This window comes from Leptodactylus fuscus, chromosome 2 (assembly GCF_031893055.1).
Source record: "Leptodactylus fuscus isolate aLepFus1 chromosome 2, aLepFus1.hap2, whole genome shotgun sequence".
NCBI classification, from domain to species: Eukaryota; Metazoa; Chordata; class Amphibia; order Anura; family Leptodactylidae; genus Leptodactylus; species Leptodactylus fuscus.
Genome location: NC_134266.1, coordinates 275,697,568 through 275,769,656, shown reverse-complemented (window position 1 = coordinate 275,769,656; position 72,089 = coordinate 275,697,568). Strand labels below are relative to the sequence as shown.

The window sequence follows — 72,089 nt, the reverse complement described above, 5'->3', positions numbered from 1 at the left end:
GGCAAAGCCAACTGCGCGTTCCTGCCAGGCACAAGAAAATGGCCGCTTACGGTACTGTGCAAGCGGCCATTTTCTTGTGGCCGGCGGGTAAGTGCAGTCAGCTTTGCCCTAGGCCTGACGCCTAGAAGGTTGACACCACTGCCGGAAGAAGACACAGGGAGAGGCCGTTCCTGAAGAAGACGGAGGCGGTGCTGGAGAGTTCTCTCACAGCATTGGGGACGTCCCCAGTGCTGCGACAGAACTCATTTGCATACTGACAAAAACCGAATTATAAACCGAACAGCGACGCTGAGAAGACATCTAAAGTTAGGACACGAATAGCAGAATCAAAATTTTGAAATCTGGCGAAGCAGCAGAATTGATTTTTTTTTCAAAACTTCGCTCATCTCTATCCATGTCCTGTGGTTATTCCATAGATACCTTATCAGATGGATAACTAGTTACATAGACCATAGGCTTTGCCCAGTAGGCCGGCACTGCCAAGGCGCAGGAAACATTCTGACTACATTGTTTACTCCACTATTCTATTGGTTTATATATATTGACCTTTAGAATGATGAAGTAATATTATAGACCTCTCCATGGTCCACTAAGCCTAGACATACCCTGCACCTCAGAACTCCGGAGATCCTCCATTATGTTACTTTGTGTCTTTTGTCATTCTCAGCAATTTGTACAATGTAAACAGATCATTAGTAAAACATTCCTGTCACTAATGAGCTTATTAGTAGCGACCGGTGTCTGGAGGGCGAGTCCATTGGGAAGACGTCTCTGATGTCCCTCATTTGAGAGAATTTCCTACCTCCAATATATGTCTATATAAGATCCTGTTTTTTGGTAGATCGGGCCAGTGGATCTCAGCAAAGCCTTCAACAATGAACAATATGTCCATGGTCTTCAACATCCAAGACTTTGTTCTTTTAGGGCTCAAAGAGCTGGAGCACCTGAAATATTTCTACTCCTCAATTGCCCTTGTAATATATCTCATCACAATATTCTTATGTGCATTAATTGTATATGTTGTATGGACAGAACAATCTCTCCATGAACCTATGTACATCTTCATATCTAACCTGGTATGGAACATCATGTTTGGCAGCTCAGCATTGTTCCCCAAGCTGGCCATAGACTTGTTCATTGGATCTTCCACCATCTCGTTGTTTGGATGTCTGACCCAAGCATTCTGTATTCAGAGCTTTGCTCTAGTAGAGATATCAACTTTCACCATCATGGCCTATGACAGATACCTGGCTGTTGGTTTCCCATTGAGATACCACTCTCTGATGTCTTGTAAGAAGGCTCTACTGTCCTTGGTTACCATCTGGTTGGTGATCTTGATAAGTGTGTTTGTAGGTGTCATGTTTGTGGTCAGGTTGACACTATGTGGTAATAGTATCCATAATGTGTACTGTGAAAATTTTTCTGTTGTCCGTTTGGCTTGTGTCAGTACGGTCCTCAATGATGTTTATGGAATAATTGGGACCTTACTGTTACTCATAGGGTCATTGATGATTGTGATCTACTGCTACATAAGGACATTTCTTATCTGCATGAAGATCTCAGTAGAAGCCAATCAGAAAGCCATCCATACATTGGTGACCCATATAGTCACGTTCTCTACTTTCATGGTGGCCACTTTATTTGTCATCTTCAGGTACAGGTTAAATGGTGGTTCCCTGTCCACAGTCACCCACGTTGTAATCTCAGTCGGTGGTCTGACGGTCTCCATCACCCTCAATCCTCTGATCTATGGGATAAGGACAGAAGCTTTGAAGACCAAGATGATTCAGACCTTAAAGCATAAATTGGGTAAATCCAAGTAATTCTTGGTTTCTTCTTATTTGAACATCACTTCATATTTAAATGAACCCGTAAAGTGCCAACGTCTCACTAAGTGTTCTGTAACTTGGGTGGTAAAGGTTCGTTTTATCACTTTTATGAATCCAAATGGTGAAATTTTATACATAATCCTCATTAAAAAAATATAGTCCCATTTTGTGTATTTCCACGTTCATGGTCAAGGATTACAGATACACTTTGTATAAACTGATTCTACCGTCGTGTAACACCAGTGATTGGCTCGACCATCCTCCACCATTTCTAGGTTTCCCACTAGGGATGACAACAATGTAACATCACACGTCATCATTTACATAAAACTCTGTCTAGTCCATATCCATATCCCATAGGTCAAGTCTACGACGGAGCTGTTCACATGAAACAAGATTTTTAGAAGAGACTTTTTGAAAAGTTACTGTATTGAAACAATAAAAAGAGGATTGCATAAGTATACACACCCCCTAAGGCATTGGGAGCATACACTGGCTATCAATAATGTTGACCATCCATAACAATATAATGTAACACATCAAATGCTCAATCTACTTTGCTGTTTGGACGTTCCATGTCTGTCCCAAAGGAACACAATGCTGAGAAAAGCAAAAATAAGAGAAAAACTTCTCACCATTGGTCGGCGAATGGCTGCAGCAGTCATAGGAGTGGATGGGACATTGTGTGCTTGTGACTACCAATGTGACCACTGCAGGGGGCGGTGGTGCTGGAACGGCTGGGGACTAATCCGGGGACTAAACCCTTATACCAACCTTGCATTTGCCAATTCTGTAGGGTTTCGTTGCAGCAATCACTTGATTTACAGACAGGGTTACAATAGAAGTTCACACCTCCATAGATTCATCCCATCTCATACATTTTTTATTTTTCCATTCGCAAAACTGTGTAAGAGCCTTTTTTTTGTGGGACAAATTGTACTTTATAATGGAACCATTTAATATTCCACTGGGAAGCTGAAAAAACTTCAAAATGGGGGGGGGAGAAAAACTGCATTTGCACAATTTTCCTGTGGGTTTTATTATTATGGCATTCCCTGTAAGGTAAACATGACGTGTTCCTTGTATTCTTTCAGTGATAACAACACAAAGTATCAAATAGTTGTGAAGTGGAAGGAAAATGATAGAAAGTTTAATTAAATAAATATCTGACTTGCAAAAGTCTTCAGCCCCCCCTATAGTAATACTTTGTAGAGTCTTCATTTGTTGCAATTCCAGCTACAAGTCTTTTGGGCTCGGTCTCACCTTTGCACATCTACAGATGAGATTTCGGCCCCTTCTTCCTCTTTGCAATCAGATTGGATGGAGTGTCTGTGATCAGTAATTTCAATGGGATTTGGGTCTGGACTATGATTGGGCCGTTCTAACCCCGGAATATTCTGTGATCTAAACCAGTCACTGGGGCTCGGGCCGGAGGTTTGAGGTCATTGCTGGAATCTCCTTCACAGTCTCAAGTCTTTTACAGCCTCCAGTCTCAGGTTTTCTTCCAGGATTGCCCTGTATTTAGCTCCATCTTCCCATCACCTCTGAGCAGCTTCCCTATCCCTGCTGCCCCCCAGCATGATGCTCCCCCCTATGTGTCACAGTGGGGATGACAGGGTGTTCAGGGGGATGGGCAGGGTTACTTTTCCACCACACATAGGCCATAGTGTTCCCCTTTGGTCTCCTCCACCTTCTCACACATGTTTGTGGTGTCCCCCTATATATCTTGTGGCCATAATCTGCAGACGCCCCTTCTAATGTCTTTCTTACAATGGTTTCCTTCTTGCCGTTCTTCCATATACATTGTCAGATTTGTGGGGGGGCGCAGTGACCTCTAGTTGTCCTGTGGACAGATTCTCCTGTACCTGAGGATTTCTGCGGCTCCTCCACACTGACCATGGGCCTCTTGGTGGCTTCTCTGACCAGCGTTCTCCTTGTCAGTGATCTGTTAGTTTAGGTGGACGGTCATGTCTTGTAGGTTTGGAGTTGTAGATACTTTCTCCATGTTTGGATGATGGATTGATCAGGGCTCCTTGAGATTCTTAAAGCTCAGGAGATGTTCTTATAACCTGACCCTGCTTTAATCTTCTCCACAACTTTATCTCTGACCTGTCTGGTGAGTTCCTCGGTCTTCTTGATGCTCTTTGTTCACTAGTGTTCTCTAACAAACCACTGAGGCCTTCACAGAACAGATATATATACATATATATATATATATATATATATATATATATATATATATATATATATATACTGAGACTACATTACACAGCCGGATTCTATTAACTCATTAATAGAGATGAGCGAACACTAAAATGTTCGAGGTTCGAAATTCGATTCGAACAGCCGCTCACTGTTCGAGTGTTCGAATGGGTTTCGAACCCCATTATAGTCTATGGGGAACATAAACTCGTTAAGGGGGAAACCCAAATTCGTGTCTGGAGGGTCACCAAGTCCACTATGACACCCCAGGAAATGATACCAACACCCTGGAATGACACTGGGACAGCAGGGGAAGCATGTCTGGGGGCATAAAAGTCACTTTATTTCATGGAAATCCCTGTCAGTTTGCGATTTTCGCAAGCTAACTTTTCCCCATAGAAATGCATTGGCCAGTGCTGATTGGCCAGAGTACGGAACTCGACCAATCAGCGCTGGCTCTGCTGGAGGAGGCGGAGTCTAAGATAGCTCCACACCAGTCTCCATTCAGGTCCGACCTTAGACTCCGCCTCCTCCGGCAGAGCCAGCGCTGATTGGCCGAAGGCTGGCCAATGCATTCCTATGCGAATGCAGACTTAGCAGTGCTGAGTCAGTTTTGCTCAACTACACATCTGATGCACACTCGGCACTGCTACATCAGATGTAGCAATCTGATGTAGCAGAGCCGAGGGTGCACTAGAACCCCTGTGCAAACTCAGTTCACGCTAATAGAATGCATTGGCCAGCGCTGATTGGCCAATGCATTCTATTAGCCCGATGAAGTACAGCTGAATGTGTGTGCTAAGCACACTCATTCAGCACTGCTTCATCACGCCAATACAATGCATTAGCCAGTGCTGATTGGCCAGAGTACGGAATTCGGCCAATCAGCGCTGGCTCTGCTGGAGGAGGCGGAGTCTAAGGTCGGACCTGAATGGAGACTGGTGTGGAGCGATCTTAGACTCCGCCTCCTCCAGCAGAGCCAGCGCTGATTGGCCGAATTCCGTACTCTGGCCAATCAGCACTGGCTAATGCATTGTATTGGCGTGATGAAGCAGTGCTGAATGTGTGTGCTTAGCACACACATTCAGCTCTACTTCATCGGGCTAATAGAATGCATTGGCCAGCGCTGATTGGCCGAATTCCGTACTCTGGCCAATCAGTGCTGGCCAATGCATTCTATTAGCTTGATGAAGCAGAGTGTGCACAAGGGTTCAAGCGCACCCTCGGCTCTGATGTAGCAGAGCTGAGGCTGCACAAGGGTTCAAGCGCACCCTCGGCTCTGATGTAGGAGAGCCGAGGGTGCACTTGAACCCTTGTGCACCCTCAGCTCTGCTACATCAGAGCCGAGGGTGCGCTTGAACCCTTGTGCACACTCTGCTTCATCAAGCTAATAGAATGCATTGGCCAGCGCTGATTGGCCAATGTATTCTATTAGCCTGATGAAGTAGAGCTGAATGTGTGTGCTAAGCACACACATTCAGCTCTACTTCATCGGGCTAATAGAATGCATTGGCCAGCGCTGATTGGCCAGAGTACGGAACTCGACCAATCAGCGCTGGCTCTGCTGGAGGAGGCGGAGTCTAAGATCGCTCCACACCAGTCTCCATTCAGGTCCGATCTTAGACTCCGCCTCCTCCAGCAGAGCCAGCGCTGATTGGCCGAATTCCGTACTCTGGCCAATCAGCACTGGCTAATGCATTGTATTGGCGTGATGAAGCAGTGCTGAATGAGTGTGCTTAGCACACACATTCAGCTCTACTTCATCGGGCTAATAGAATGCATTGGCCAATCAGCGCTGGCCAATGCATTCTATTAGCGTGAACTGAGTTTGCACAGGGGTTCTAGTGCACCCTCGGCTCTGCTACATCAGATTGCTACATCTGATGTAGCAGTGCCGAGTGTGCATCAGATGTGTAGTTGAGCAAAACTGACTCAGCACTGCTAAGTCTCTGCATTCGCATAGGAATGCATTGGCCAGCCTTCGGCCAATCAGCGCTGGCTCTGCCGGAGGAGGCGGAGTCTAAGGTCGGACCTGAATGGAGACTGGTGTGGAGCGATCTTAGACTCCGCCTCCTCCAGCAGAGCCAGCGCTGATTGGTCGAGTTCCGTACTCTGGCCAATCAGCGCTGGCCAATGCATTCTATTAGCTTGATGAAGCAGAGTGTGCACAAGGGTTCAAGCGCACCCTCGGCTCTGATGTAGCAGAGCTGAGGGTGCACAAGGGTTCAAGTGCACCCTCGGCTCTCCTACATCAGAGCCGAGGGTGCGCTTGAACCCTTGTGCAGCCTCGGCTCTGCTACATCAGAGCCGAGGGTGCGCTTGAACCCTTGTGCACACTCTGCTTCATCAAGCTAATAGAATGCATTGGCCAGCACTGATTGGCCAGAGTACGGAATTCGGCCAATCAGCGCTGGCCAATGCATCCCTATGGGAAAAAGTTTATCTCACAAAAATCACAATTACACACCCGATAGAGCCCCAAAAAGTTATTTTTAATAACATTCCCCCCTAAATAAAGGTTATCCCTAGCTATCCCTGCCTGTACAGCTATCCCTGTCTCATAGTCACAAAGTTCACATTCTCATATGACCCGGATTTGAAATCCACTATTCGTCTAAAATGGAGGTCACCTGATTTCGGCAGCCAATGACTTTTTCCAATTTTTTTCAATGCCCCCGGTGTCGTAGTTCCTGTCCCACCTCCCCTGCGCTGTTATTGGTGCAAAAAAGGCGCCAGGGAAGGTGGGAGGGGAATCGAATTTTGGCGCACTTTACCACGTGGTGTTCGATTCGATTCGAACATGGCGAACACCCTGATATCCGATCGAACATGTGTTCGATAGAACACTGTTCGCTCATCTCTACTCATTAAGTGACTTTTGCAGACAATTGTGCGCCCTGGATTTTATATAGGGGGTTCAGAGTAGAGGGGGCTGAAGACTTTTTCACATTACACTTTCAGATTTTTATTTGAGTAAATATCATTTTCCTTCCACTTTACAATTATTTGATACTTTCTGTTGGTTATCACTGAAAATATCTATAAGTTTGGGTCTGTAAGGTGACAAAATGTGAAAAAGTTCAAGGGGTGTGACGACTTCTGCAAGTCGTACGCTTTTTCAGCTTTGAAACAGATGGGTATAGGTGAAGTATTCATGATGGCCCTGGCAGCTCTATATTCAACTCCGTCTGCTAGAGTGTTCGTAAACGGAGCTCTATCTACTCATTTTGATATAACTAATGGCACACGCCAAGGTTCTCCCTTTAGTTCTTAAAATCCCTTTAAATCCCTTTAAATGTCCTTTAATTCTTTCTATTGAACCCTCGGCGCGTGCTATTAGATCTCACATCGATATCTCTGGTATAACTATCTCTGGTAGATCTCATGTTATCTCACTTTATGCTGATGATTAGAGATGAGCGAGTAGTATTCCATCGAGTGGGTTTTCGATAGAATACTACGGTATTTAAAATACTCGTACTCGCTCGAATACTACTCCTATTCGCAGTAAAGATTCGAGTCAGAACCAGTGTATAGCATTTGGCCAATCAACGCTGGCTCTGCCGGGGGCTCGTCCATGATGAGGCGGAGTCTAAGATCAGACCACAATGGTGACTGCTGTGGTCCAATCTCAGACTCCACCTTGTCACAGACAGGCTTCCGGCAGAACCAGCGTTGATCGCCAATCAATGCTGGTTCTGCAGGACGAGTAAGTTCACATTAGCGCTCGCCTCCAGTCCAGAAGGAGTACGCAGGAGGACCCCCCCTTCCCGAATGGAATATCAACAAGCGCTGTGCAGTTAACCCCTTCCCGCCGATGGCATTTTTTGATTTTCGTTTTTCGTTTTTGACTCCCCTCCTTCTAAACCCCATAACTTTTTTATTTCTCTGCTCCCAGAGCCATATGAGGTCTTAATTTTTGCGGGACAAATTTTTCTTCATGATGCCACCAATAATTATTTTATATAATGTACTGGGAAGCAGGAAAAAAATTCAGAATGGGGTGGATTTGAAGAAAAAATGCATTTCTGCGACTTTCTTATGGGCTTTGGTTTTACTGCGTTCACTGTGCAACCAAAATGACATTTCCCCTGTATTCTGTGTTTCGGTACGGTTCCAGGGATACCAAATTTATATGCTTTTATTTACATTTTGACCCCTAAAAAAAATTCCAAAACTGTGTTAAAAATTTTTTTTTCTAAAAGTCGCCATATTCCGACAGCCATAACTTTTTTATACGTGCGTGTACGGGGATTCATAGGGCGTCATTTTTTGCGGGGCCGGGTGTACTTTTTAGTTCTACCATTTTCGGGAAATGTTATTGCTTTGATCACTTTTTATTCAAATTTTTATCAGAAGCAAAACAGTGAAAAAACAGCGGTTTGGAACTTTCGACTATTTTTCCCGCTACAGTGTTTACCGAACAGGAAAAATATTTTTATAGATTTGTAGAGCGGGCGATTTCGGACGCGGGGATACCTAACATGTATATGTTTCACAGTTTTTAACTACTTTTATATGTGTTCTAGGGAAAGGGGGGTGATTTGAACTTTTAATTCTTTTTATATTTTTTTTACTTTTTTTTAACTTTTTTTTTTTATTTTTTGCATTTATTAGACCCCCTAGGGGCGTTGAACCCCAGGGGGTCTGATCACTAATGCAATGCATTACAATGCTAATGCATTGCAATGCATTGCAAAAAAGCATCCTTTCTTTTGCAGGCTGCATACACCAGCCTGCAAAAGTGAGGATTTGCAGACAAGCCTGGGTGCCTGTACAAGGCTCCCGGCTGTCATGGCAACGGGACATCAGCCCTGGAGCATGCTCCAGGAGCCGGTGATCCCGGCCAAAATGGCGGTGCTCATGCGCCGCCGGGAAAATGGTGCCTCCTTTGACCGCGGCGCCGGAGGGTTTAATGCCTCCGATCGGTCCAGGGACCGATCGGAGGCATTAGAGCCGGTTGTCTACTGCTTAAAGCAGTGGACACCCGGCGGCTATGGCGGCCGCCCGGCTCCCGGGCGGTCGCCATAGTTACAGACCCGACATGCGCCGTACTATTACGGCGCATGTCGGGAAGGGGTTAAAGCACACGGACCCGTTTTAGTCTATGGGGTCCGTGCGCTTTAACTGCACTTTGCTCCTCCTAAACACTCTCCTCCTGCTACTCGTGGACTTGGTGACCCTCCTGAGTCGAATAGTGGTTTCCCCTGAAACGAGCATTTTTTCCCGTAGACTATAATGGGATTCGATAGTCGATCAAGTAGTCGAATATTGAGGCTCTACTGGAAACAAATATCGAATCTCGAATATTTCACTGTTCGCTCATCTCTACTGATGATGTTATTTTATCTTTGGATGGAAGGTGGAATTCCAACGGATGGAAACGTTGCATATCAGCCTTTGTTGGGGGAGACCGTTCTGCAGCTTCAGCTCAAGGAGGGTGTGCTGGGTGCTGTACAAGTGGCTAAAGTGCATGTAAAGTTTCCTGGCCATTTTTAGGATGTCTTGTGGATGGGTGAAAAACTTAAGGAGATGTTCGACAACCAGATTGAACATGTGCGCTATGCAGGGTGCAAGGCTCAGCTCTCCTTGATGCAGTGCTGACACCAACGAGATGTAGAACAGCATGACACTGTGGTATGCTGGAGGAGTACTGTGAATTGTCCCTGCAGTGGAGGTTAAGGACACAGTGGAGGATGAGGTGGACATTGTTGCAGGACCAACGGTGTGAGAATAAGGAGGTGAAAGCGGCATCACCTGACCAAGTTGCTGGTGTGCCTGGGCAGGAACTACATTCACCCAGTGGGGCGTAAAGGACATATATTGTCCTTGACCATAGTTACAGCTCCACATGTCAGCACTGCCATGTACTTTGGCAGACACCGACAGGTTCAAGGATTGGCCCACCTTCTACATATATGTGCAGGGCTGGTGCTGCCTTTTTGGCAAAGAAATAACGACTTGGGACTCTCCACCTCGGCTTCGCACAAGCCATCATTTCTCTGAAAGGTGCAGAGTCCACCACGTAGAAAGAAAGTGACTGCAGCACCAGCAACTTGGACAGGAGCACGTTCAGCTTCTACGCCAATGGAGTGCCCACATACTGTTGTCTCTTTGAAATCGCTTCGGTGATCGATTGCTGATGCAATCACTGACTAGGAGGAAGAGAGGAGCATCAGGACTAGCAGATGATCGGAAGGACACATACAGTTAGGGCCAGAAATATTTGGACAGTGACACAAGTTTTGTTATTTTAGCTGTTTACTAAAACATGTTCAGAAATACAATTATATATATACTATGGGCTGAAAGTGCACACTCCCAGCTGCAATATGAGAGTTTCCACATCCAAATCGGAGAAAGGGTTTAGGAATTATAGCTCTGTAATGCATAGCCTCCTCTTTTTCAAGGGACCAAAAGTAATTGGACAATGGACTCTAAGGGCTGCAATTAACTCTGAAGGCGTCTCCCTCGTAAACCTGTAATCAATGAAGTAGTTAAAAGGTCTGGGGTTGATTCCAGGTGTGTGGTTTTGCATTTGGAAGCTGTTGCTGTGACCAGACAACATGCGGTCAAAGGAACTCTCAATTGAGGTGAAGCAGAACATCCTAAGGCCAAAAAAAAAAGAAAAAATCCATCAGAGAGATAGCAGAAATGCTTGGAGTAGCAAAATCAACAGTCGGGTACATTCTAAGAAAAAAGGAATTGACTGGTGAGCTTGGGAACTCAAAAAGGCCTGGCGTCCACGGATGACAACAGTGGTGGATGATCGCCGCATACTTTCTTTGGTCAAGAAGAACCTGTTCACAACATCAACTGAAGTCCAGAACACTCTCGGTGAAGTAGGTGTATCTGTCTCTAAGTCAACAGTAAAGAGAAGACTCCATGAAAGTAAATACAAAGGGTTCACATCTAGATGCAAACCATTCATCAATTCCAAAAATAGACAGGCCAGAGTTAAATTTGCTGAAAAACACCTCAAGAAGCCAGCTCAGTTCTGGAAAAGTATTCTATGGACAGATGAGACAAAGATCAACCTGTACTAGAATGATGGGAAGAAAAAAGTTTGGAGAAGAAAGGGAACGGCACATGATCCAAGGCACACCACATCCTCTGTAAAACATGGTGGAGGCAACGTGATGGCATGGGCATGCATGGCTTTCAATGGCGGCACTGGGTCACTTGTGTTTATTGATGACATAACAGCAGACAAGAGTAGCCGGATGAATTCTGAAGTGTACCGGGATATACTTTCAGCCCAGATTCAGCCAAATGCTGCCAAGTTGATCGGACGGCGCTTCATAGTACAGATGGACAATGACCCCAAGCATACAGCCAAAGCTACCCAGGAGTTCATGAGTGCAAAAAAGTGGAACATTCTGCAATGGCCAAGTCAATCACCAGATCTTAACCCAATGGAGCATGCATTTCACTTGCTCAAATCCAGACTTAAGGCGGAAAGACCCACAAACAAGCAAGACCTGAAGGCTGCGGCTGTAAAGGCCTGGCAAAGCATTAAGAAGGAGGAAACCCAGCGTTTGGTGATGTCTATGGGTTCCAGACTTAAGGCAGTGATTGGCAATATTGCCAAATATTTCTGGCCCTAACTGTATCTTCCTTCAGCTGAGGTGGTGGAGCCTTGACTGCCTGAAATGGGGTGCGTGCCACTGGGTGATGAAGCGGTTGCTGGGGCAGGCTAGATGACCACATTGGAGCCACGGCTCTCCCAGATGACTTTATAGTGATGCTGTACCCTGGCCACACTTCACCTTCTGCCCACAGATTAGACATATGGCCATGTTCACCTTCCCTGGCGGCTTAAGAAAAATCTGCCACACTGCCGAGTAGGTGATGTTACCCTCAAAACTCCACACTGACTGACTGCTACCACCAGTGCTTTCTGGGCAGGTAGGCTCCTGAGAAGCAGGTGGTCTACACTGGGCACATTTGACACCCAACCTCCCACTGCTGCCACCCTGATGACTCCAGGTCATACTATCAGATCAAATGGACAGATAAGTACGCAGTTTTGTTTTGTGTTTCTACCACTTTCCCTAACGCCTGCTCACATCTCTCTCTGCCTCAATGGAAAATGCCTGAATCCAAGATGGCGGAGGGGATTAATAGGTCTGTGACATCACAGGGCCAGCAGGGTGCTGATTAGCATGGCATTGTGGGTGTTCCAGAGTTCCTTGCCCCATGTTCTAAGATGTGCAGCATCCATTTTAGGAAAAATGCCATTTGCTACCACGAAGCCTAAGGAAATCCGGCTACAATGCAATCAAAGTTTTCCAGAAATTTGGATGGAATTCCACTTTTTCATCTTTGATTCGCTCATCTCTAATGGTTATTGTACTGATTGTATAACAATCTTTAGAATGTTGATGTAATATTCTGTATCTCTGGATAATAGAGTCCACCATTCTCCACTAAGCCTACACATACAACGCACCTAAGAGCTGCCTAGGTCCTCCATTATGTTACTTCGTGTCTTTGAAAATCTCAGCAATTCTTCCACAATACACAGATCATTAGTGAAAAACATTCCTGTCACTAATGAGCTTCTTAGTCACAGTCGGTGTCTGGAGGGCGAGTCCATTGGGAAGACGTCTCTGATGCCCGTCGCTGCTCATCTGTCACATTTTATTTTATCTCCTACCTCCTTTTATTTCTATATAAGATCCTGTTTTTTTGTGGCTCAGGCCAGTAGATCTAGAACTCACTACATTGTCATGTACATCTATGTGGATCTCAGCCAAGTCATCAACAATGGACAATGTGTCATTAGTCTTCAACATCGATGACTATGTTCTCTTAGGGCTCAAGGAGATGGAGCACCTGAAATACTTCTACTCTGCGTTTGCCCTTGTCATATATTTCATTACAATATTCTTGGGCACATTAATTGTGTATGTTGTATGGACAGAACAATCTCTCCATGAACCTATGTACATCTTCATATGTAACCTGGTATGGAACGTCATGGTTGGCAGCTCAGCCTTGTTCCCCAAGCTGGCCATAGACTTGATCACTGGATCTTCCACCATCTCATTGTCAGGATGTCTGACCCAAGCATTCTTTATTCAGAGCTTTGCTTTTATGGAGATATCAACTTTAACCATCATGGCCTATGACAGATACCTGGCTGTTGGTTTTCCATTGAGATACCACTTTCTGATGACGAACAAGAAGGCTCTACTGTCCTTGGTTATCATGTGGTTGGTGGTCTTGATAGGCAGGTTGGTTGGTGTCATGTTGGTGGCCAAGTTAACACTATGTGGTAACAGTATCCATAATGTGTTCTGTGAAACAGTATCGCTTATCCGCTTGGCTTGTATCAGTACGGCCATGAATGATCTTTATGGAAATACTAGTACCTTGTTGTTAGTCGTGGGGTCATTGGTAACTGTGATCTACTGATACATAAGGACATTTCTTATCTGCATGAAGATCTCAGTAGAAACCAATCAGAAAGCCATCCATACATTGGTGACCCATATCATCACGTTCTCTACTTTCATGGTGGCCATTTTATTTGTCAGTTTCAGGTACAGGTTAAATGATGGTTCCTTATCTACTGTGACACATGTTGCAATCTCAATGGTTGGTCTGACAGTCTCCATCACCTTCAATCCTCTGATCTATGGGATAAGGACAGCAACTTTAAAGAGAAAGATGATTCAGACTTTGAAGGACGTCATTCATAATCATACATTGGGCGAATCCATTTTTGGATTGTGATATTTATAAGCTAATTTCACAATTATCTTCCTGATCCTAGAAAGTGCCAAAGATGAAGTTGATGCTCAATAATCCTTTCCTTTGGAAATATGTTTATTGTTTCCATTCCTCTAAATGGAGAAACGTTACATTCTTGACAAAAATTGAGGCCAAAATGGAAAAGCCATATGTGAATATCTCAGTGCCCCAAGAATCAATAGCTTGCAGAACTTCCTTTAGAGCAAGAACATGAAGTCCTAGTTGTCTGGAGGACTTTATCAGTCTCTGACTTTACAGCAATGCTTGAGGTCATTGAGGTTTTTGGCCATTTGGCTATTTTAAAGTCCAAACACAGCATTTGGATTGGGATGATCTGGACTATGACTGGGCTATGGCATCTCCTTTATACTTTTCTTTTCCAGCCTTTCTATTTTACAGTTGCTGCAGTGCTCGGAGACTTTGTCCTGTTAGATGACCCATTTTTGGCCAAGATTGGATAGATGGCCTCACACTTGACTTTAGAATACTTTGGTATTTAGAGGAGTTCATGGTCGACTCAATGAAATGGAATGCAATGCCAAGTGTCCAAATCATTCTCTTCCACCACTGTCCTGTAAAAACGGTAGGAGATATTTAAATAGATATGTTGGGTTTGGTTTTTGCCAAACCTCTCCACTTTGGTTTAGTCTGTCCAAAGGACAACGTTCCAGAAGTTTTTTGGTTTGTTCAGATGCAACTTTGTTACCTTTGGACGTCCTGCCGTGTTCTTTTTAGAAAGAATAGACTTCCTCCTGACATCCCCTCCACATAAGCCAACTGTACCATCATGAACTCAAGCATTTAGCACGCTAACCGAGTCTTAGAAGTTGGGTTTTGCAGTTTCTTTAAGCCTTGATTGAGCAAGATTGACAACTGTCTTTAATGTTTGATCTGTGATGGGCTACAAATTGTTTGGAAAAGGCCTTATAAAACTTCCTATAGTGATAGTCAACAACAATTATTTCTCTAAGATCATTGCTGATGTCTTTCCTCCTTGCTATTAAACTAACACACACCTGAATATTCCAGACCAGCAAACTGCCAAAACATCTGCTGCTGATAAATCAAACCTTGCTTATTTCTGTGGAGGGGGGGTACTTCATTTTTCACTCACTGCTTCTTCATTTTCATCTACTTAATGTTAAATAAAAAATGTAAATATGGCGTCTGTCTGTGTTGTTGTTTATCTGAGGTTGTATTTTCTTAATTTTAAGACCTTCTGAGGACCAGATGTTTTTTTTATTATGTCCTGAAACATAAAACCTAGAATTCAATAGAGTGGAATTGTTATTCTAATCACGTCTATATGATTAGAGACTACAAACAAACCCTGCACAATTTCATCCGGCAGTCACGTGTCATTCCGTCTTCTACTGTTTGTAGATTATCAGTAAGTGGGGCAGAGGCTGTAACACATGACATGGAGGAGGGGGATAACTTTATATTGTATTCTATAATGAATAGGCAGCCAATATAGCGACCGGCACAGACCAGAGACCTCGCTGTAGCGTCTAGCCTGATAGATGAGCCTGGCCACTGCATTCAGAATAGATTGTAGAGGGGAGAGTTTAGTGAGGGGAAGACGGATTAGTAAGGAGTTACAGTAGTCAAGGCGAGAATGAATCAGAGAGACAATAAGTGTCTGTAATGTATCTCTGGTAAGGAAAGGGCGTATTCTGGAGATGTTTTTGAGGTGAAGGTGACATGAACGTGCGAGTGATTCAATATGAGGGGTGAAGGAAAGGTCTGCGTCAAACATGACCCCGAGGCAGCGGGCCTACTGCCTAGGAGTTATAGTAAGGCCGGAGACTGCAATGGATATATCAGGGACAGATCTATTAGATGGTGGAAACAGTAGTAGTTCAGTCTTAGAGAGATTTAGTTTCAGATAGAGTGAGGACATGATATTAGAGACAGCAGAGAGACAGTCACTGGTGTTCTGTATGAGTGCAGGGGTGATGTCACGGGAAGATGTGTATAATTGGGTGTCATCAGCATAAAGATGGTACCTGAATCCAAATCTGGCAATGGTTTGTCTAATGGGGGCTGTGTAGAGAGAAAAGAGCAGGGGGCCTAGGACCGAGCCCTGAGGAACCCCAACAGCAAGGGAAAGAGGGGAGGAAACAGAGCCCACAAATGATAGACTGAAGGTGCGGTCTGAGAGATAAGAGGAGAACCAGGAGAGCGCAGAGGCCATGAGGCCGACTGAGCGGAGCATAGTGAGGAGGAGATGATGGTCAACAGTGTCAAAAGCTGCAGAGAGGTCCAGAAGAATAAGAAGAGAGAAGTCACCATTGGATTTAGCCATTAGGAGGTCATTGGAGACTTTTGTGAGAGCCGTTTCAGTAGAGTGCAGAGCGCGGAAACCAGATTGTAAGAGGTCAAGCAAAGAGAGAGCAGAGAGATAGCGGATTAAACGAGAATAGACCAGGCATTCCAAGAGTTTAGAGATGAAGGGGAGGTTAGAGACGGGTCGATAGTTAGCAGCACAGGACGGGTCCAGGGAGGGTTTTTTCAATAGTGGAGTTATAACAGCATGCTTGAAGGAGGATGGGAAGATTCCAGAAGGGAGAGAGAGGTTAAATATTTTAGTAAGGTAAGTCGTGACAACAGGCGACAGAGATTGGAGAAGGTGCGAGGGGAAGGGGTCACTACTGCAGGTTGTAGGGCGAGATGAAGAAAGTAGCTAGGAGACTTCCTCTTCTGTGACAGGTTCGAAAGATGAGAATGGACAGTCTGTAGTGCGGCTAGTGAGGGAATCAGTACTATGGTAGGTGGTGGGATCAGTACGATGGTAGGTGAGGGGATCAGTACTATGGTAGGTGAGGGAATCAGTACTATGGTAGGTGGTGGGATCAGTATTATGGTAGGTGAGGGGATCAGTACTATGGTAGGTGAGGGGAGATCAGTACTATGGTAGGTGAGGGGATCAGTACTATGGTAGGTGAGGGGAGATCAGTACTATGGTAGGTGAGGGGATCAGTACTATGGTAGGTGGTGGGATCAGTACTATGGTAGGTGAGGGGAGATCAGTACTATGGTAGGTGAGGGGATCAGTACTATGGTAGGTGAGGGGACCAGTACTATGGTAGGTGATGGGATCAATGCCACCAGGAGATTGGGCAGTTATTTTCTGACGGATCTTATCAATTTTATCATGATAAGTGGACAGGTCATGTTAGGAGTATTTTGTGTCGTGGGTATTGGTGCACACCTTCTGACTTGCTCGCACGCACTGTTGGTAGGCAGCTTGATTTCCTGGTTGATTAGTCTGTCCTCCCATTTGCACCTGGGAGGAGTGGTCTCTACTCTGTATTTAAACCCATGCCTCCCATGGTTCTGTGCTGAGTGTCGCTTTTACAGAGCTAGGCCTTAGCAGGAGGAGTAGGTGGTTATCTTGGATAGAGGAAGTTCCGTGGTTGGTTTTTGGGAGGTTTTGGGTGAACAAGTTGGTTTGTGTGTTTTCCCTTCTGTGTTCACCAATCCTCCCTCCGTGTATAATTGACTGTGTGAGTGAATTGCCTTATCCTTTGATTTCTACTCAGTTTCCCTGTGTTTGTTTCCTAGTGTACGGTTCCTTCCCATATTGGTTTGGGGAATTCTTTCCTACATGTTTCCTGTGTGCTGCTTGTGTTGTTAGTCAGTGCACACCCTTGTCAGTCCCTGTCAGTAGCAGCTTCACTTGTTCGTTAGGGGTGACCCCCTTTAGTCTCCAGTCCCTAGAGATCTTATAGGGCATTCCTTCTCCCACTTCCCTCTAGGCCTACGGTGTCAGTGAGAGAGGAGCTGTCGGGGTCAGGTTTAGCCTGAGAACAGCCGACCTACACCCGTGAGGCAGGGACCGGGTTAGCTAGTGGGAGTAGTGCAGGGCGAGATTCCCTACTGCTATCCCTTAGTCCCGTTGCAGCTACCTGGACTGACATAACAGTACACTCAGCCGGTAAAAAAAAAAAAAAAAAAAAAAAAAAAAAAAGGAAAGGTTCGTTTGCATTATGACGGACCTGAAACAGTTGTACCAGGCGGTGCAGCAGATCTCCACTGAGATGGAGGGGATCAAGCTACGAATGGATGCCATCCAAGCTTCTGGCGTATCTCAAGTACAGCAGTTGGCTCAACACACAGCCTCTCAGGTGGAGGGCATACAGAGGCAGGTGAGTAGCGCCCCTGTGGGTCGGCCTCTGGAGCCAAAGGTCAGCTTACCTGAACCCTTCCGAGGTAAGAGGTCAGATTTTTTCCGATTTCAAAAGGACTGTCTTTTGTATTTCCGGCTACGGCCGTTTTCCTCCGGTTCTGAGGTACAGAGAGTTGGGATTATTATTACTTTATTGAGAGATGATCCCCTCATCTGGGCACATTCGTTACCAGCCGACTCAGCTTGCTTACTAACTGTAGAGGCGTTTTTCTCCACAATGGGGTTACTGTATGACGACCCAGACAGGGTACGCACGGCTGAGTATAACCTACGACGTGTGGTGCAAGGGGATCACGCTATAGAGAAATATTGCACAGAGTTTCGTAGGTGGGCAGCAGAAGTACACTGGAATGACCCCGCTCTACTTAGTCAGTTTGAGACAGGGCTCTCGGACCAGGTTAAAGACCATCTAGTTTCTCACCCTGTTCCGGGAGATCTAGATGAGGCCATGCAGCTGGCAATTAGAGTTGGACGGCGCCTCCGGGAGCGTGGAGACAAGAGTCCTGGGGGGGTTAGCCCTCCTCAATTCTCTGTTTTTGGAGAGGACCCGGGGGACCAACCCATGCAGATTGGGGCCACTGTGCGAAGTGCTAGACCCAAGAGTGAAGGGTCCCGCACAGTACACTGTTTTGTGTGTGGAGGAATGGGACATTTAGCAAGGGTGTGCCCCTCCAGAGAATGGTTCGCCAAGGAGGGTAATAACCCCAGGTCTATTGAGAGTAAGGGAAGAAAACCTACTAAGGAGGGAGGTGTGCATATTTCCTGTACTCAGACTGCCGGGTTGACCCTTGATGGATGGGTAAATGGGCAGAAGTGCCGGATTTTGGTTGATTGTGGTTCGGCAGTCAACCTTATTGACTCAGAGTTTTGCGAGCAACTAAGGGTGAGTCCTTTGGTCTTGAAGTCTCAGATACCGGTGTGGGCTATTGATAAGACCCCTCTACAGCAATCTGTCATCTCCAAACAGGTGGAGGGTCTGGAGTTTATTGTGGGTGGCCACAGGGAAGAGATTGACTTGTTCTTGTTGTCTAAATTACCAGCACAAGTAGTGTTGGGGTGGCCCTGGCTGAAGCAGCATAACCCTATTATCAACTGGGAGACCGAGACAGTAGTTTCTTGGGGGCATGGGTGTAATGGTCGATGTCTGCCCATATCCGTGATGTCTTTGTCTATAGACAATTTGCCTCAAGAAATATGTGAGTTCAGGGAGGTCTTTGAGGAAAGGGCAGCCAAGACATTACCACCACATCGCACCTATGATTGCTCGATTAAATTTATACCTAATGCAGTGTTACCCAAGACAAGGTTGTACAATCTCACTATTCCGGAGAGGGAGGCGCTCAAAGAGTATATTGAGGGGAGTCTAGAGGTGGGGCATATTCGCCCATCTAAGTCCCCAGTAGCAGTGGGGTTTTTCTTTGTAAAGAAGAAAGATGGAGGGTTGCGCCCTTGTTTGGATTTTAGGGAGATTAATAAAATCACGGTGCGGAATCCCTATCCCATCCCGTTGATCTCGGATCTTTTCAGCCAGATTACGGGAGCTCGCTGGTTTAGTAAAATAGATTTACGTGGGGCGTATAACTTGCTGAGAATCAAGAAGGGGGATGAGTGGAAAACAGCGTTTAACACACCCCTAGGACACTTTGAGAATCTGGTGATGCCTTTCGGTCTAACCAATGCGCCCGCGTTTTTTCAGAATTTTATTAATGATGTACTAAGTGCCGTTATAGGGAGGGGGGTTGTGGTCTATCTGGACGATATACTCATTTACACCCCGGATTTGGAGACTCATTGGGAGAGAGTGAGAGAGGTTTTAAATCTCCTGAGGGTTAACCAATTAAGTGCTAAGCTGGAGAAATGTGTGTTCGCGGTCAATAAATTATGTTTCCTTGGCTATATCCTATCGGACAAGGGGTTCGAGATGGATCCTGAGAAGGTCAGGGCAGTCTTGGAGTGGCCGCGACCTGAGAACCTAAAGGCGGTCCAACGGTTCTTGGGATTCTCCAACTATTATCGCCAGTTTATTAAGGGATTTTCTGAGGTTGTGAAACCCATCTCGGACTTGACTAAGAAGGGGGCTGACTGTGCTAAGTGGTCGCCAGAGGCGCTAGCCGCGTTTGAAGAATTGAAGAAGCGATTCTCCTCCGCTCCCATTTTGAGACAGCCGGATGAGAGGTTGGCCTTCCGAGTGGAGGTGGATGCCTCCTCGGTGGGGGTGGGTGCAGTACTTTCTCAGGAGTTCGAGGAGGGTACGCATCCCTGTGCCTTCTTTTCTAAGAAATTCTCTGCCTCTGAACGGAATTATGACATCGGAGATAGAGAACTACTGGCAATAAAACTAGCGTTCGAACATTGGCGTCATTTCCTGGAGGGGGCCAGAAGGCCAGTCCAGGTATTTACCGATCACAAGAATTTGGTTTATCTTGGGTCGGCGAAGAGATTAAATGCACGGCAGGCCAGATGGGCTCTATTTTTTGCGCGGTTCCATTTTACCGTGACTTATGTGCCGGGTTCAAAGAATGTTAAGGCTGATGCTTTATCCCGGTATATGTCGACTGAGGAGGAACGAGAGGCGCCGGCCACTATTCTTGGGGATGGAGTGGTGGTAGCAGTATTGGGCACGAAATTGGAGAAAGCCTTGATCGAAGCGCAACACGCTGCACCTTCCAAGATACCTAGAAACAAGCTGTTTGTCCCAACTACTCTCCGACAAAGTCTACTGAGGGAGTGTCACGAGTCGGTTCTTGCTGGTCACCCGGGGGTTTCAGAGACCATGAGATTGGTGTCTAGGAATTTTTGGTGGCCAGGGTGGAGTAAGGATGTCTTGCAGTTTGTTCAAAATTGTTCGGTCTGTGCAAGAGCCAAGGCGTCGCATACCCGTCCCCACGGTCTTCTACATCCGTTAGAACCTCCTAAGGCACCTTGGACTCATCTGTCTATGGATTTCATCACGGGCCTTCCAGTGTCTAAGGGTTTCACGGTCATTTGGGTAGTCGTTGACCGCTTCACGAAAATGTGCCATTTGATCCCGTTTTCCAGGCTGCCATGTGCCAAGACACTATCAGGGTCATTTATTAAAGAAATTGTAAGGTTGCATGGTCTTCCTGAGGAGATCGTTTCGGACAGGGGTCCGCAATTTGTGGCTAAATTCTGGCGGGCTTTTTGCAGCAGGTTGGGAGTTACACTGTCCTTTTCCTCCGGGTTTCACCCGGAGTCTAACGGGCAAACAGAGAGGAAGAATCAGGATGTGGAACAGTTTTTGAGGTGTTTTGTTCGAGAGAACCAGAATAATTGGGCTGACTTTCTTCCCCTGGCAGAATTTTCCTTAAACAACCATGATTCCAACGCCACAGGTACCACACCTTTTTTTTGCTCCGGTGGTAGACATCCTGTTTTCGGAGTATTTTCTTCCATTTCGTCCCCAGTTCCGGAGGAGGAGCTATTTTCTAAAAAGCTGCAAGGGGTATGGTCCCGTATCCGAGAGAATCTGGTGCGGGCGTCGCACCAGGCTAAGGTCCAGGCGGATAGGAAGAGAGGAGAGTTGCAGTTCTTCCCTGGTGAGATGGTTTGGTTGTCCACCAAGAATATCAGGTTGAAGGTTCCTAGCAAGAAGCTGAGTCCCAGGTTTGTGGGTCCTTTTAAGATCATCAAGATGGTAAATGAAGTGGCGGCGCAGCTGCAACTACCTAAAAGGTGGAAGATAAACCGGGTGTTCCATGTCTCCTTGTTAAAGAAGGCCAAGAAGGGAACGTCTCCAGTTAAAGTTCCACCAGTTTCTGAGTCCGGGGAGTATGAGATATCCCGAGTTCTGGATAGCAAATATGTTCGGGGGAAGCTACGGTATCTGGTGGCATGGAAGGGATACGGTCCTGAAGATAATTCTTGGGTTCTGGAGTCGGATATGTCAGCCCCCAGACTCGTGGAGAAATTCCACAAGGAGTTCCCGAAGAAGGATGCTCCTAGAGAATCCGGAGTCTTCTCCTTGAGGGGAGGATCCTGTTAGGAGTATTTTGTGTCGTGGGTATTGGTGCACACCTTCTGACTTGCTCGCACGCACTGTTGGTAGGCAGCTTGATTTCCTGGTTGATTAGTCTGTCCTCCCATTTGCACCTGGGAGGAGTGGTCTCTACTCTGTATTTAAACCCATGCCTCCCATGGTTCTGTGCTGAGTGTCGCTTTTACAGAGCTAGGCCTTAGCAGGAGGAGTAGGTGGTTATCTTGGATAGAGGAAGTTCCGTGGTTGGTTTTTGGGAGGTTTTGGGTGAACAAGTTGGTTTGTGTGTTTTCCCTTCTGTGTTCACCAATCCTCCCTCCGTGTATAATTGACTGTGTGAGTGAATTGCCTTATCCTTTGATTTCTACTCAGTTTCCCTGTGTTTGTTTCCTAGTGTACGGTTCCTTCCCATATTGGTTTGGGGAATTCTTTCCTACATGTTTCCTGTGTGCTGCTTGTGTTGTTAGTCAGTGCACACCCTTGTCAGTCCCTGTCAGTAGCAGCTTCACTTGTTCGTTAGGGGTGACCCCCTTTAGTCTCCAGTCCCTAGAGATCTTATAGGGCATTCCTTCTCCCACTTCCCTCTAGGCCTACGGTGTCAGTGAGAGAGGAGCTGTCGGGGTCAGGTTTAGCCTGAGAACAGCCGACCTACACCCGTGAGGCAGGGACCGGGTTAGCTAGTGGGAGTAGTGCAGGGCGAGATTCCCTACTGCTATCCCTTAGCCCCGTTGCAGCTACCTGGACTGACATAACAGGTCATTAGCACTAAGGTCTGCGAATGACGTCTGCACCTTGGGTGTGAGTAAGGAGTGAAAAGTTTCAAAGAGCCTTTTAGGGTTTCTGGAGAGAGAAGAGATGAGGGCGGTGAAATAGTCTTGCTTGGCGAGGTGAAGGGCAGAACTATATGTTTTAAGCATAAATTTGAAGTGGAGGAAATCTGCAGGTGAACGTGATTTTCTCCAGAGACGTTCGGCAGACCTAGAGCACCGCTGAAGAAATCGTGTCTGTGACGTTTGCCAGGGCTGCTTCCTCATATGTCAAAATTTATGAGTGGAGGGGGAGCCACCTCATCCAATGCATTTTTAAGGGTTTCATTATAGTGATTGGTGGCCAGATTGGGACAGGAGATTGAGGAGATGGATTCCTATATGTGTGATGGGTAGGGGTATCTTGGGAAGGGGAGAGGGCACTGATGTGAGAGATAGAAGATTATGGTCAGAGAGGGGCAGAGAAGAGTTAGTAAATGAAGAAGCTGTGAGGAGTGGAAGAGGAACGTTGTGAAAGACCAAGACCAAAAAAAGTGGTTATAGAGAGAAACAGTGAGGCAGCTGGGGAGTGAGGGGTGTCAATAGGGATGTTAAAGTCACCCATGATGAGGGTAGGAATTTCACTGGATAAAAAGAGGGGAAGCCAAAAAGTGAAGTGATCCAGAAATTGGTAGGGTGAGCCAGGTGGACGGTAGATCACGGCTGCACGTAAAGAGAGTGGGCAGAAAAGTCTGATAGCATGGACTTCAAATGAGGGGAATGTGAGTGAGGGTACTGGTGGTATGACCTGAGGAGTGCAACAGAATTAAGCCTACCCCACCACCCTGCCTGTTGTCAGGCCTAGAGGTATGTGAGAATTGTAGGCCTCCATGAGACACAGCAGCAGGGGAGGTTGTGTCTGCCTGCTAGATCCAAGTCTCAGTAAGGGCGAGCAGGCTGAGGGATTTACTAAGGAATAAGTCATTAATATATTTTAGTTTGTTACACACTGAGCGGGCGTTCCAGAGAGAGCAATGAAAAGAGACGAGAAAAATGAGAAGGAACACAGTGAATATTCATGAGGTTTGTAGGCCTTCTATGTGTGCAGGAATTGGAAAAGTTAGAGACAGAAAGAGGGCCGGGGTTTGGAGAGATGTCCCCAGTAGCTAGGAGGAGCAAACTCGACAGAGACTGTAATGGTCGCTGTCTGGTTGATGACTTCTTCTAGCCACAACTCATATCTGCAAAGTTTGCAAAATAGATATCTTTGGCTCCTACCTTTTCCATAATTCTCCCTACCCATTGCCTCCTGTGTCAGACTGAAGGGCCTAGGACCTACTAGAGGAACATTTTCTGGAGGGCCCACCCAACAGCTTCCTGCTAATAGCCTACACCACGGCTCCTTCACTGATATCTTACATATGTGCCGACTATCGGCATTCCTGAGTATGTTCACAGTATAGTCATCCCCTATAGCACTGTGTAGACCCCAAAAGCTCCATGGTGGGTTTATGCACAGTACTGTATGGGGAATGACATGGCCACATTGCCCTCCACAGTGTAAAATGCTCCGCTGTGACCCCTTCCCCACAGTGGCCCTACATGGCATATAATGCTCCACAGAGTATAATATGCTCCTCAGTAGCCTCACACAAAATGATATGCCCCGCACAGCTCCCCATAGCAACCCCACCAGTATATTGTACCACAGTGGCCCCACACAGTATAATATTCTTCTCGCAGTGGCCTCATATAGTATAAAATGCTCCCTATAGGCCCACCACCACAGTATAATGTTCCACAGTGACCCCTACACAGGATATGCTCCCCTCAGCCCCCTTAGTATAATGCTCCACACAGTATAATATGCTCCTGAGAAGCCCCACAGAATATACTATGCTCCACAGTGGTAACACGTTGTATAATAGGCTTCACACGGTGCAAAAGAATAAATCTCACAGTATAATATGCTCCCTACACGGCCGCCCCAGTATAAAGCTCCACAGTGACCCCATACAGTATTTACGCTTCACAGTGACCTCACACGTTTTAATATGATCCCAGTGTCCCCCTCATTATAATATGCTCTGCAGAAGGCCCACCCAGTATAAAGCTCCACAGTGACCCCATACAGTATTTACACTTCACACTGACCCCATGCTTTTTAATATGATCCCATTGTCCCCCTCATTATAATATGCTCTGCAGAAGGCCCACCCAGTATAATGCTCCACAGTGGTCTCACACAGTATATTATACTCCCCAGAACCTTGGGCCACTTCAGGTAAACCCCTCAAAATTTGTTTTGGCGAATCCTTGGTAGCTTCACCCATTCGTTTCACTGCTATTATTATATTCTGTGGTCGCCTCAAACCCCAGAGTATAATATTCAGAGGCCCGGGGGGTGACGAAAAATCACAAACAGTTATACTCAACTTGTGTTACCTCTCCTGGGCATCCTCATGTCACTCTGCTGTCTTCGCCGGCTAATTCTTAAGGTCTTTGGCTATCATCACGCATTCTAGATGCCACTGCTATGATTGGACACCCGTGCTCTCCACGCATTCGCTGAGGTCCAGCCACAGGTCTCAGTGTTGACTTCCGTAATATGTGATGTCAGCTACAGGTCATAAATGGACTGAAGATGATACCAGATTGTCAGACACCCAGGAGAGGTGAGTAAAAATGTTTCTATCGGAAAGGGGCCCTACGACACATGGCACTGGACCTCTCTCATTATCAATGTGACAATCCTGACTCAGAAATTTAGAGTCATCAGACTTTGGATCCCTGGAGACCCCTTTGGGGATGGCGACCTAGTCTGTTCCCTCTTAACGCCGGCCTTGCTTAAAGGCACGGGGCACACAGGTGGGCAAGTCCAAGCCTGACAGTTCCTCTATGTTCCTCACATTGCTTCTTGTTCTCTACAGTAAGACTCCACAGAGTTGGACTGAAGGGCCAGAGGAACATGTTCTGAGGGCCCACCCAAACATATGTCCAGTAAAATTAAAAAAGTAAAAATATAAGGACAAGACTCTTCAAATTCCAGACTGAATAAAGGGCTGAACCCACAATTCCACAATACCAAATGTAGCATGTCATGATGGACTGGGTTGTTTAAGGTGTAACTTGAAGATCTGGAGACCTATTGGAAAATCTCTAAAGAGGCCCCAACTACCATGTGCCATTTAGAATAGTGGTATATTTTACATGGCAGTGGGACCTTTGGGACCCCTTCAAGGTCCATGGCCTAGAAGCAACTGCTATTATTGCTACGCCCTTGTCTAGGTACAAAAGTCACCATTTGGGGAGACCCTCTGTCCGTGATATCTATAAGGGAAGGGAACCCCCTTTTTGCTGGGACATTATTCTGTGGATTTTTTGGCAGCTAGGGACCTAAGCCAGGCCTTAAATCAGGTTGTACCTGTAATTTGGACTGTAAAAGTCCCCCAGCTAATTATTGAAGAGACCAAGGATTTCAGTCAAGACATCTGGTGGGAAAAATAGAAAAAAAATTATGAAAATAAATAAATAAATAAATAAATAAATAAATAATAATAATAATAATAAGTACTTAAAAAAAATTCTATTTATTTAAAAAAAAAATGTAACTATGAAGTGGAATAAAAATGATTACACTATATTCACCCAAAAAAAAGAAAAAAGTTACTGCTCAAAAAATAGTAACACAAATGGCGTCCTTAAGGAGTTGTGCCTATGACATATCTCTATTTTTTATGTATCACCGGCCTATTCCCAGTTTCATTCATTACTACTCTCGGCTTTCGTTCGTCTTGAGGATTTCCCTCCCCTGAGATTGAGAATCTCCTCTATATATAGTGCGTATACATTGTACACCTACCAGGTATGATGCCGATCTGCTGAGATCCCTGCACAAGAGGACGGCACCAATATACAAACACCTCTTTGTGATTTCATAGAGAGATTCTAATCCAGATACTTAGTTACATCGTCACCAGGTTTTTAGGTTTTTTGTGATTTCTTGTATTCCCTTTCAGTTTAGACTACAAGAGCCTGTGACTGGCCCCAGACAATCCTCCCATCCTCAGCCCGGACCGTCCTGTGACCAGGTATTGTGTGTCTTCATCTTTTCTATCTGATTTGTGGACGTGTGTGTTACAATGTGCCAACAATACTGTGTATAGTGGTAATGCTTAGGCAACAATCAAGTGTAACGGAGGTCACAGCATAGGAAAGGAGGACTACATAGAGCAGCAGCACCTGTACATGTAGCCCGTAGCATCTTACACGTTATGATAGGGTTCCTGTGATTGTAAGAAGAAACAGCGACCAATGCCAGGAAGCTTCTGCCAAGGCTAATAAGAGAGGAGCAGATACAGGTGACAGGGACAGGGTTCTGCCTCTATACAAATCACTGGTTAGGTCACATAGACATAATTCAGGGCTGCCTGTAATATTACACTATATCCATGATGGCGAACCTATGGCACACATGTCAGAGGTGGCACTCAGAGCCCTCTCTGTGGGCACCCATCTGTGGAACACTTTGTACGGTGTGGGGGCCACTTTGAAGCAGATTATACTATCTGGAGCAAATTTTACTGTGTATGGGCCACTGTGGAGCAAACTGTATTGTGTATGGGCCATTGTGGAGCAGATGGTACTGTGTAGGGGCCGTTGTGGAGCAGATTGTACTGTGTATGGGCCACTGTGGAGCAAACTGTACTGTGTATGGGTCATTGTGGAGCAGATTGTACTGTGTATGGGCCATTGCGGAGCAGATTGTACTGTGTGTGGGCCATTGTGGAGCAGATTGTACTGTGTGGGGGCCACTGTGGAGCAAACTGTATTGTGTATGTGCCATTGTGGAGAAGATTATACTGTGTGGAGGCCACTGTGCTGCAGATTGTACTGTGTGAGAGCCCCTGTTGGGTAGATTGTACTGTTTGGGGGTCACTGTGGGTCAGATTGTACTGTGTATGGGCCACTGTGGAGCAAACTGTACTGTGTATTGGCCATTGTGGAGCAGATTGTACTGTGTATGGGCCATTGTGGAGCAGATTGTACTGTGTATGGGCCATTGTGCAGCAAACTGTACTATGTATGGGCCACTGTGCTGCAGATTGTACTATGTGGGGGCCACTGTGGAGCAGATTGTACTGTATGGGTGCCACTGTGCTGCAGATAGTACAGTCATGGCCAAAAGTTTTGAGAATGATACAAATATTAATTGTTACAAAGTCTACTGCTTCAGTTTTTCTAATGGCAATTTGCAGATACTCCAGAATGTTATAAAGAGTGATCAGCTTAACAGCAATTACTTGCAAAGTCAATATTTGCCTAGAAAATGAACTTTATCCCCCAAAACACATTTCAACATCATTGCAGCCCTGCCTTAAAAGAACCAGCTAACATCGTTTCAGTGATTGCTCCAGTAACACAGGTGTGGGTGTTGATGAGGACAGGGCTGGAGATTAATCTGTCATGATTAAGTAAGAATGAAACCACTGGACACTTTAAAAGGAGGCTGGTGCTTGGCATCATTGTTTCTCTTCTGTTAACCATGGTTATCTCTAAAGAAACACGTGCAGTCATCATTGCACTGCACAAAAATGGCCTAACAGGGAAGAGTATCGCAGCTAGAAAGATTGCACCTCAGTCAACAATCTATCGCATCATCAAGAACTTCAAGGAGAGAGGTTCCATTGTTGGCAAAAAGGCTCCAGGGCACCCAAGAAAGACCAGCAAGCGCCAGGACCGTCTCTTAAAAGTGTTTCAGCTGCGGGATCGGGCTACCAGCAGTGCAGAGCTTGCTCAGGAATGGCAGCAGGCAAGTGTGAGGGCATCTGCACGCACTGTGAGGCGGAGACTCTTGGAGCAAGGCCTGGTCTCAAGGAGGGCAGCAAAGAAGCCACTTCTCTCCAGAAAAAACATCAGAGACAGACTGATATTCTGCAAAAGGTACAGGGAGTGACTGCTGAGGACTGGGGTAAAGTCATTTTCTCTGATGAATCCCCTTTTCGATTGTTCGGGACATCTGGAAAACAGCTTATTGGGAGAAGACGAGGTGAGCGCTACCACCAGTCTTGTCTCATGCCAACTGTAAAGCATCCTGAAACCATTCATGTGTGGGGTTGCTTCTCAGCCAAGGGAATCGGCTCTCTCACAGTCTCGCCTAAAAACACAGCCATGAATAAAGAATGGGACCAGAATGTCCTCCAAGATCAACTTCTCCCAACCGTCCAAGAGCAGTTTGGCCATCAACAATGCCTTTTCCAGCATGATGGAGCACCTTGCCATAAAGCAAAGGGGAGAACTAAATGGCTCAGGGAACAAAACAGAGAGATTTTGGGTCCATGGCCTGGAAACTCCCCAGATCTTAATCCCATTGAGAACTTGTGGTCAATCATCAAGAGACGGGTGGACAAACAAAAACCTACAAATTCTGACAAAATGCAAGCATTGATTGTGCAAGAATGGACGGCTATCAGTCAGGATTTGGTCCAGAAGTTGATTGAGAGCATGCTAGGGAGAATTGCAGAGGTCCTGAAGAAGAAGAAGGGGCAACACTGCAAATATTGCAACTCTGCAGTAACTCCTTCTAACTGTCACTATAAGCTGCAATTCTATTTCTGTATGTGATAAAAACATCTGACAAACACACAGAAAAACCAGAGGGAGCAGATCATGTGACAAGAGAAGATTTGTGTCATTCTCAAAACTTTTGACCATGACTGTACTGTGTGAGAGCCACTGTTGGGTAGATTGTACTGTGTGGGGGTCACTGTGGGTCAGATTGTACTGTGTGGGGGTCACTGTGGGTCAGATTGTACTATGTGGGGCCACTGTGGGTCAGATTGTACTATGTGGGGTCACTGTGGGTCAGATTGTACTATGTGGGGCCACTGTGGGTCAGATTGTACTATGTGGGGTCACTGTGGGTCAGATTGTACTATGTGGGGCCAGTGTGGGTCAGATTGTACTGTGTGGGGCCAGTGTGGGTCAGATTGTACTGTGTGGGGCCAGTGTGGGTCAGATTGTACTGTGTGGAGGCCACTGTGGAGCAGATTGTACTGTGTGGGGGTCACTGTGGGTCAGATTGTACTGTGTGGGGGCCAGTGTGGGTCAGATTGTACTGTGTGGGGGTCACTGTGGGTCAGATTGTACTGTGTGGGGGCCAGTGTGGGTCAGATTGTACTGTGTGGGGGCCAGTGTGGGTCAGATTGTACTGTGTGGGGGTCACTGTGGGTCAGATTGTACTGTGTGGGGGCCAGTGTGGGTCAGATTGTACTGTGTGGGGGCCAGTGTGGGTCAGATTGTACTGTGTGGGGGTCACTGTGGGTCAGCTTGTACTGTGTGGAGTCCCTTTAGTATTTTTATCACACAGTATCTGTTTCGTAGCAGACAAGTGATATTATTACAGACCACAATTGTGGATCTGCACAATACTAAGGTCAAATTGCCGTGTTGGCACGTTGTGATAAATGAGTGGGTTTTGGGTTGCAGTTTGAGCACTCTGTCTCTGCCATCATTGTCCTAAGTACTAAGGACTGTCTTGAATTTTAGTTAAGGGTCTATTGTTTGCTCTTGATAGTTTAATGGATATTATTTGTGGTCCATTTGAAGAAATAATTGACATTGGGGTTATTTTCTCATCTTCAGGATCCTATGTTGGAACATCTCTCGCTTAGAAAGAAGAAGGCAACATGGAAAATGCTTTCAACGTCAGCAAAAATCTCATCCTCCTGGGACTCGTGGAGATGGAAGGACTGAAGTATCTGTACTGTGTCCTGTCTATTGTCCTATATTTATTCATTCTACTCTTGAGTATTATCATTGTCTTTGTCGTAGTAACAGATACAAGTTTACACGAACCCATGTACATCCTCATCGGTAATCTGGTCCTCAACGGGATTTTCGGCAGTTCCTCATTTTTCCCAAAGCTGATCGTTGACCTCGTGACCTCCTCCCCGACCATCACTCGTGATAACTGCCTTGTTCAAGCTCTGTGTGTTACGGTATTTGCTATCTATGAGATGAGCTCATTCACCATCATGGCGTACGACCGATACTTGGCCGTTTGTCACCCGCTGCGTTACGTCATCCTTCTAACCAATGAGAAGGTCCTGAGCCTCATGATTGGATCCTTTGTGGTGGCCTTCATTGTTGTCCTCACAGCTGTGCTCCTCACGTGGAAACTTCCCATCTGCGGGAGAGAAATAAACAATATTTTTTGTGACAATATGTCTCTGGTTGCCCTCTCCTGCGTGAACTCTTCGGTCAGTCGACTCTACTCTGCTTCGGTGGTTATTGTCTACTTGTGTGTCACCATCTTTGTCACCATGTTCTCCTATCTTCAGATATTTCTTGTCTGTTTGAAAGTTTCCGGAGAGTCCCGACAGAAAGCCGTCCACACCTTGGTCACCCATCTACTCAACTTTTTTATCTTTTTGGTTGGATTTTTATTTATCTTCATCAGATACAGGTTGGGCGGCATTGCCCTGCCAATAGAAATCCACGTTCTCCTCTCTGTCACTACGCTCATCGTTCCACCATTCTTCAACCCCCTGATCTATGGAGTCCGGACACACGCCCTAAATACGAAGGTTACTCAGTACTTTAGAAAAATTGACGTTTGGCCAAAGTGGAAAAGTAGATCTTATCATTCTGCACTTGTATCTGCCATAAGCAAGTCGATCGGAGTCACTAAGTAGAGAAGACGCTGGATACCAGAAGTGTAATAATAGTCATACTGTACATACAATAATAAAGGTCCTTCTTATGTTCAATGTGCAGGTTCCTGGGGGTTTCCTGGGTCAGAAGTGGTGGTAGACTTGAGGTTCCTTCAGTTTGGGGTGCTACTCGATGGAGGAGTCATGCAAAATATACTGCTGGAAAATATTTGATGATATCTATTGTTCCTATAGTGATATACTGGCTGTATACTATATTGATATACCGGCTGTATACTATAGTGATATACTGGCTGTATACAAGGCTCTGCATAGCGTTTAGGTAAATACAATACAGGGAATGTTGTGACTTACAGGAGACGTCTCTGACTAATCGCTCACACTTCTTGTCTCCTCCATCTGGACCGCCATGAACACTTCTTCCAGCTGCAATTTGTCTCTGTAAAGTTTGCAGCGCAGACATCACTACTAGAGATGAGCGAACAGTAAAATATTCGATATTCGTTTCAATATTCGACTATTTGAACGAATATCGAACCCCATTATAGTCTATGGGAGAAAATGCTTCGTTTCAGGGGATCCCACCATTCGTCTCAGGAGGGGTCACCAAGTCCACTATGACACCCCAGGAAATGATGCCAACACCTCTGGAATACAACTGGGACAGCAGGGAGCGCATGTCTGGGGGCATCTAACAAGCCCAAGTCACAGTTTTACCCCACCAGCACAAGCCTATCAACTACACACTTTCCACACTCAAAAAAACCTCTAGCAAAAGTGGGAAAATACCTGTAAACCTTCTTTACTCCCCAAATGGATGGACACAAACCCCAATTTAAGCTCAACAAACATTAACAAGCCCCCCTTTAAACCACGTTCCCCATGACAACCACAGATGGAATAGGCAATGGGAAATACTTCAGTCCCCACCCTGACCTGTCATTGTGGATGTGTGTGATGTGGTAAGACCTTCCAAAATTCACTTTTCTAGCCCTTAACATGAGCCCTTCCAAATTAAGTTCCAGGCCCTTAAGCTGAGCTCCCAGCAGAGATTGAGGCCCTTCAGGTGACTTCAGCCTCTACTTGCAGAGTTTTTGGCCCTTGGAGTGAGTAGAGCCTTGCACCAGCAGTGTTTTTGGCCCTTGGAGTGAGTAGAGCCTTGCACCAGCACAGTGTTAGCCCCTTTACAACTCTTTGCCCCTAAAACAGTGGTTCCACAACCATCACTCTCATTGTGTGGGATTGATGCAGTGGATTGGACTGAGGACCCAGACATTGACCTTGATTTGGAAATTGATAACATTTTGGCATCAAGTCCTGGGGTAACTTTTATTTAGAGGACCGCAAAGGGTGAGAATTGGCTGCAACCACTACTAGCAGTAATGGTCCTCTAATATGGGACTCTACATTACCTATACAGGGTTCTGATCAGGTGTTAATTTTCCAAACAACATGCTCCAGTACTTTACATGTAGATCAGAAACCACTTTCCCTTCCGACACCAGATGTAACCAAGCTTCACCATCATCATCTTGCTGAGATGGAGCCACTAAAGGAAACCTTGCCTTCCAAGGCCTGTCCTGGACCTGCGACTGAGCCAACTCTAAACACAGAGTCCTTTGGAACTGAAAAAAAATCACCAGCAGTGTTTTTGGCCCTTAGGGTTAGTTGAGCCTTGCACCAGCGTGTGTCCCGTAACATCAGGCGGGCCCTAAGTTCTGCACTAAGTTGCACAAAGTTCCACTTGACCACCAACGCGTGGACATGTGCATGCGGACAGGGACGCTACATCTCAATCACGACACACTGGCTGAATGTAGTTGACCTGAGGGGGGCCTATAACCTTTTGAGAATCAAGGAAGGGGATGAATGGAAAACCGCCTTTAATACCCCTGAGGGGCATTTTGAGAATCTTGTCATGCCGTTCAGTCTAACGCCCCAGCATTCTTTCGAAATTTCATTAATGATATTTTAGGTCCGGTTCTTGGTAGAGGAGTTCTGGTTTACCTGCATGATATCTTGATTTATTCTAAGGATATTTCGTCTCATTGGGCAAAGGTTAGAGAGGTCTTACAAATACTCCGAGAAAATGCTTTGTATGCCAAACCGGAAAAATGTCTGTTTGCGGGTCAGGAGTTGTCATTTTTGGGGTATATCCTATCACATGAGGGCTTCAAGATGGACCCAGAAAAGGTTAAAGCCATTTTAGATTGGCCAAGGCCTGAGACATTGAAAGCACTACAGGGGCAGATCTCGCGCAGTGGCCTGTGGAGGCAGTGGAGGCTTTTGAGGCCTTGTAGATTTAGCTCAGCTCCTGTACTTATCCAACCAGACAAAAATAAACCTTTTATAGTTGAGGTTGATGCTTCATCCGTGGGTGTTGGAGCGGTACTGTCGCAGGAGAAAGAGGGGCATCTTCATCCATTCGCCTTCTTTTCTAGAAAGTTTTGTCCTGCGGAGTTGAACTATGACATTGGGGACCGTGAATTATTGGCAATGAAGTGTGACTCCTAACCATGAAGCTGATAAACCTGAGTTTGTACTTAAGAGGGGAGTTGTTCTAGCAGCCTTAGACACTCAATTAGAAGCTCAGATCCTAGCAGCCCAAGACAAAGCTCCTAGGGGTACCCCACAGGGTAAATTATTTGTTCCTCCAGATATACGGGGTCAGTTGTTGTTGGAGTGTCATGATTCCAGGCTAGCGGGTCATCCTGGGGTCGCCGAGACTAAAAGATTAGTTACAAGGAATTTTTGGTGGCCAGGGTGCAGGGCAGAGGTGGCTGTACATGTGGCCAAATGTGCAGTCTGTGCTATGTCTAAGGCTTCACATGCTCAGACGGCAGGCCTATTACACCCCTTGCCTGTTCCCAGTAGTCCTTGGACACATTTGACTATGGACTTTATCACTGATCTGCCGCGCTCGGAAGGTTACACAGTGATATGGGTTGTGGTGGATAGATTCAGTAAGATGTGCCATCTCATTCCTTTTCAAAAGCTACCCACAGCTAAGACTCTGGCAAAGGAATTTGTTAAAAATATTGTCCGTTTGCATGGGGTTCCAGTAGACATTGTTTCCGACAGGGGTTCTCAGTTTGTGGCTCGGTTCTGGAGAGCGTTTTGTCGCAGGCTGGGTATAAATCTATCCTTCTCCTCCGGGTACCATCCCGAGTCCAACGGGCAAACAGAAAGAAGAAATCAGGATATTGAACAGTTCCTTCGCTGTTTTGTGTCTGACAACCAAGATGATTGGGTAGATTTCTTGCCTTTGGCTGAATTTGCTCTCAATAATCACGATTCTTCTGCGGCGGGCTGCTCTCCGTTCTTTTGTTGCAGTGGTAAGCACCCTATATTTGGCCCGTTTTCTGGAGTAAAGTCCTTAGTACCAGAGGAGGAGTCCTTCTCGAATAAGATGGAGGATGTCTGGGTCAGGGTGAGGAGAAATCTGGCAGCCTGTTCACGTAGAACTAAGATGGTTGCGGACAGGAAAAGGAGAAAGGTGATCTTTGTGGTGGGTGACCGAGTGTGGTTACTGTCTAAGAATCTTAAGCTAAAGATTCCGTCTAAAAAATTGGGGGCCTAAATTTATTAGTCCTTTTTCGGTGACTGAGGTCATCAATGATGATACAGTCAGACTAGACATTCCCCTCTCGTGGAAGATAAATTCTGTGTTTCATGTGTCCCTTCCTAAGAAGGTGAGCTCTTCAGGTGATACATCTGTGGTGGCACCACCCCTTGATATTGATGGGGAGTATGAGATCTCCCGGATCATCCACTCACGGTAGTTGAGGGGATCCCTTCAGTATTTAGTTGCCTGGAGAGGGTATGGTGTGGAGGACAACTCATGTGTTCGGGCTTCTGAGGTGTCTGCACCCAGACTGGTGGCTGCCTTCCACCGAAGATATCCGGATAGGGCTCGGTCCAGGAATCTGGGGGATTCCCGTTGAAGGGGGGGGGGGGGTACTGTCACGACCTGAAGACTTGTATAAAAATTGTGTGTTTTTCTGGTGGGGTTTGGATCTGGTGGTCTGCGGTCTTCTGGTGGTTTCCTTGCCATTGGGCCATCTGTTTGGACATTGAGTATCGGCCTTCAGAATTTACTTGAGGTTTTTTGGATGGAACCTCAGGTGTTGGTAGTTACCATTATCCTATGGGACGATTCTGGGGCCTTTATTAGGAGGAGGGCTGGCTTCACTAGTTGCAGGTTTTTGCTGTTGCCAACAGGAATTCGTGGCTCAGGGAGAAGGAGTGTTTTGTGGAATTACAGCTGACTAAGAAGTGGTGTGAGTGTTGCCTTGTGTGTGAGTCTGGTTTGTCCCTCCACACTTCTACTCTGCCCTGTCCTCAGTTCTGGTTGCCTGGCACTATCTGGTTATTTGTGAGGTTTGGGTTCCAGTTTGTTTTGCCCCAGTCCTGTGTTAACCCTTTCCTCACCTCTCCACTGTCCCTCTCCTCATTCTCTTGTTGCGTATTGTGTTGTGCTGCGTGTCTGGTTTCTGTAGGGGTCACCACCTTAGTACCCCCAGTCCCTAACTCTCTGTAGCTCTTACCCTATCTGTCAGCTAGGCCTTCGTGTTAGAGAGCCAGGAGTTGTCGGGGCCAAGGCTAGCTAGGGAACAGCTGACCACCACCCCAGGCAGGGCCTAGCTAGCCGCCGTAGTGTCAGGGAAAGTCTCCTCCCCCTGTTCCCTTAGCGGTGCAGTCTGCAGTCCAGATTCTGGGTCTGGGCATAGACATGTACGTAACACGTTCTTAGCTGCGCCTGTTCCCATGGAAAAACTGATCGACTGGTCTGGTTGTATGGATCATGCACACAATATGGAAGAATCATTGTGGAAATTGTGGGTAAATGTTACTATGGGGATACCAATAGTGGGGTGGACAGATTAGCCATGGTGGCTGGCAAGGTAACCTTACTGGGGATAATGAGAATATCCAATATATGACACATAATGGAGGGAGATGGGTTGCACAAAACAAATCCACTGCTACTATATTAGGAGAAATTCCCCAAACCCAACTACAGATAAGTTTTGCTGATGATGGGAAAATGAGAGGGTATTTTTGGACACCTTGGGTTTTAGAAAGAACATTACACAACACCTCCTGGGAACACGCACATCTATTTGTAGAAGGGGATAATCACACATGTAAGGAGATACCCGGGAATATAGAATGTGTAAATGAGACAATAGAAGAAAGGCTTTATAGGAAAAAGAACTTTAATTTTGTTTGTGGAAATCGAGACTTCGGGTACTGTGGAGCCCTGGGCAAACAACCTTCTTGGTGTATGCTGAAGAATGTATCCAGCTTTGTGGATCTTGTGCACAAACTTATTACCCAACACTCAGCCTTCTTTGCTCTACCTCCTCAAATGTATTGGGCATGTGGCAGCAATGCATACAAGTGGTTACCAGTGGGGGTGACAGGTATATGCACAATAGTAAGACTCACTCCTGCCACCTTTGTGGTTGATAAACTGAATGCAAAAGCCATACCTAAACACACTCTGTACAAGAGAGCAGGTGATAACACCCCTAGGAAAAGTGGTATACCCCACCTGGTCCAAATGAACACAGGGAATAAAATAGTCAGTACCATCCTTGTTTATCCAATGATAATGCAAACTTGGGATAAACTATAATCTATAACTATAATCCTGCTAATTGGTTCAAGGGAATAGGTGGATAGATAACAGGGATATTACAAACCATTGTACAAACTGGCATGATTATATTGCTTATATATTGTTTTTTCAAGTTAATTTTGATGTGTTCTAATCGATGTTATGATAAAGATAGATATAAATGGTAGACATTATAGGAATGTCAGATGGGGAATCCAGCAGGTCTGGCATCTAGGGAGCTAGATGAATGTACTCATCTGATATGAGAATAATGTCAAAAATGGGGAAATGTGAAGGGTTAAAGTATCTTTTGAAAAATTGTGTATGTGACAGAAAAACAAGGGTGGGACCTAAACTGTTCTTTCTCACAGTAACTAGCAGTTTTACTAGTCAAACTGCTTTAAGCTAAGGAATTATGTGCTGTGGATAAGGGTTACCAAACTTGAAAGAGAGAAAAACCAGTATTGGTTTAAATTAGTTTAAGCTGGTTTGAACGATGGAAAAATATACTGTATGTTAAGGGTGACATTCTTAGCATGACAAAATGAGGAAAAAGGCTTGGCTGAAAGTATAAAAGGTGCTGTATCTTACAAATAAATGAAACACTTGACTCACTGACAGCTGCATCTGTGTTGTGTTTTCCATGAGCTCATGAAACTCCCCCCCCTATGATCAAATCAGGCCTACGACAACATACATCAGGGGTCTTGAGCCCCTAACAATACATTACATGATTATAACCGTCACATAACCAACCCCTTGTGTATGTCCCTGGGTACAGAAGTGACTATTGCAACTTGATGGAGCTCTGACAAATAACACAAAGCCATTATTACAAATAGTACAAGATATAAGAGGGTCCCAGCTCAGGGCTACGGCAGGGGTTTCTGTACAGGCTCCCTCCTCCGGAACATTAATCATAGTCTAGAGTCACCAGTGACGTTTTAAACTCATTTCACTTCTTTTCTCTATCGACCTTGAAAACAATAGTGACAGAGACATCGACCTAAGCGGTCATAGTCCCCAGATGGTGTTAGTGTCTTACACATTGTCAGATTTATTAAAGGGGGGGTGTTTCGTTATGTACACTTATCCCATATCCATAGGACAGGAGATAAGTGTCCAATTGTTTGGGGCTCAATCACCGAATCCCCCACTGATCAGGAAGGGGGCACCACTAAGGCCTCCTTGTGAATGAATCACCAGTTCAATGATATACCTGATGCAATATTCACTTCTAGGGGACTCTCAGGACTGTATTGATCATTAAGGAGACTAAGAGCGCTGGATGCGTGGGAAGGCCTATAAGAGGTAAGGGAAGGTGAGTATGAATCTTTTTTATTATTTACACCTCCCATGGACCTGCACCATTATGTTATGAGGTCTGAAGAGACTCCACAGTATAATAATGTCACCTCAAGTTTGCACCAATCTTGTTCAACCTGAAACGAATCAGGAACCTGAGCCAGCCGAACCCAACACAAAGCAAGTCTAAGGAGGTTCATCCATCTCTACCGTGTTGGCCAAAAGTATTGGCCCCCCTGCAGTTCTTTTTTTTTTTCAATTCTGATAGATAAAGGGTTGTCAGCTGATGCTGACAGCTGATGCTGACAATCCATTCAGGTATGATGAGACCACCATTTGTCCCAAGTTTTAGTATATACGTGGTGGGTTTGAGTTCTCCAGCTAATAAGTTCTTCGAATCTGGCAATTTAGAAGCATTTCTCCTTCCATTGCAACAGGGATGGGACAGTCTGCAGCCAGTATAATGGTATTAAGGATTTTGCAGTTTCAAGTAAAATAGTGATTAGGTTCGATTTAGCAGGTTTGTATCTTTGAGAGGGTTTTGAGAGTAGTATTTCGCTAGGAGACAGGTTCACCTTTGTTTTTGTAACCTTAGACAGGTATCGTTGGACAGAGGTCCAGAACTTTGCTATTGGTTCACATGTCCATCACATATGTAATTGAGTACCAGGGTGTTTTTTACACCTCCAACAACGATCTGAATCAGCTAATTTGTGTTGTGCCAGCCAGGAGGGTGTCCTGTACCAACGTGCTAACAATTTGAAGTGGGATTCTTGTAGACGTACACATGTCGAAAAGCCATGTGATTTATTTACAATGGCATCTAGTTCTTGTTTGGTGAAAGTAGTACCCAGTTCATGTTCCCAAGAGTGTATATAGGATGGTTTTGTGAAAATTTTTGTTTCTGTCAACAGTCTTTTGCAGAGTGCTATTTTCCTAGCCGTAGGTAGATTTGAGATAAGATGGGATTCAAAAGTAGTAAGAGGTCTGGTGGCAGGACCCAACTTAGCTAACGCAGAGGTAGATGTCTGGTATTGCAATTCATGCAAAAAAGTCAAGTTGTGGCTTGGTTGTTGATCAAATAAATCTTTTAGCTTGACAAGGGCGCCACCCTTGTATAGATCCTTAATCATGAAAGGGTCTAAGAACTTCCAAAGTTCTGAGGCTTGTTTTAGTTTTGGACAGAGTACATAGGGAATCAATTTTGCTGGACATAATGGAGAAAAATTCTGAGAAAATGTTGTCTTATATTTAAGCCAGGTTTCGCATGGGCCTTTGAGAAGTAAGTCAAAGTCCGGGTTTCTTAAGGAAACTCTATCAGGTAACCAGAGTAGTTTTAAGAAACAGTCCCCATGGTATGAGGAAGCTAGGTTTGTAGAAGAAGTTTTAGTTAGTGGTTTGACATAATTCATCCATCTGGATAACTGAACAGCTAGGTAATACTGATACATATCGGGTGCGGCTATACCTCCTGCCCCTTTATTTCTTGAAAGAAAGTTGTACCCTAGTCTAGGTGCTTTAGACTTCCACAAATACCTTGAAAAAGGGGTCTTAAGGGACTGAAAATATGAAGATGGAAGAGCTATTGTAATCATTTGTATGGTGTATAGAATATGAGGTATGATATAGGTTTGCAAAAGATTTCTTCTACCAATCCATGAAATAAAGGGTAGATCGTATTCTGCTAGCAGTCTTTTGACGTCTCTCAGGAGTGGTGAAAAGTTGGTTGAAAATAAATTTTGGGGGTTAGGAGTAATATAAACACCCAGGTATTTGATAGCATCGTTTTTCCAGGCAAAGGCTGTTTTAGTCTTTAATAATGCAACTTCATCTGCTGGTATAGAAATATTGAGAATTTCTGATTTCGAGACATGCATCTTGTAGTTAGAGATTTCTCCATACTCTGTAATGACTTTAGTTAATTCTTCTAGTCCTGTGTTGGGGTTGGATATTAGGAATAATATATCGTCTGCAAATGCAAGCGATTGTAGTCTAGTATTTTTGTGTTCGGATCCTTTAATGAGTTCATTTTGACGTATAGATATCAGGAGAGGCTCAAGGGTTAAAATAAAGAGGGATGGGGAAAGTGGGCAGCCCTGGCGCGTGCCATTAGTAATGTGGAAATAATCTGAAAGGGATCCGATAACTTTTAATCTAGCATGTGGTTGGGAATATAGTGACATTATAGCAGAAATAAATTCGGGAGGGAAATTAAATTCGTTTAGCGTGGCAGTTATGAAATTCCAATTTACTTGATCAAACGCCTTCTCGGCGTCTACACTAAGTAGAAGAAGCGGGTGTTTAAATTTCTTTACAATGGAAATGGCGTGTAATATTCAGGTAGTGTTGTCTTTTCCTTCCAGTGTGTGGTGTGTCATTGATAAGGAAAAAACTCTCACGTTCAGAAGAAATAGTGTCAACTATCTGTTTTTTACTAAGTATGGATTCGTTAAGTCTCCAAAACCATTGTCGGGGCGGAAGTTCTTGAATGTTAAATACCGTCGTGACAGGGGCGTGATCGGAAATGCTGATGTTACCAATTACCAAGTTTAGTATTGAGCGTGCGAGGGGGAGGGAGCAAAGTATATAATCTAACCTCTGGTGGGAAAGATGGGGGGGGGGAATAAAACGTAAAATCTTTTTCATTTGGTTTGAGACATCTCCAGGTATCTATAAGCTTCAATTTTTGTAATGTGGAGTGTATGTAGCTGATGGCCTTCTGAGAAATGGCTGATTTCCCATTGGACGTGTCCATTATAGGATTCAAGGTTAAATTTAAATCCCCTCCAGCAATAACATCTCCCTCCGCAAAGTGTGATAGTTCTTGTAGTGCTCCAGATAGCCATGGGATTTGTTTCTGATTTGGGGAGTAAAAATTTGCAATGGTTAAAGGTCTCGTGGCTAATCGTCCCTTAACCCCTTCCCGACATGCGCCGTAATAGTACGGCGCATGTCGGGTCTGTAACTATGGCGACCGCCCGGGAGGCGGGCGGCCGCCATAGCTGCCGGGTGTCTACTGCTTTAAGCAGGGGTTCAACACCCCTAGGGGGTCTAATAAATGCAAAAAAAAAAAAAAAAAGTTAAAAAAAATATAAAAAAATCTAAAAAGAATTAAAAGTTCAAATCACCCCCCTTTCCCTAGAACACATATAAAAGTAGTTAAAAACTGTGAAACATATACATGTTAGGTATCCCTGCGTCCGAAATCGCCCGCTCTACAAATCTATAAAAATATTTTCCGTGTTCGGTAAACGCCGTAGCGGGAAAAATAGTCGAAAGTGCCAAACCGCCATTTTTTCACTGTTTTGATTCTGATAAAAATTTGAATAAAAAGTGATCAAAGCAATAACATTTCCTGAAAATGGTAGAACTAAAAAGTACACCCGGCCCCGCAAAAAAAGACGCCCTATACATCCCCGTACACTGACGTATAAAAAAAGTTACGGCCATCGGAATATGGCGACTTTTAGAAAGAAAAAATTTTAACACAGTTTTGGAATTTTTTTTAGGGGTCAAAATGTAAATAAAACCATATAAATTTGGTATCCCTGGAACCATACCGAAACACAGAATACAGGGGACATGTCATTTTGGCTGCACAGTGAACACCGTAAAACCAAAGCCCGTAAGAAAGTCGCAGAAATGCATTTTTTCTTCAAATCCACCCCATTCTGAATTTTTTTCCTGCTTCCCAGTACATTATATAGAATAATTATTGGTGGCATCATGAAGAAAAATTTGTCCTGCAAAAATTAAGACCTCATATGGCTCCGGGAGCGGAGAAATAAAAAAGTTATGGGGTTTAGAAGGAGGGAAGTCAAAAACGAAAAATGAAAATCAAAAAATGCCATCGGCGGGAAAGGGTTAATAAAGATATACCTGCCTTCTGTGTCAGTAAGTTTACCTGTCACTTCAAAGGGAACAGTATTTTTGATAGCTATAGCTACGCTTTTGTTGTTGCGTCTGGGGAACATGAATAGAACCACTGAGAGTAGCACGAATTTGGTGGTTTAGGTATTTTCCCTTCTTTAAATCTGGTTTCCTGTAACATCAAAATGTCTGCATGCAGTTTTTTAGCAATGTGGAGTATGCCCGTCTCTTTGCGAGGAATTTCATCCCTTTTACATTAAAGTAGTAACACTTAAATCAGCTATCTGCCCTTTAGTTGCGCCACCAGACATCATATTGAATAGTATAGGTCAAACCTGTCTCCTGTAAATCCCTCTCAAAGATCTGTAGAAAAAGAATAAGGGGGGGGGGGGGGGGGATGAGATTGGGATAAGAAAAAAAGGGGAGAGAACAAAAAAAATCAAATAATATATGCAGTTGGACAATGTTCCTTATAAGACTAAAGTAAGGATAAAAGTTTCCAAGAAAATCTTATAGACGTAAGATCTAAAGATAGAGAAAAATAATGAACAAATGAACTACAGGTGAACTATGAGTGGGGGCGAGATATGGGTCCTGATCGGTGTGTAACCCTCTGCCCCCCGCACGGAATGTTAGTAACAAACCAAAACTAGAACCTTAACTAACGGGCAGGTAGGACAAAAAAGAGCACAATTGTGGGCAAAGCAATACAATTGCATAAGATTCATGACTCACACAACATAACGTCAGAGTCCATCACTGGAGAACTTGTCTGAGCTTGGCTAGGGCCTTCCTGGCCTTTGGTGAGCGGTGCCTGCTGTTTGCCTGCCATGCAGGTAATGTCGGCAGCTCCGGAATCTCGCCGCAGTCTGCTGAGGGCAGCCAAGAAGGGATCTCAAGCGGTTCAATATCAAGAAATGTCCATACAGCGCGGAGATCTTTGGGAGTATGAATTCGCTTTCCTCCATGTAATATGGCAATCCCAAACGGGTACATCCAAGCATACTGTATGTTGTGGCTTCTGAGGATATCCAGCAACGGTTTCAGTAATCTGCGTTTAGCTAAAATGGACAGGGCAATGTCCTGATAGATGGAGATCTCCTGTTTTCCTAGTAGAATTTTTTCTTTTTCTCTTGCCGCGGCTAAAATCATTTGAGTGTCGAGGTAGGAAAACAGCCCACACAATACATCTCTAGGTGGGTCTCCCTGCGTAGGCTTTGGGCGAAGCGCATGGTGGATGCGTTCCACTACAATTAAGGCAGCTCTCTCTGCGTCTAGTAGATCTTGAAAAAGCTCAGACGCCATTTTAGGTAATTGTTCTGGGGTATAGGACTCAGGAATGCCTTTAATGCGGATGCTACGGCTTCTATTTTTGTTTTCTTGATCTTCAACTAGGGTTAAAGATCGATCTATTAGCTCTCTGTGGTAATGCAATTGATCAGTGAGAGAGTCAGAGTATTCCTTAACAGAGGAGTAGGAGTCTTCTAAAACCTGTACTCTGGAGCCCATAGCTTGCATATCACTCCTAATCTCCTTTAATTCTGTCAGAATTGGGGTCAGTGCTTTAGAAAGTGTCTTTTGAAAAAATGTGCGTAGGCCTGCATCTGAGTGCTCACCTTCTGTTACACTTTCAGGGTCTGACTCATCTCCTAGATCCTCCTCGCGTCTGTGAGTCGGCGCCATCTTGGAAGCAGCCGTGGGAGAAGGTAAGTTCTTCTTTTTACGGAAGCGTTGTAAGTCACTTTGCTGTTTTGTCCTCCTCGGGGTATTCGGGGGGTCCATAGAGCTTTCTTTGGTGTTTTTGCCCATGTTTGCCCGGAGCACGTTTGTTTTTGCAGAGGTTAGAGGGTCCGGTGTGGAGGAGCTGGTTTACAGTGTGGCCATCTTGGATCGCGGTCAGGCTCCGCCCCCTGCAGTTCTGTCAGATAATCCTCGGTGTCCCCCAGATAATGATTACAAGCACAAACTCTTTGGTAATATCTTCAGTTATTTTGCTTGCAATGAAAAAACACAAAAGAGAATGAAAAAAAAGTCACATCATTGATCATTTTACACAAAACTCCAAAACTGGTGCGGACAGAAGTATTGGCGCCCTCAGCCTAATACTTGGTAGCACAACCTTTAGACACAATAACTGCGCACAACCGCTTCCGCTAACCAGCAATGAGTTTCTTACAAGGCTCTCCTGGAATCTTAGACCCTTCTTCTTCTTTGGCTGCTGCTCGCGGTCCCCCCTGAGATGTGAAGGGGGCCTTCTCCAAACTGCCATCAAGAGATCTCTCCCCCTCCCCCACAGGTGTTCTATGGGATTCAGGGCTGGACTCATTGCTGCCACTTTACAAGTCTCCAGGGCTTTCTCTCACCACCATTTTCTAGTGCTGACCTGAAGTGTGTTTTGGGTCATTGTCCTGCTGGAAGAGCCCCGACCTCTGAGGGAGACCCCGATTTCTCACACTGGGCCCTACATGATGCTGCACAATGTGTTGGTCGTCTTCAGACTTCATAATGCCATGCACACGGTCAAGCAGTCCAGTGCCAGAGGCAGCAAAGCAACCCCAAACCATCAGGGACCTCCGCCATGTCTGACTGTAGGGGGCGTCTTCTTCTCTTTTTTTCCTGTAATCTCTATGTTGAGGCCTTTTCCTACTTTTGTCTCCTCTGACCAGAGAACATTCTTCCAGAACGGTTTTGGCTTTCTCAGGTAAGTTTTGGCAAACTCCAGCCTGGCTTCTGTCTGTGGGTAAGAAGTGGGGTCTTCCGGGGTCTCCTACCATACAGTCCCTTCTCATTCAGACGCTGACGCTGGATAGTACGGGGTGACACTGTTGTACCCTCGGACTGCAGGGCAGCTTGGACTTGTTTGGATGTTACTCAAGGTTCTTTATCCGCCATCCGCACAATCTTGCGTTGAAATCTCTCGTCAATGTTTCTTTCCGTCCACATCTAGGGAGGTTAGCCACAGTGCCATGGGCTTTACACTTCTTGGTGACACTGCGCACGGTAGACACAGGAACATTCAGGGCTTTGGAGATGGACTTGTAGCCTTGAGATTGCTCACGCTTCCTCACAATTTTGCTTCTCAAGTCCTCAGACAGTTCTTTGGTCTTCTTTCTTTTCTCCATGCTCAATGTGGTCACACAAGGACACAGGACAGAGGTGGAGTCAACTTTAATCCACCCTTCACACAGCCAAGACTTCTCCCGCACATTCCCCAAGCTCTGGACCTCACTACCACGACACATAGGATGATCATAAGCTTGACTTCAAGAAGGCCTACAACCTCCAATAACACCGCTGTCACCACTCCACCCTCTGTGCAGTCTCTACCCCCTCTGCCATAGATTGTAAGCTCTTGTGGACAGGGTCATCTATACCACCATTCCATCCGTGGTCGCTAAGTCTATTGAACGTGTTTCTTTATTGGTGTATTTTGTTCTACGTAAAACCCTCTTCAAATGTAGAGAAACATGGAAATAATTTGAAAATAATGGCCCGAACCGTTTGGGATTCATCCTGCACAAATTGGAGGAAATAAAACCCATCATTTTAGCAAATTTGTACAAATCGAGCTACAAAAACTTTGGATAAATTCCGTTTTAATGTTCTCTAATGTAAAGATATTTCGCTCCTTGGCTCTGCTCCCCAGGTGATTGTATAGTACGCCTCATTACCGGTGATAGATCCTTATTCCACGTCTTCATCTATGTTCACCACTGTGCCAGGTTATTCCCAGCCTCATTTATCACCACTCTCTCCAGGGATTTCATTCTGTAGAATTTCTCCTATATATACTGTACCTGTATATTCAGATACCGAGTATGTATCCACCCTGCTGAGATCCCTGGACACGAGGTAATGCAAAGACATGATCTATCCTGTACATGATCTCCGAAAGATTCTCCATCTATTACATGTAGGTTATTTTATTATCTCTTATTTAATTACTTACACTTTGAAGGATTTTCCCCAGTCTACAGAACATGAGTTTGGGGGGTCTGATCCCCAGGGGTCCGACTGCTTTCCCAGTATGGTCACCGCTCTCTTCACTATTATGAGGTTACCAGAAAAATCGATAAGTTTCTTCCAATTGGAATTCGTACAAAGATATAAAACCAGACTCACCTCACTGACTCCTCCATCCGACAATTCCTAGACCCAATGGTGTACCCACCATAGAGACAGGGTAGACAATGGTTCTGGGGCCCGCAGTTCCCTTTCATAACCCTTTCATGTTTTTGATGCCTAGAAGTCCATGTATTGTAAACCCTCTATTCCACTCTGCATACTGAGATTTATGATACAGATTGTCAGATGTGCCCCCTATAGGTCAGTATATGGTTGGGTAAAATGTAGCTGTAACGGTTATGGTGTCCACCTGTCTGCCGGACTAGAGGGCTCTGTAGGAAGAAGTAAGCGTCATTGTTGTCATTGTTGCTGTGAGATTGTGTAGGGCAGATCCAATTGTTCTTTTTGGTGTTCTGACTGTTGTTAGGTGGACCCATGACTTCTATCTATGGCCCTGTCTACATACCCCACAGATGATCCCTCTTGACACAGAACGGAATATGCAGAGCCAACTGAAGGCCACAGCAGAGATCCTCTCCAACCACGTATTGGTGGGGTGGCCTATGCATGTGACAAAGATGGATGTGTAGATAAAGATCGGCAGGTGACCTGGGAAGTGTGAGAATAACAATGGCGGGTTCTCAATGGATAGGACTTCAGTATTGTTAGCCATTATGACTCCTTTTGGCCAGACAAACCATTCACTGTATAATGTCGAGGTCTTCTGGTCCAATCTCTTGACAATCCATCACATATATGTCCAATTCAGGGAGATCAGGGGTCATGGGTCAAGTTTTGCCTTCTGGTTTCATATGGGTATGGAGGTCAGATACAATATGAGCAACTGGAACCCATTCTACATCTCTTACTATGCAATGATGTTTCAAGCTCTTGTCCATGGTCTCCAGGAAATTCTGCCTGTGCTTGGTCCTCTAGAGCAAAATACACTTACAGGGAATCTGGGATCTTGTATCTTATGGAATTACTGCAGATCTCCTCCATTGTGACCACTGTTACATCTCTGAATAAGTTCTGACCACATAATAGTGTTTGACCTGAATGTCAAGTCTTCTCGTTGGGTCTTCAAACTTCTCAATGACTTATTTACGACTTGTAGTCGCCTCCATCCACCTTAATCTTAGTTATTGTCTTCTTTACCCTGAAACCTTTCCATGTAGAATTGTCTTCTCCACTAACTTGGGTCTCCTTGTAGAAGGTCCAGATGAATGTTTGTCCTGTTTGTTGCACTTTAAGTTCAAGGTTCGACCTAAAACAAAGGATTCACTTTGTCTTTCTTGATACATCTTCAATATTAAAGGTCATTTCCTTGATATTTTCTTCTTTTGTTGCTCAGGAACCAATGTTTAGCAATTCCGGAAAAGAAAGCAATATGGAGAACGTGTTGAACATCAGCAAAAATCTGGTTCTCCTTGGACTCGTAGAGATGGAAGGACTTAAGTATCTGTACTGTGTCCTGTCTATTGTCCTATATTCATTCATTGTACTCTTGAGTATTATTATTGTCTTTGTCGTAGTCACAGATACAAGGTTACATGAACCCATGTACATCCTCATCAGTAATCTGGTCCTCAATGGGATTTTCGGTAGTTCCTCATTTTTCCCAAAGCTGATCGTTGACCTCGTCACCTCATCCACGACCATCACTTATAGTACCTGCCTCGCTCAGACTCTCTGTGTCTCCATATTTGCCTTCTATGAGATGAGTACTTTCACCATCATGGCGTATGATCGATATTTGGCCATTTGTCACCCGTTGCACTATGGTCTATTGATGTCTAATGAGAAGGTCGTCAACCTCATCATTGGATCTTTGGTCGTGGTGACCACAACTCTTCTTATAGCATTGATCCTCACTTTGAAACTTCCACTTTGTGGGTATAAATTAAACAATATTTTTTGTGACAATATGTCGCTGGTTGTCCTCTCCTGCGTGGACTCTTCAGTCAGTAAACTCTACTGTGCTTCTTTGGTCATCGTCTACTTGTGCGTCACCATCTTGGTCACCGTCATCTCCTATCTACAGATACTTGTCATCTGCTTGAAAGTATCCAGAGAATCTCGCCAGAAAGCCATCCACACCCTGGTCACCCATCTACTCAACTTTTCTATCTTTTTAATTGGATTCTTATTTGTGTTCGTCAGGTATAGACTGAGTAGTATTACACTCCCTATATCCATCCATACTCTCCTCTCCGTAACTGCCCTCATTGCCCCTCCTTTGTTCAACCCCTTGATATATGGGATCCGGACACATGCCCTGAAGCTAAGGGTTATTCATTATTTACAGATAGCTTTCCCTCAATGGACAAAAACACCTTTGCGTTCTTCTCCCATACCAGCCATAAGTGGTCATAAGGTTCAGTAGATGCCACCTAAAGGAGAGAAGCTAAAAATAGTAAATCTTACAGTCCTATGAAAAAGTTTGGGCACCCCTATTAATCTTAATCATTTTTTGTTCTAAATATTTTGGTGTTTGCAACAGCCATTTCAGTTTGATATATCTAATAACTGATGGACACAGTAATATTTCAGGATTGAAATGAGGTTTATTGTACTAACAGAAAATGTGCAATATGCATTAAACCAAAATTTGACCGGTGCAAAAGTATGGGCACCCTTATCATTTTATTGATTTGAATTCCCCTAACTACTTTTTACTGACTTACTGAAGCACAAAATTGGTTTTGTAACCTCAGTGAGCTTTGAACTTCATAGCCAGATGTATCCAATCATAAGAAAAGGTATTTAAGGTGGCCAATTGCAAGTTGATCTCCTATTTGAATCTCCTCTGAAGAGTGGCATCATGGGCTACTCAAAACAACTCTCAAATGATCTGAAAACAAAGATTGTTCAACATAGTTGTTCAGGGGAAGGATACAAAACGTTGTCTCAGAGATTTAACCTGTCAGTTTCCACTGTGAGGAACATAGTAAGGAAATGGAAGACCACAGGGACAGTTCTTGTTAAGCCCAGAAGTGGCAGGCCAAGAAAAATATCAGAAAGGCAGAGAAGAAGAATGGTGAGAACAGTCAAGGACAATCCACAGACCACCTCCAAAGAGCTGCAGCATCATCTTGCTGCAGATGGTGTCACTGTGCATCGGTCAACTATACAGCGCACTTTGCACAAGGAGAAGCTGTATGGGAGAGTGATGAGAAAGAAGCCGTTTCTGCACGTACGCCACAAATAGAGTTGCCTGAGGTATGAAAAAGCACATTTGGACAAGGCAGCTTCATTTTGGAAACAAAAATTGAGTTGTTTGGTTATACAAAAAGGCGTTATGCATGGCGTCCAAAAAGAAACAGCATTCCAAGAAAAACACATGCTACCCACTGTAAAATTTGGTGGAGGTTCCATCATGCTTTGGGGCTGTGTGGCCAATGCCGGCATCGGGAATCTTGTTAAAGTTGAGAGTCGCATGGATTCCACTCAGTATCAGCAGATTCTTGAGAATAATGTTCAAGAATCAGTGACGAAGTTGAAGTTACGCCGGGAATGGATATTTCAGCAAGACAATGATCCAAAACACCGCTCCAAATCCTCAGGCATTCATGCAGAGGAACAATTACAATGTTCTGGAATGGCCATCCCAGTCCCCAGACCTGAATATCATTGAACATCTGTGGGATGATTTGAAGCGGGCTGTCCATGCTCGGCGACCATCTAACTTAACTGAACTTGAATTGTTTGTCCAAAATACCTTTATCCAGGATCCAGGAACTGATAAAAAGCTACAGGAAGCGACTAGAGGCTGTTATCTTTGCAAAAGGAGGATATTAGATATTCAGGAGGATATTAGATATTATTAGGAGGATATTCAGTTATTAGATATATCAAACTGAAATGGCTGTTATAAACACCAAAATATTTAGAACTAAAAATGATTAAGATTAATAGGGGTGCCCAAACTTTTTCATAGGACTGTATATAGGATGTTATGGTTGAATGGTGGAAACCCTCGGGTTCTTCAGCATTATTTAACCTGTACCAGATGTAACTTCTCATAACATTGACCCCAAGTTATAATTTTCTACTGATATCAAAAAATTTACGATCAAAAAACGATTGCATCTGATTTTCCCCCTAGGTGACTTCTATAGGTTTATACACATATCTCAGGATACATTGACTAACTGACCATCATGTAGTTCTTACTTGACTGAGATGGTCAGATGTAGAGATGGCGAACCCCCAAAGAGTCGTTTAAGGTCCAGGTGGCTCAGGTCCCTGATTCATTTTGGGTTGAAAATGTTCAGATAGAACCAGATGTGAAAGGAGGCCCAATGGAGGTGTGAAAAATAAAAAACATTCATACCCACCTTCCATCATCTGTTGTTGGCCTCCTCGCAGTGTCGGGGACTTCATACACCCGAGGTCACCACTGAGGCCTGTGATGACGTTCAGCATGCCCAAGCACTGTGGCCCAATCATAGGTCTGAGCAGTGACACTAGTGATGTCATCAGGAGAGCACCGAACACCGAGAGAAGGCCCAAAAGAGATGAAGGAAGGTGAGTGGAAATGTTTAAAAAAAATTTTACACCTCCCTTGGACCACCACCCATTATACTAACCCCAGATTATAATAATTTACTGTAATGCACTATGGCATTAGCTCATCCCAGACAAATCACCAATTGTTCAGTTTCATTAAAAACTGAACAATTTGGGGTATTCAGGGTGAACCCACCTTGAGATGAAGCAGTTCGCCCATCTCGAGTCGGAAGCATAGCAGCTAGGGTTGAGTGATCGTGTTCAGAAAAAATCGGATTCCGATCGGCGATCGAGAAAAATTCACGATCGCGATCGGAAACCCGAACACGATCTTTTTAGGTGGGATCGAGATCGGTGATCATTTCCCACAATGCTTTGCTAGCTAGTCTCCCATTCATTCTAATGGAAGTCTAGCTAACATCTCTTGTAGCTACTTACCTGCAGAGATGGCTGGTCCGGTACCCAGTGTTCTTGTTCTTCTTCGCCTCGCTGCCCCCGCCTGCCAGGTTAGGAGAGTGTGGGCGGGTTAGGAGAGTGTGGGCGGGTACTGGGAGGGGAGACGTCATGGCTCCCCGCCCTGTACCCGCCCACACTCTCCTAAGCTACAAGCCCCGCCTTCTTCCTAGCTCTTTAAACACTAACCTGGGAAAGGGGGCAGCGAGGCGAAGAAGAACAAGAACACTGGGCACCGGACCAGCCATCTCTGCAAGTAAGTGGACACCAGGGGGGACTAAGTAGCCAGAGGGTTAAAAAAAAAAAAATCCTCTGGCTTCTTAGTGAATAAAAAAATTCACTACACAGCGTGGATTCTAACAATTAAAGCGTTCAATTGTTAGATTCCATGCTGTATAGTGAATAGGCTTGCTTTTAAAATCCAATCTCCGGTTAGTAAAAAAATCCCATTGACTTGCATTGGGATCGGAATTGGGATCAAGATCGGATTCGAATGAAAAATGAACGGAAATCGGATTTCAAAATCGATCCTGAAAAATCAAGATCGGCTCAACCCTAATAGCAGCTCTTGTACCCAAACAATAGCATTTACTCTATTTTTAATTTGACTTAGAATGTAATATCCAGAATTAATTTTGTCCATACAAATAATAGTGGTATGCCGAAAGTATAAAAATTTGTAGAATGTGATAGGCCTTTATCATTGTCACCGATTTCTAAACAATTGGTGGATTTTCCTCTTATTTTTTAGACCTGTTTTGTAAACCTGGTAAGGGATACTTTTAAAGCGTTCTATAGAGACTTCTTATAAGAAAAGGTCAAATTCTCATTTGTACTCCTTCCCCAAAGAGGTTTGGCTACTGAAGGCTACAAGCAGCATGATGACTATGTAGCCCATGTGGTTGCTAAAGCCCAACCAGAGGCCTCAGCAGTTCCCATGGTCACGTAATGTCATCCGAGATGCCGGGAGAGGATCCTGCAGGAGTGCCATGAACAGAATTCATCTCTTGAGTGCAGGGACCCATTTAGTAGGAGAAGGAGTCCCTGCATTCTAGATCACAGCGCACATTGTGGTGCATCCTGGGGATCTCATTGGCCCTAAACTCAAGGGGTTAATCGCAGATATGGCAAGGCTATGATTAACCCCTTGAGCGCAGGAACCAGAGTCATATTGGGGTGTTATAATTAAATAAAGTATATTTTTTAATGCAATTCATACCCCAGAGAAAATTAAGTGGAGGCCCAAAGGAGATGCTGAAACATATAAAATAGTTATAATCACCTTGGCATCCTCGTGGTGTCCTATGGTTCTGCAGGGTCTTCTTCCAGTCTCTTCTAGTCTCCGAGATTATATCACATACCACTGAGGCCTACTCACAAGGCCATGAGGCTCATGACATTGGCCCACCCCATGTGATTGGGCCTCAGAGGTCCCTTGGGACATGTGATGTCACCCAAGAGGCCGGTGGAGGACTTCAAGGGAGGATGTCATGCAAGGATGCATGAAGAGGTGGTGGAAGGTGACCATAACTGTTTATTATGGTTCTGTACCACCTTTGGGCCACCAGCAACCCAAGAGTGTAATAGTTTTATTAATACCTGCTGCTGGTGCTTTAACATAACACAAGTTCTAAAAAAAAAAATGGGGGGGGAGGGTCATTTTGTTGGGTTTGTTTCTTATTTTAACCCTTTCCCGACATCCGCCGTAATAGTATGGTGCATGCCGGGCGTGTAACTATGGCGGCCGCCCGGGACAGTAGAGTAGACAGCAGACAACCAGCGCTAATGTCTCCGATCGGTCCCCGGACAATCCGAGGTGCCATTTTCCCAGCAGCGTGTAGGCGCCGCCATTTTCTTGGTGATCGCCGGCACCCGGCGTCATCGTCACGTTACTATGACAGCCAGGAGCCTTGTGAAGGCTCCCCGGCTTGTCATTACATTACTTCTATTGCAGGCTATGCTATATAGCCTGCTATAGAAGTGCCGATATTTTGCAATGCTTTGCAATGCATTAGCATTGCAATGCATTGCATTAGTCATCACACCCCCTGGGGTTCAACACCCCTAGGGGGTCTAATAAATGCATTAAAAAAAAAGTAAAAAAAAAAAATTAATTTTTTTTTAAAAGTATTAAAAATTCAAATCCCCCCCCTTTCCCTAGAACACATATAAAAGTAGTTAAATACTGTGAAGCACATACATGTTAGGTCTCCCCGTGTCTGAAATCGCCCGCTCTACAAAGCTATAAAAATATTTTTCCTGTTCGGTAAACGCCGTAGCGGGAAAAATAGTCAAAAGTGATAAACCGCTGTTTTTTCACTGTTTTGATTCTGATAAAAATTTGAATAAAAAGTAAGTAAAGCAATAACATTTCCCGAAAATGGTAGAACTAAAAAGTACACCCGGCCCCGCAAAAAAAGACGCCCTATGCATCCCCGTACACTGACGTATAAAAAAGTTACGGCTGTCGGAATATGGCGACTTTTAGAAAAAAACATTTTTTAACACAGTTTTGGATTTTTAGAAGGGGTTAAAATGTAAATAAAACCATATAAATTTGGTATCCCCGGAATCGTACCGAATCACAGAATACAGGGGACAGGTCATTTTGGCTGCACATTGAACGCCATAAAACCGAAGCCCGTAAAAATGTCGCAGAAATGCATTTTTTTCTTCAAATCCACGCCATTCTGATTTTTTTCCAGCTTCCCAGTACATTATACAGAATAATTAATGGCGGCATCATGAAGAAAAATTTGTCCCGCAAAGATGAAGACCTCGTATGGCTCTGGGAGCGGAGAAATAAAAAAAGTTATGGGGTTTACAAGGAGGGGAGTCAAAAACGAAAAACAAAAATCAAAAAATGCCATCGGCGGGAAGGGGATATATATATAAATAAATATTTGAAAAAAAAATTTATTCTTATTAAACAGTAATAAAGTAAAAAAAAAAAAATTTAAATTGTTTTGATCATTGTATTAAAAATTATTTTTTAAAAAATGAAAAAAATAAAAATTGACCTACTCCACCAGATCTGACGAAGATCAATTAGTGGATCAGAATAAGCCAGTCCATGACTTGTTTCATGTTGTCATGTGATAGGGTTACTAGAATTCATGGGCCAATGAATAGAGATGGGCAAACCACTATGTCACAAACTGGACGAGACCCGAATGTTACAAATTGTTCGATTTTGAAGAAAACTGAATAAATGGCGAATCGCTTCGAATGAACAGAAATGGCTACCACATTATAATCTAGGGTCTCTTCCGAATCCATAATAGCATAATAGGTGGAGACCCAAGTCAGGTGACAAAAATAAAAAATTTACTTTTACCTTCCATGAACTCTTTTGGGCTTCCTCACATTATCTGGCGCTCTCCTTGTGACGTCATGCACTCAGTCACTGCTGAGCCCTGTAATTGGGCCATCAATAGTCACATGGGCATGTTGACCGTCATGACGTCACCAGAGAGAGGCCCAAAAAAAATCAAGGAAGTTGAGTATGATTTTTTTTTAATTTTTGCACCACCTGTAGATCTCCACCTACTATAATATAATAATGTCACTGTCACTTTGAAGTAACTTTGGCTGTACTTGCCTTAGAAAGCAAGAAATTGGATAGATAGGTTCCTAGGAGCCCTGACAGTGTCATACACTATGTATTATAGATAGGTTCCTAGGAGCCCTGACAGTGTCATACACTATGTATTATAGATAGGTTGCTAGGAGCCCTGACAGTGTCATACACTATGTATTATAGATAGGTTCCTAGGAGCCCTGACAGTGTCATACACTATGTATTATAGATAGGTTCCTAGGAGCCCTGACAGTGTCATACACTATGTATTATAGATAGGTTCCTAGGAGTCCTGACAGTGTCATACACTATGTATTATAGATAGGTTCCTAGGAGCCCTGATGGTGTCATACACTATGTATTATAGATAGGTTCCTAGGAGCCCTGACGGTGTTATACACTATGTATTATAGATAGGTTCCTAGGGGCCCTGACGGTGTTATACACACTATGTATTATAGATAGGTTCCTAGGAGCCCTGACAGTGTCATACACTATGTATTATAGATAGGTTCCTAGGAGCCCTGACGGTGTTATACACTATGTATTATAGATAGGTTCCTAGGGGCCCTAACGGTGTTATACACACTATGTATTATAGATAGGTTCCTAGGAGCCCTGACAGTGTCATACACTATGTATTATAGATAGGTTCCTAGGAGCCCTGACAGTGTCATACACTATGTATTATAGATAGGTTCCTAGGAGCCCTGACAGTGTCATACACTATGTATTATAGATAGGTTCCTAGGAGCCCTGACAGTCTCATACACTATGTATCATAGATAGGTTCCTAGGAGCCCTGACAGTGTCATACACTATGTATCATAGATAGGTTCCTAGGAGCCCTGACAGTGTCATACACTATGTATCATAGATAGGTTCCTAGGTGCCCTGACAGTGTCATACACTATGTATTATAGATAGGTTCCCAGGAGCCCTGACAGTGTTATACACTATGTATTATAGATAGGTTCCTAGGAGCCCTGACAGTGTTATATGCTATGTATTATAGATAGGTTCCTAGGAGCCCTGACAGTGTCATACACTATGTATTATAGATAGGTTCCCAGGAGCCCTGACAGTGTTATACACTATGTATTATAGATAGGTTCCTAGGAGCCCTGACAGTGTTATATGCTATGTATTATAGATAGGTTCCTAGGAGCCCTGACAGTGTCATACACTATGTATTATAGATAGGTTCCTAGGAGCCCTGACAGTGTTATACACTATGTATTATAGATAGGTTCCTAGGAGTCAGTTATGTTTTAAGCCAATTTAAAGGTTGGCGACTTTCAGATTAATATTGGGAGACAAATGTTATTGTTGGTTAAATGAAAAGTTATATAATTTACCAATATACTTTCTGTATCTTTTCCTCAGTTTTCTAGATATCTGCTTGCTGTCATTTATTCTGCTTACCTCTAGTGGGTGTAAATTTGACCTCTGATTTGTTATAAATACACAGGTGCACGGCTTGTTACAGTCAGAGTACAGTGATCAGACATCTGCCTTGCAGCGAGTAGTGCACCTGTGTACATCACATGACCATGGTCAGAATTTTATCCACTAGAAGTAACAGAATGAATGACAGAAAGATCTGAAGAATTGAAAACTGAGGAATTGATACAGAAAGTCTATTGTTATGCAAACTATAACAGCTGTCTCTCAATATTGGTCTGAAAGTGACCAACCCCTTTAAGGTGTGGTTCCTTCCTGAAATTTATCTTGGTCTTCAACCACCTGAAGCTGAAATGAAAGAAATCTTGAGAGGTTCACGCATCTCTTCCAATGTAGTAACTCATTTTTGGAGCACATAGAGGTGTCCCAATGTGGGGCATCTTGCGGCTATGTGCACCAGAATGCAAGGACTCCTTCTCTTACTAAAAGGGTTCGCACATTCAATTGGTAAATCGCAGTCACAGCAAGACCAGGATTAACCCCTTATTGGGAATTCCAAAATTCCAATGCATAGTTGGAATCATTGCTTGCAGGTTGCCCGGCGGCGAATACATCTGTGGGTCTTGCAAGGGAAGGCGCCCGCTCTCATTTTATACAGTCAGCGCTTCCATCAATACAGATAGAAACCCTTATTGTTAACTCCAGGTGGTAAATGCCAATGTCATTCTTAATTATTACTTCCTCGGACCTGCATCCCTTCCCTGCGCCAATGCTAACAGGATATAGTGTGCAGAGCAAGAAAGGAGTGCGGGTCAAAGAGCTAAGAGCAGTAAGTGAGAATGGACTATGCACAGACTGCTCCCTCCCCGGGGTCCTGCAAAGTGCAAATCATTGGAAAGCAGATGGCAGGCAGGGGGCATTGTACTGAATGGGGACAAAAGGGGCTGTTATATCGAAGTATTATATTGTATGGTGGCATAAGGAACCATAATATAGCACAATTGTACTGAAAGACAGCATTAACAACCATTATATGGGTGCACTGTACTGTATAGGCACATTATATGGAGGTATAAGGGGCCATTGTACTCTATGGGGGCACTATACTGAATGGAAGCATAAGGGACCATTATATGGGAGCATTGTACTGTATGTGGATATAAGGGACCATTATATGGGGCACTGTACTGTAGGGGGGGCATTATATAGGAGTATAAGGGACCATTATATGGGAGCATTGTACTGTATGCGGATATAAGGGACCATTATATGGGGGCACTGTACTGTAGGGGGGGCATTATATAGGAGTATAAGGGACCATTATATGGGAGCATTGTACTGTATGCGGATATAAGGGACCATTATATGGGGGCACTGTACTGTAGGGGGGGCATTATATAGGAGTATAAGGGACCATTATATGGGAGCATTGTACTGTATGCGGATATAAGGGACCATTATATGGGGGCACTGTACTGTAGGGGGGGGCATTATATAGGGGTATAAGGGGCCATTATATGGGAGCATTGTAGTGTAGGGGGGGCATTATATAGGAGTATAAGGGACCATTATATGGGGGCACTGTACTGTAGGGGGGGCATTATATAGGGGTATAAGGGGCCATTGTACTGGGGTGTTAGGGGACATTATACTGTATGATGACATAATATGGGACCATTATACACTCAGTGGCCAAAAGTCATGGGAAGGTACCGGATGCGCCGTTAATAGCGGTTTGCCTTGATAACTGCAGCAAGACGACGAGGCCTGGACTGCACAAGGTGTTGGAAGAGTTCTGGAGGAATATTGATCCACGAGTCTGCACTGCAGCCCACAATTGGTCCTGTGTAGTTGTCACTGGGTACATGGAGCAAACACTGGTATCCACAGCATCCCATAAATGCTCTATGGGGTTGAGGTCGGGCGAGCGGGCAGGCCAATCAAGGGTCGTGAGGTCACTGGTGTGTTCATTAAGCCAGTCCCGTGCCACCAATGAGCGATGACATGTTGCATTGTCCTGTTGGTACACAGCGTCCCCATCAGGGAACTCCAACACCAGAAAGGGGTGCAGATGGTCTGCCATATCGAGCACCGGTCATTGATCTCTGCACCCAGACAATGGGGCCCAATTGCAACCATGTGAACCTGACTCAGACCATGACGGAGCCACCTCCCGCCTGGACACGTCCCTGTCGGCATGCAGGATCCATGGCTTCATACGCCACACTCTCACACGCCCATCGACTCTGTACAACTGGAAACATGATTCTTCAGACCATGCCACGTGCTACCACTGGTCTATGGTCTAATGACGATGATCACAGGTCCATGCCAGTCTTCGAGCTCTGTGTTGTGGCATCAGCAAAGGGACACGGGTCGGGCGTCGACTGTTGAAGCCCATGCGGCGCAGTGCTCGGTGTACAGTCCTGGTGGAAATGGGGTCCTGGCGCCCCACATTCAAATCAGCAGTGATTTGACCAAGAGTAGACTGTCGAGAGCCTTGTACAACTCTGCAGAGGTGACGTTACGTCCATTCATCGAACACTCGTGGTCGACTGGTGCGCCGGTTTACGCGGCTGCAACGTTGTCTCTGTGATATTGCAGGTCCACCCGAGACACTGTTGACCTTGGAAACCCAAATTCCCGGGTGATCTCCAAAAGGCACCGATTTTCACCGATTATCATCCCACGTTCAAAGTCACTTAACTGGCAATGTGCGGCCATGTTCACGAGACACCTGTCTGCATCAAACTGCTCAGATATCTGGTGACACTAGCGCCATAGGCCGCATCGCGTCACACTGAGCGTCATATCCGACACGACCGGCACTGGGGCACGCCTGCCCGTTACTTTTGGCCATTGAGTGTATGTGTGGGGACATGTCAATTATAACTCTAGATCTCACCCATGGTTTTCACCTTTGCAATACAATTACAAAGTTATGGCAGACCTTCCGCCACTCCAACGGGAACGCTGCAGCAAAAACTTCCCAATGTCAGGTGTTTTTTTTTTTTTTGTTGCTGTTGCAGCATTTATGGACGCGCTGCTAAGGAGCCCACTAAGGCTTTGTCGTCCAAAGGGGCCACTCACACCATGAGCCGGTACTGCTAGAATATGGGAAGACAGTAGTCTAAACTGTAGCAACCAATGCCAGACAGCTGGTGCCAAGCCACATACATGTACAGGACTGATAAAAAGGTTATATATGCAGATGATGTTAGTGTAGTGTTACTATTAGGATATAGGGGTCTATAATCAATAGTCAGCCATATTTCGGGGAGGTTGTTGCTTCTTTTTGGCTTTATTACACTGACATTACTTTTGGTAGTGACTCCTTCAGATACCTGTGTGAATTGGGCCTTAATATCATCCCCCATGTATAACGCTTCCAGGTCACTGACTAGCTGACAGTATATGACACTTGATAGTAAGTCCCTGGTAAATATCCCCATCGGTGCCTCCATTGTGTCATGGTATTCCCAGCCTCATTTACTCTTCCCTGTAGTTCACCTGGAGGATTCGCCTCCCCCGGGATCTCAGTCCAGGTCATTTCCACTATAGTCACTGTACATATATATTCAGAGCCTGGGCTGTTCCCAGCCTGCAGAGACCCCTGGATATGAGGTACAGCATGGAGGTGACGGCTGTGTATACTGCGGAGTGTCTACTGCTGTTGTTACCGTTCATCAGTCTCACTTATACTATACGGGAGAAGTTACAATGTGTCAATGTATAGAAGTGCGAGGCATGTCTGAGTGTCACTATACAGAAGGCATGTCTCTAATTTGACCGTATATACATGAGAAGCCTCTGAGCGTATCTATGTAAGTGTAAAGTGTGCCCTTGTATGTGTACATAAATTCAAGGTGTGCCCCAGAGTGTACATGTAAATAAGTGTAAGGTGCGTTTCCAAATGTCCATGTATATAATTGTAAGTTGTGCCCATGAGTGTGTGTGTACATAGGTGTATAGTATGTCTATGTATGTAATTGTAAAGTGTATACATATATGTATAAGAGGCACCTCTGAATGTATATAAATGTATAGCGTGCCTCTGAGTATGTACGTACACACGTGGACAAAATTGTTGGTCCCGTCGTTTAATGAAAGAAAACCCCACAATGGTCACAGAAATAACCGGAATCTGACAAAAGTAATAATAACCAAACTACACGTTGACAAACCACAAAGCTTCTGGGACAATGTCCTATGGACAGAGGAGACAAAAATCAATCTTTTTGGCAAGGTAACACTGTCCCTACTGTGACACATGGGGCTGCTTTGCTGCATCTGGCACAGGGTGTCTTGAATCTGTGCAGGGTACAATGAAATATCAAGACAATCAAGGCATTCTAGAGAGAAATGTGCTGCCTAGAGTGAGAAAGCTCGGTCTCAGTCGCAGGTTATGGGTAAGGTAACAGGATATTGACCCAAAACACACAGCTACCCCCCCCCCCCCAACAATGGCTAAGAGGAGAACATTGGACTATTCTGAAGTGGCTTCTATGAGCCATGAACTAAATCCTATTGAGCATCTTGAGAAGGAGCTGAAACGTGTCGTCTGCAAAAGGCTCCTTCACACCTGAGACAACTGAGGAAGGGGCCAAAATCCCTGCGGCGAGGGGCAGAAGTCTCAGTGATGGTTACAGGAATCGCCTGATCGCAGCGATTGTCCCAAAAGGTTGTGCAACAAAATATTAAGTTACGGGAACCGTCATTTCTGTCCAGGTCATGAGGTTTATTTTTACAAAAATTCTGTGGAAGCGAAAAGCAAAGTCTGACTTTCATTTGTTCATTTTCATAGAATTTTTTATTTCTTATTACTTGTGTCAGATTCTGGTTATTTCTGGGACCATTCTGGGGTTTCCTTTTATTATACGAGGGGGAACAACAATTTTGTCCACGTATGTAAGTATAAGGTGGACCTCCGAGTATATACATCTATAAGTGTAATGTGTGCTTTAGTGTCTATGTATATAAGCATGACGTATGGCATTGAAGGTTTAAGTCAATTAGTGTCAAGTGTGCATCTGATTATATAAGGGTAGTATGTGTATATAAGTATTAGTATGTACATATATAAGTGTAAGGTGTGCCTCTGAGTGTCCTTGTATATAAGTGTAAAGTGTGTATACTGTAACTATGAGTATACATCTACATTGTGTTATGGTCATATTCACATTACACATCTCAGGGTGCAGGTAACTATATACAGTCCTATGAAAAAGTTTGGGCACCCCTATTAATCTTAATCATTTTTAGTTCTAAATATTTTGGTATTTGCAGCAGCCATTTCAGTTTGATATATCTAATAACTGATGGACACAGTAATATTTCAGGATTGAAATGAGGTTTATTGTACTAACAGAAAATGTGCAATATGCATTAAACCAAAATTTGACCGGTGCAAAAGTATGGGCACCTCAACAGAAAAGTGACATTAATATTTAGTAGATCCTCCTTTTGCAAAGATAACAGCCTCTAGTCGCTTCCTGTAGCTTTTAATCAGTTCCTGGATCCTGGATAAAGGTATTTTGGACAAACAATTCAAGTTCAGTTAAGTTAGATGGTCGCCGAGCATGGACAGCCCGCTTCAAATCATCCCACAGATGTTCAATGATATTCAGGTCTGGGGACTGGGATGGCCATTCCAGAACATTGTAATTGTTCCTCTGCATGAATGCCTGAGGATTTGGAGCGGTGTTTTGGATCATTGTCTTGCTGAAATATCCATCCCCGGCGTAACTTCAACTTCGTCACTGATTCTTGAACATTATTCTCAAGAATCTGCTGATACTGAGTGGAATCCATGCGACTCTCAACTTTAACAAGATTCCCGATGCCGGCATTGGCCACACAGCCCCAAAGCATGATGGAACCTCCACCAAATTTTACAGTGGGTAGCATGTGTTTTTCTTGGAATGCTGTTTCTTTTTGGACGCCATGCATAACGCCTTTTTTTTATAACCAAACAACTCAATTTTTGTTTCCAAAATGAAGCTACCTTGTCCAAATGTGCTTTTTCATACCTCAGGCGACTCTATTTGTGGCGTACGTGCAGAAACGGCTTCATTCTCATCACTCTCCCATACAGCTTCTATTTGTGCAAAGTGCGCTGTATAGTTGACCGATGCACAGTGACACCATCTGCAGCAAGATGATGCTGCAGCTCTTTGGAGGTGGTCTGTGGATTGTCCTTGACTCTTCTCATCATTCTTCTTCTCTGCCTTTCTGATATTTTTCTTGGCCTGCCACTTCTGGGCTTAACAAGAACTGTCCCTGTGGTCTTCCATTTCCTTACTATGTTCCTCACAGTGGAAACTGTTATGTCAGTCCAGATAGCTGCAACGGGGCTAAGGAATACCAGTAGGAAATCTCGCCCTGCACTACTCCCACTAGCTATCCCGGTCCCTGCCTCACGGGTGTAGGTCGGCTGTTCTCAGGCTAAGCCTGACCCCGACAGCTCCTCTCTCACTGATACCGTAGGCCTAGAGGGAAGTGGGAGAAGGAATGCCCTATAAGATCTCTAGGGACTGGAGACTAAAGGGGGTCACCCCTAACGAACAAGTGAAGCTGCTACTGACAGGGACTGACAAGGGTGTGCGCTGACTAACAACACAAGCAGCACACAGGAAACATGTAGGAAAGAATTCCCCAAACCAATATGGGAAGGAACCATACACTAGGAAACAAACACAGGGAAACTGAGTAGAAATCAAAGGATAAGGCAATTCACTCACACAGTCAATTATACACAGAGGGAGGATTGGTGAACACAGAAGGGAAAACACAAACCAACTCGTTCACCCAAAACCTCCCAAAAACCAACCACGGAACTTCCTCTATCCAAGATAACCACCTACTCCTCCTGCTAAGGCCTAGCTCTGTAAAAGCGACACTCAGCACAGAACCATGGGAGGCATGGGTTTAAATACAGAGTAGAGACCACTCCTCCCAGGTGCAAATGGGAGGACAGACTAATCAACCAGGAAAGAAAGCAATGAACCTAAATACTCCTAACAGGATCCTCCCCTCAAGGAGAAGACTCCGGATTCTCTAGGAGCATCCTTCTTCGGGAACTCCTTGTGGAATTTCTCCACGAGTCTGGGGGCTGACATATCCGACTCCAGAACCCAAGAATTATCCTCAGGACCGTATCCCTTCCATGCCACCAGATACCGTAGCTTCCCCCGAACATATTTGCTATCCAGAACTCGGGATATCTCATACTCCCCGGACTCAGAAACTGGTGGAACCTTAACAGGAGACGTTCCCTTCTTAGCCTTCTTTAACAAGGAGACATGGAAGACCCGGTTTATCTTCCACCTTTTAGGTAGTTGCAGCTGCGCCGCCACTTCATTTACCATCTTGATGATCTTAAAAGGACCCACAAACCTGGGACCCAGCTTCTTGCAAGGAACCTTCAACTTGATATTCTTGGTGGACAACCAAACCATCTCACCAGGGAAGAACTGCAACTCTCCTCTCTTCCGATCCGCCTGGACCTTAGCCTGGTGCGACGCCCGCACCAGATTCTCTCGGATACGGGACCATACCCCTTGCAGCTTTTTAGAAAATAGCTCCTCCTCCGGAACTGGGGAAGAAATGGAAGAAAATACTCCGAAAACAGGATGTCTACCACCGGAGCAAAAAAAAGGTGTGGTACCTGTGGCATTGGAATCATGGTTGTTCAGGGAAAATTCTGCCAGGGGGAGAAAGGCAGCCCAATTATTCTGGTTCTCTCGAACAAAACACCTCAAAAACTGTTCCACATCCTGATTCTTCCTCTCTGTTTGTCCGTTAGACTCTGGGTGAAACCCGGAGGAAAACGACAGTGTAACTCCCAACCTGCTGCAAAAAGCCCGCCAGAATTTAGCCACAAATTGCGGTCCCCTGTCCGAAACGATATCCTCAGGAAGACCATGCAACCTTACAATTTCTTTAATAAACGCTTCAGATAGTGTCTTGGCACATGGCAGCCTGGAAAACGGGATCAAATGGCACATTTTCGTGAAGCGGTCAACGACTACCCAAATGACCGTGAAACCCTTAGACACCGGAAGGCCCGTGATGAAATCCATAGACAGATGAGTCCAAGGTGCCTTAGGAGGTTCCAATGGATGTAGAAGACCGTGGGGACGGGTATGCGACGCCTTGGCTCTTGCACAGACCGAACAATTTTGAACAAACTGCAAGACATCCTTACTCCACCCTGGCCACCAAAAATTCCTAGACACCAATCTCATGGTCTCTGAAACCCCCGGGTGACCAGCAAGAACCGACTCGTGACACTCCCTCAGGAGACTTTGTCGGAGAGTAGTTGGGACAAAAAGCTTGTTTCTAGGTATCTTGGAAGGTGCAGCGTGTTGCGCTTCGATCAAGGCCTTCTCCAATTTCGCGCCCAATACTGCTACCACCACTCCATCCCCAAGAATAGTGGCAGGCGCCTCTCGTTCCTCCTCAGTCGACATATACCGGGATAAAGCATCAGCCTTGACATTCTTTGAACCCGGCACATAAGTCACGGTAAAATGGAACCGCGCAAAAAATAGAGCCCATCTGGCCTGCCGTGCATTTAATCTCTTCGCCGACCCAAGATAAACCAAATTCTTGTGGTCAGTAAATACCTGGACTGGCCTTCTGGCCCCCTCCAGGAAATGACGCCAATGTTCGAACGCTAGTTTTATTGCCAGTAGTTCCCTATCTCCGATGTCATAATTCCGTTCAGAAACAGAGAATTTCTTAGAAAAGAAGGCACAGGGATGCGTACCCTCCTCGAACTCCTGAGAAAGTACTGCACCCACCCCCACCGAGGAGGCATCCACCTCCACTCGGAAGGCCAACCTCTCATCCGGCTGTCTCAAAATGGGAGCGGACGAGAATCGCTTCTTCAGTTCTTCAAACGCAGCTAGCGCCTCTGGCGACCACTTAGCACAGTCAGCCCCCTTCTTAGTCAAGTCCGAGATAGGTTTCACAACCTCAGAAAATCCCTTGATAAACTGGCGATAATAGTTGGAGAACCCCAAGAACCGTTGGACCGCCTTTAGGTTCTCAGGTCGCGGCCACTCCAAGACTGCCCTGACCTTCTCAGGGTCCATCTCGAACCCCTTGTCCGATAGGATATAGCCAAGGAAACATAACTTATTGACCGCGAACACACATTTCTCCAGCTTAGCACTTAATTGGTTAACCCTCAGGAGATCTAAAACCTCTCTCACTCTCTCCCAATGAGTCTCCAAATCCGGGGTGTAAATGAGTATATCGTCCAGATAGACCACAACCCCCCTCCCTATGACGGCACTTAGTACATCATTAATAAAATTCTGAAAAAACGCAGGCGCATTGGTTAGACCGAAAGGCATCACAAGATTCTCAAAGTGTCCTAGGGGTGTGTTAAACGCTGTTTTCCACTCATCCCCCTTCTTGATTCTCAGCAAGTTATATGCCCCACGTAAATCTATTTTACTAAACCAGCGGGCTCCCGTAATCTGGCTGAATAGATCCGAGATCAACGGAATGGGATAGGGATTCCGCACCGTGATTTTATTAATCTCCCTAAAATCCAAACAAGGGCGCAACCCTCCATCTTTCTTCTTTACAAAGAAAAACCCCACTGCTACTGGGGACTTAGATGGGCGAATATGCCCCACCTCTAGACTCCCCTCAATATACTCTTTGAGCGCCTCCCTCTCCGGAATAGTGAGATTGTACAACCTTGTCTTGAGTAACACTGCATTTGGTATAAATTTAATCGAGCAATCATAGGTGCGATGTGGTGGTAATGTCTTGGCTGCCCTTTCCTCAAAGACCTCCCTGAACTCACATATTTCTTGAGGCAAATTATCTATAGACAAAGACATCACGGATATGGGCAGACATCGACCATTACACCCCTGCCCCCAAGAAACTACTGTCTCGGTCTCCCAGTTGATAATAGGGTTATGCTGCTTCAGCCAGGGCCACCCCAAAACTACTTGTGCTGGTAATTTAGACAACAAGAACAAGTCAATCTCTTCCCGGTGGCCACCTACAACAAACTCCAGACCCTCCACCTGTTTGGAGATGACAGCTTGCTGTAGAGGGGTCTTATCAATAGCCCACACCGGTATCTGAGACTTCAAGACCAAAGGACTCACCCTTAATTGCTCACAAAACTCTGAGTCAATAAGGTTGACTGCCGAACCACAATCAACCAAAATCCGGCACTTCTGCCCATTTACCCATCCTTCAAGGGTCAACCCGGCAGTCTGAGTACAGGAAATATGCACACCTCCCTTCTTAGTAGGTTTTCTCCCTTTACCCTCAATAGACCTGGGGTTATTACTCTCCTTGGCGAACCATTCTCTGGAGGGGCATACCCTTGCTACATGTCCCATCCCTCCACACACAAAACAGCGTACTGTGCGGGACCCTTCACTCTTGGGTCTAGCACTTCGCACAGTGGCCCCAATCTGCATGGGTTGGTCCCCCGGGTCCTCTCCAAAAACAGAGAATTGAGGAGGGTTAAGCCCCCCAGGACTCTTGTCTCCACGCTCCCGGAGGCGCCGTCCAACTCTAATTGCCAGCTGCATGGCCTCATCTAGATCTCCCGGAACAGGGTGAGAAACTAGATGGTCTTTAACCTGGTCTGAGAGCCCTGTCTCAAACTGACTAAGTAGAGCGGGGTCATTCCAGTGTACTTCTGCTGCCCACCTACGAAACTCTGTGCAATATTTCTCTATAGCGTGATCCCCTTGCACCACACGTCGTAGGTTATACTCAGCCGTGCGTACCCTGTCTGGGTCGTCATACAGTAACCCCATTGTGGAGAAAAACGCCTCTACAGTTAGTAAGCAAGCTGAGTCGGCTGGTAACGAATGTGCCCAGATGAGGGGATCATCTCTCAATAAAGTAATAATAATCCCAACTCTCTGTACCTCAGAACCGGAGGAAAACGGCTGTAGCCGGAAATACAAAAGACAGTCCTTTTGAAATCGGAAAAAATCTGACCTCTTACCTCGGAAGGGTTCAGGTAAGCTGACTTTTGGCTCCAGAGGCCGACCCACAGGGGCGCTACTCACCTGCCTCTGTATGCCCTCCACCTGAGAGGCTGTGTGTTGAGCCAACTGCTGTACTTGAGATACGCCAGAAGCTTGGATGGCATCCATTCGTAGCTTGATCCCCTCCATCTCAGTGGAGATCTGCTGCACCGCCTGGTACAACTGTTTCAGGTCCGTCATAATACAAACAAACCTTTTTTTTTTTTTTTTTTTACCGGCTGAGTGTACTGTTATGTCAGTCCAGGTAGCTGCAACGGGGCTAAGGAATACCAGTAGGAAATCTCGCCCTGCACTACTCCCACTAGCTAACCCGGTCCCTGCCTCACGGGTGTAGGTCGGCTGTTCTCAGGCTAAGCCTGACCCCGACAGCTCCTCTCTCACTGACACCGTAGGCCTAGAGGGAAGTGGGAGAAGGAATGCCCTATAAGATCTCTAGGGACTGGAGACTAAAGGGGGTCACCCCTAACGAACAAGTGAAGCTGCTACTGACAGGGACTGACAAGGGTGTGCGCTGACTAACAACACAAGCAGCACACAGGAAACATGTAGGAAAGAATTCCCCAAACCAATATGGGAAGGAACCATACACTAGGAAACAAACACAGGGAAACTGAGTAGAAATCAAAGGATAAGGCAATTCACTCACACAGTCAATTATACACAGAGGGAGGATTGGTGAACACAGAAGGGAAAACACAAACCAACTCGTTCACCCAAAACCTCCCAAAAACCAACCACGGAACTTCCTCTATCCAAGATAACCACCTACTCCTCCTGCTAAGGCCTAGCTCTGTAAAAGTGACACTCAGCACAGAACCATGGGAGGCATGGGTTTAAATACAGAGTAGAGACCACTCCTCCCAGGTGCAAATGGGAGGACAGACTAATCAACCAGGAAAGAAAGCAATGAACCTAAATACTCCTAACAGAAACTGACAGGTTAAATCTCTGAGACAACGTTTTGTATCCTTCCCCTGAACAACTATGTTGAACAATCTTTGTTTTCAGATCATTTGAGAGTTGTTTTGAGTAGCCCATGATGCCACTCTTCAGAGGAGATTCAAATAGGAGATCAACTTGCAATTGGCCACCTTAAATACCTTTTCTTATGATTGGATACATCTGGCTATGAAGTTCAAAGCTCACTGAGGTTACAAAACCAATTTTGTGCTTCAGTAAGTCAGTAAAAAGTAGTTAGGGGAATTCAAATCAATAAAATGATAAGGGTGCTCATACTTTTGCACCGGTCAAATTTTGGTTTAATGCATATTGCACATTTTCTGTTAGTACAATAAACCTCATTTCAATCCTGAAATATTTGTCCATCAGTTATTAGATATATCAAACTGAAATGGCTGTTGCAAACACCAAAATATTTAGAACAAAAAATGATTAAGATTAATAGGGGTGCCCAAACTTTTTCATAGGACTGTAGGATGTTAATTCAGTCATAAACAGAATCCTGCACAGCCAACACTCTGTGTATGGAATAAAGGAAAATATGTCTTCAAAAGCATGGGTGTCATAATTCGTGTTTTATAACCATCCGTGTACAGGTATGAACAAGACCCTGGAAATACAACCAAGATGGTAGCCTGCCTTACCTTGTCTGCAGATCTCTATGGCCATGCTGTTTCTTTATATTATTCCCCTTTATTCTGTATACTATTTTCTTGTATGTTTATCTTTTTTTTACATCTTTGGTCACTGTAAGCATTGTACTTCTTTGTGTATCCTAAATCTTAAAATTCAATAAGATTGTCCTGGGCTCTAAGACCCTTTAGATGTATTTCTCAGACATTTTTTTTAGAATGTCCTGTCTTATCGTCAGGTCTTCAGGATTCTCAATGATGTGGTTTTTGTTCCCTTCACCTCTTCTGGGTAAAATTGTCTTCTCCATTGAGTTGGGTCTTCTCAAGAGGTCCATAACAGATAATAATCTGCATTAAGATCATTTCAGCTTTCAGGTTAAGGCTTGGCCTTATTAAGTCAAGGATTAAGTCAGTTTTGACCGTATGAAGAAGTGACTACAGTACATAGACCTTCTTGTTTCCTCCTTGCATCTTTAGATTTTCGTGAATGTCTTCATCTCATTGTTCTCCACTATCTTTGTCCTTCACGTCTTCCAAGCAGAATTCTACTCGGAATATGTTACTACACTTGTCCTCCTTTATCATTTGTAATTTCATTCTAAGGTTTGGTTTGACTTGTGAAGGATCCTCATTTTTTTTACTTGATAGTTCTTCCCATTCTGAAATGCAATACATAATTTTTTTAATGTTTTTCTGTTGTCTAGGATCTTATGTGTAGACATCTCTGGTTTGGAAAAGGCAACATGGAAAATACATTCAACATGAGCCAAAATCTGGATCTCCTGGGACTCGTGGAGATGGAAGGACTGAAGTATCTGTACTGCGTCCTGTCTATTGTCCTATATTCATTCATTGTCCTCTTGAGTATTATTATTGTCTTTGTCGTAGTCACAGATACAAGGTTACACGAACCCATGTACATCCTCATCAGTAATCTGGTCCTCAACGGGATTTTTGGCAGTTCCTCACTTTTTCCAAAGCTGATCGTTGACCTCATCACCTCCTCCACGACCATCACTCATGGGAGCTGCCTTGTTCAAGCTCTGTGCGTTTCGTTATTTGCTTTCCATGAGATGAGCACATTCACCATCATGGGGTTTGACCGATATTTGGCCGTTTGTCATCCTCTACATTATAACATCATCATGACAAATGAGAGGATCCTAAACCTCATCACGGGATCATTTGTGGTGGCCTTCATACTTGTCCTCATTGGGATTGTCCTGTCATGGAAACTTCCTCTTTGTGGGAACAGCATAAACAATGTGTTTTGTGACAATATGTCGCTGGTTGTCCTCTCCTGTGGGAATTCTTCGGTCAGTCAAGTCTTCTCCGCTTCTCTGGTCATCGTCTATTTGTGCGTCACCATCGTCATCCCCGTTTTTTCCTATCTGCAGATATTTATTGTCTGCTTCAACCTGTCAGGAGAATCCCGTAAGAAAGCCGTCCACACTTTGGTCACCCATCTGCTCAACTTTTCTATCTTTATCATCGGATTTTTATTTATTTTTAGCAGGTACAGGTTGAACAACATTAAGCTCTCAGTTGTTAACCATGTTCTTCTTTCTGTTCCGTCACTCATCCTTCCGCCATTGTTCAACCCCTTGATCTATGGTGTTCGGACACATGTCCTGAAGATGAGGGTTACGCATTATTTACAGAAAATATGTGTTCTGTCGAAAAGGACTACATTACGCCTGCCTTGTAAATCTATATCGCTCATAAGTTATAGTCAATGACTAGATCCTACTAATATTATAAATGTGAAAGTTTGTGTGTTTGGATGTTTGCTCCTCCATCATGCAAAAACGGCCAAACGGATTTGAATGAAAATCGGCACATTGACTACTTTTTATACCAGTAAATGACATGGCTTTACGACTGTTATGAATTTATGTTCACATACTATATTACACTGTTCTTATCTCAGCTTCTGATAAAACCAGGGCTGTTATCTCTCTGTGTAAACACTCAGGTAACCCTCAGTCCATTGTGTACAGGCATCTGCATATTATCTGATCTGAAAATCAAATTTGTTGCAAAATTCAAAAACAACAACGGCTATGAAGGAAGCCAGAAGTCAGCAGAGTTCTCCTCAAGCAGAGCTGACGAGGATCATTGGCGCCAACAACACGCTCACTATATGGCGTCCCAGCGAGCTGCTGAGAGGCTGGAACAATCATGGGCACAGTGCGAGGAACGAGTTTAGCGGCAGGCCAGCTTGAAAGCAGCCAAAATGCCAGAGAAGGTGGATTATCATCGCCAAAAACACGCTCATTATATGGCGTCCCAGCAAGCTGCTGAGATGCCGGAACAATCACAGGCACGGAGTGAGGAAAAAGTTCAGCATCAGGACAGCTTAAGAGCTGCCGAAACGTCGGAGCGGGGAAAGCATCGACGGCAGCAATTTGCTGATATAGGCGGATCATCGATGCCAACAACACACAGACGAAGTCTAGGGCAGAGGCTAGTAACACATAAAGAAATAAAGGTTAGCTATTCCGTTATGTCTTTTCTTCTCAAACTTTGGACAAATTGTGGTCTTACTCAAACTCCTGAGCTCTGCCAAATACTGTAATTCAGAAGCATTTGCTAAGAGATATATCCATATCGGCCAACGAACCATTGTCTACCATGTAGTACTATGATAAGATGACTATATACAACAGCAAAAATGTCTTAGTGGGCGTTCACACTACCGTTGTTAATGTCCGTTGCTGTCTTCCGTCATAAGACACTATTTTCCATCATGTTTGTTTACTTTTGCAACAGAAGATAAAGTTGTGCATGCAGGAAGCTACTGTCCATCATGTTCTTTACATTAGTGTCAACGGCCGCAGACACACAATTCATCTGTGACCATTCATTGCAACAGTTTAATGTACGTTGCTGTCACCCTATGACAGAAGACAGCAACGGACATTAACAACGTTCATGTGAACGCCCCCTTAGAGGTTTAATAATAGTCATTTTGGTGAGCCGTGTAATTTGGAGGTTACACCACTCTGTAGGTGGTACGGATTAGCTTGGTGGTTGGTGAACATGAACATCTTGAAACACAATTTCAACAGAACTTCAGCTTCAGATGGTCAATGTTTTCTTCCATCTTATCATGGTATCTCAGTACAAATAAATTGGCCAATGCAGAACGGTTCACTCCAAGGATGATCCAGAAGGAAGGACACTTTCCACGCACCTGGCTCTATCAACAAGAACTTCCATTGCCCCATTCTACTGAAGCTTCACTCC

General features: G+C 44.7%; 5 protein-coding genes across 5 annotated transcripts; all 5 read left to right on the top strand.

The window, feature by feature from the left end:
- Positions 1-875: 875 nt before the first annotated feature.
- LOC142194176 (olfactory receptor 1496-like) lies at positions 876-1,823 on the top strand. The gene has a single exon (XM_075263192.1). It carries the CDS (start codon positions 876-878, stop codon positions 1,821-1,823), a length of 948 nt encoding a protein of 315 aa, XP_075119293.1.
- Positions 1,824-12,800: 10,977 nt separating this feature from the next.
- Positions 12,801-13,451, top strand: LOC142194175 (olfactory receptor-like protein DTMT). The gene has a single exon (XM_075263190.1). It carries the CDS (start codon positions 12,801-12,803, stop codon positions 13,449-13,451), a length of 651 nt encoding a protein of 216 aa, XP_075119291.1.
- Positions 13,452-30,410: 16,959 nt separating this feature from the next.
- On the top strand, positions 30,411-31,418 carry LOC142194174 (olfactory receptor 52Z1P-like). The gene has a single exon (XM_075263189.1). It carries the CDS (start codon positions 30,411-30,413, stop codon positions 31,416-31,418), a length of 1,008 nt encoding a protein of 335 aa, XP_075119290.1.
- Positions 31,419-47,650: 16,232 nt separating this feature from the next.
- On the top strand, positions 47,651-48,646 carry LOC142194173 (olfactory receptor 4E2-like). Its single transcript, XM_075263188.1, has one exon. The coding sequence runs from the start codon at positions 47,651-47,653 to the stop codon at positions 48,644-48,646; it is 996 nt and encodes a 331-aa protein (XP_075119289.1).
- Positions 48,647-69,583: 20,937 nt separating this feature from the next.
- LOC142194171 (olfactory receptor 4C6-like) lies at positions 69,584-70,579 on the top strand. Its single transcript, XM_075263187.1, has one exon. The coding sequence runs from the start codon at positions 69,584-69,586 to the stop codon at positions 70,577-70,579; it is 996 nt and encodes a 331-aa protein (XP_075119288.1).
- The last annotated feature ends 1,510 nt before the right edge of the window (positions 70,580-72,089 follow it).

What these genes read in the sequence shown, in the direction of transcription:
- LOC142194176 (XM_075263192.1), top strand. Translation starts at nt 876, where the DNA reads ATGAACAATATGTCCATGGTCTTCAACATCCAAGACTTTGTTCTTTTA.
- LOC142194175 (XM_075263190.1), top strand. Translation starts at nt 12,801, where the DNA reads ATGGACAATGTGTCATTAGTCTTCAACATCGATGACTATGTTCTCTTA.
- LOC142194174 (XM_075263189.1), top strand. Translation starts at nt 30,411, where the DNA reads ATGGAAAATGCTTTCAACGTCAGCAAAAATCTCATCCTCCTGGGACTC.
- LOC142194173 (XM_075263188.1), top strand. Translation starts at nt 47,651, where the DNA reads ATGGAGAACGTGTTGAACATCAGCAAAAATCTGGTTCTCCTTGGACTC.
- LOC142194171 (XM_075263187.1), top strand. Translation starts at nt 69,584, where the DNA reads ATGGAAAATACATTCAACATGAGCCAAAATCTGGATCTCCTGGGACTC.